Here is a 72,089-nt window from a genome sequence, read left to right on the forward strand (position 1 = left end):
AAAGATGATATATATATATATATATATATATATATACACACACACACACATATATGTATATATACACACAACTGAATATTATTCACCCATAGAAAGAAGGAAATCTTGCCATTTGCAACAACATGGATCGACCTTGAGGGCATTATGCTACGGGAAATAAGACAGAGAAATACAGATACTGTATGATCTCACTTACATATCGAATTTTTAAAAAATGAAGTCATAGGGCTTCCCTGGTGGCGCAGTGGTTGAGAGTCCGCCTGCCGATGCAGGGGACACGGGTTCGTGCCTCGGTCCGGGAAGATCTCACATTCCGCAGAGCAGCTAGGCCCGTGAGCCATGGCTGCAAGGCCTGCGCGTCCGGAGCCTGTGCCCCGCAACGGGAGAGGCCACAACAGTGAGAGGCCCGCGTACCGCAAAAAAAAAAAAATGAAGTCATAGATTCAGAGTACAGATGGGTGGTTGCCAGAGGCAAGGAGTGGGGATGTCAAAGGTACAAACTTCCAGTTATAAGTCCTGGGGATGTTATGCACAATATTTGCTAAGATAGTAGATCTTAAAAGTTCTTATCACAAACAAAATATTTATAACTGTATGTGGTGATGTTAACTACACTTGTTGTGGTGATCAACCTGCAATATATACATACACTAAATCATGTTTTTTTTTTAATAAATGTATTTATTTTTGGCTGTGTTGGGTCTTCATTGCAGTGCACAGGCTTCTCATTGCGGTGGCTTCTCTTGTTGCTGAGCACAGGTTCTAGGCGCACAGGCTTCAGTAGTTATGGCTTGCAGGCTCAGGAGTTCTGGCACACGGGCTCTAGAGAGCAGGCTCAGTAGTTGTGGCACACGGGCTTAGTTGCTCCATGGCATGTGGGATCTTCCTGGACCAGGGCTTGAACCCGTGTCCCCTGCATTGGCAGGCGGATTCTTAACCACTGTGTCACCAGGGAAGCCCTAAATCACATGTTTTACAACTGAAACTAATATAATGTTATGTGTCAATTATATTTTAATAAAAAAGAAGAAATTTAACTGAGAAAACTTATTTAAAAAAATAAGAATACCACAGTAATAACTGCTTTAGGCAAAATGAAAATTAGTCAAACTCCAGGGTGAAACAGGATATTTACATAGCCTCAAATTATCTCCCTCAAAATATTTATTAACATGGTGGTTTTAACATATGTCTATAAACTGTGATACTCTTCTCTCCAGGAGATGTATCTCTATTTCCCTCCCCTTGTGTGTATGCTAGACTTCCTTCTAACAGAGTACAGAAAAGGGAAAATAGTAACTTCAGAGTGGAGAAACCTGACAGACACAACCTTAACAAGTCATCAAGGTTAACATCACCACTAATAGTTGCTGATATCATGTACTCCTTGATATGCCACAAGATGCGCACTTTACCTCCACAGTAGTCTTACCAAATATCCTTAACTCTTGTTTAAGCATGAGAAAACATTAGGCAAATGTAAATTGAGGGCCATTCTACAGAATATCCAACTGGTACTCTTCAAAAGGATCAAAGTCATAAAAAGGAAAGACTGAGAAACTACCATTTAAACCACAGAAGATGAAAGAGACATGACTGCTAAGTGCAATGGGGTATCCTGGGTTGAATCTGGACATTAATTAAAAACCTGGTGAAATCCGAATAAAGTATATAGTACAGTTAGTAGTTTTGTACCAATGTGAATTGCTTAGTTTTGATAAATGTACTATGCTATGTAAGATGTTAACACTAGGGGAAACTGGATGGAAGAATGGAAGAGTATAGAGGAACTCTATCTTTACAAGTGTTCTGTAAATCTAAAATTATTACAAAATAAAACATTATATACATATGCTTTATCTTTAAGAGTAATTTTTAACCATTCCTTTTACTTCTTTAGCTTCTATTTCCATTCCATGTCCCTACTCAAACTGATCCTAATGTAATTATATAATTTTGTACTTAGAAGTTTTATTCACCATCTTTACCACACTTCTTGGCAACATTTGAACTTTTTAATCTCCTGTAAGCAAAAGTTTCTAAATATTAAAGGAAAAAAAACCTAGACTGAGTTATCATTACAGTTATCAACGAGCACTTGATCAAAACGTCATAATCAACACATTCTGATAACCACTAAAGAATATGCTGCTTTTATTGAAAATGCACTACTTAATGAGAGAAATGATGTTGTGTTTTCTCCCAATTAACCCATGTATTTGTGGACGGATATTACTTCTTGCTATAATGAGGTAGCACACCATCAATTCTGTTATTTTTTCTATTTTTTTAAAAGTGATTTAACCCTTGAGAAGCCTTTCCCACGTAAAGAAGTAGAGGGTCATTTAATTTTTTTTTATAACAATCTCACTCAATTCCATGAGTTACATGCCAAATCTTGTTTAGTAAAATACTAGTTAAAATATTTTCAGCGGTCTCTCAGCAACACCTCTATCAGAGCCTCCTTCAATTTTCACAAGAGCCAAGAACTGAGGACAGGCACACTGGGTTTGCCATACCTGTTTTCAGGACTGTTCCTGGCTTGGCCCCATGTGAAGCTTCTGCAAGAATCCAGGGTGGTTTTTTTCCCTGTAAACAATAAAGACACCGTGAGGCCAAACCCTGTCCACAGGGACCTTCTCAGAGTATAACTGGGGACAAAGCGAAGGCTTTCCTTGAAACTACCCACACACACACACACACACACACACACACACAGGGCTGCCTTCAAGGACCCTAGATAAGGAGACCCCATTCCAGTGCTCTGTCAGGATCGAGTGGGTAGGGGACAGGTGTGCGTAGAGGGTGTCGAGCAGGGGAGCGAAGGGGCCGAACTGCTCAACGTTACCGGCGTGCTCCATAAGTCAAGGCGGCCAAGAGGCCTGGATACCCACCCTCGGAAAGCTGGGAACACAACCCGCGGCCTTAAACGTGCGCGACGTTCTGCGGCATCCCGACGCTTGGCGACGCAAGCCGTGGAGCGCGGCGGGCACGCGTAGGCGCAGGCGCGGGGGGCGGTAGCTTGAGCCTAGGAGACGGTTGGTGACTGGTTGAGGCAGAGCGCGGGGGCGTCAGTCCCTGGCCTGCAGGGACGCCGTGAGGCAGCCATTAGAAAGACGCAGCTCTGGCCGTGTGGTTGTCAGGCCAAGCGGTTTGAAGTGAGAGGTTGAGGCAGGGAGGAAGAAGCCACGGCGTCGGCGGCAGCCGGCCGGCGAGCACCCGGCCTGCGGCTCCGTCAGAGCTGCCCGCCGGCAGGGTCTGGCCAGCAGGGCAAGAAGGACAATTTTGGTGAGTGGATGTTGGGCTGGGACTCGGGAGGCCGCCAACGGGCGGGCCGATGCGGGTCTCAAATGTATTCTTTTTGTTGTTGTTGTTTTTCCTGACACCCGAGGAAGGGCTTTTCACCACGGACCACCTCGTCCCTTCTTTCCTCTTTGTAGTAGTGCTTTGGGGGAGGGATTTAGGAGAGAGAGTTTTGTCACCCGTAAAACTGTAGGCACAGAGCAGCCGTGACATCAGAGGTTTAGCGCTTGTCATGTGTGTGTAAAGGCCGCTTATGGGAATGTGGTTGGTTTTTATTTCAGAGTATTTTTAGTTTACGTAATACTTTTTTTTTTGGTCTTCTGCCAACTTTCTTACAATTTGTAGGTGAGAAAATGTCTGGCCACGATGACTGGTTTCAGGGTTCTCGGGTCCCTAGCTTTGCCCAGATGCTGAAAAAGAACTTGGCAGTTCAGCCATCAGCCCAGACGGTAACCACACCCACAGGATGTTCCTCGGAAAGTTACAGCCTGTCGAACATGACATCCAGGGTTACTCAAGTGACGGGTACAAACTCTTTTACATTTGTACTAACGCCAACGTTCTTTAAGATTCTGAGATGGCCAGTTAGTTTTGTTGAGCCCCCGGTTTAAATGTTTCCTGGATATATATCCATTTACCTGTGGCCATGTCCCGACTGAGACTTGGATTTGACTCCCAGCACAGTAGAAGTCCTTCCCTTGGCTACTGACTTAATTGTTCTTTACCACTTGGGTGTACAACCACTTCCAGTGTGTCTTGCCTTTTTGAGGTGAGGCTGTGTCATCCCCTTCAGGAGAGAGGACTGGATTTCTACTGGTTTCTATTCCACATTTCACTCAGTAGAGTGTTAAGTGTAAAGCAGGGACAGACACACTAAAAATTTGATTGAATTCAACGTGAAAGGTAATATGAAATAGTGAATGGGAAGCAGAAACTAGGTTCTAGTCCCAAATCTGTCTTAATACATTTTAGGCCTTAATGACATCATGGATAAAACTGGCTTAGGGAGCCTCTGAAGACCTTGACACCGCTGAAATTCTAGGATTCTTTGATATCACTTAATTATATGACAATGATAGTACTTTGCAAAATAGTACTCCAAAAGATATATACAGTAACAGGTTACACTTCTTTAGTAGTAGAAACTCATTGTTAATGAAAAACACATGTGACTAAATGTGTCTGGAACACCTTCCATTTTAGGAAAGGGTTTGGTGCTTTTGCTTGTCTTATTATTCTTTTTAATTTAACCAAGTTGACAAGCGTAAACATTTATTTTTAGGTAATTTTCCAGAACCATTGCTCTCCAAAGGTCTTTCACCTATTTCAAATCCTCTCCTTCCTCCAAAAAAAATACCTAAGGAATTTATAATGAAATACAAGCATGGAGAGATAAATCCGGTATCAGCCTTGCACCAGTTTGCGCAAATGCAGCGGGTTCAGTTTGACCTTAAGGAAACAGTAACAACAGGCAAGTGTGAAGTTGTATCTGGTTGTTCCAGTACTAGAAAATATTTTCCTATTGAAAACAGTATATAAGTGGTACAAAATTTGATTATCTTATTTATTTGCCTAATGTCGGGGTTAGATAATTGCTAGTATGTCTTCACAAGGGTACTTCAGAAATTTTTATGTTCATACTTCTTTAGCCTTTTGAGCCTCTAAATTTACTCATACAAAAGTTCTAAAATACTAAATTTTAATTTTTTGTGTATGGCTAGTTTAAATCTCATCAGCCTTGTAGATTATTTTCAATTGTAAGTACTTCTTATAGCATAAATATACTTCTGTAGGGATGTTGAATATTTGGACTCTGATGATTTTATGGGTATTCTGTGATGATGATGCCTAATGAAAATTATAGTCAAATTTGGCTTCTGAAATTTATATTTCAGAACCTAATTTTTATAAAGTATAAGGGAAAATAGCAGTTACCTGATTGATTCTCTGTCTGCAGACTTGTCTTTGACTAAATTTCTCCATTCTCTCTTAAACTGTCCCCTGCCAGAAGAATCTGTTAGCACATTGGGCCTGTGGAAGGCTACAGGAGTACAGATTGGTAAAAGATGGAAAGAAGTTTCTGATTTCTTAACCTTATGACTAGTGATTAGGAAAATTAACAGGTGACAAAAATAGGGTCTTAATAATGAAGTGAAGTTTTCCTAGGTTCTATCACTGTAGGTTGGATAACTTCATATGATCAATACTATGGACTGAATTTCTGTGTAATTAGCTTTCTGCCATTCTTCTCAGACTGCCCTTGGAAAATGTAAACTATTGGTCACAGTATGAAGAAAACTTACCAGGGCAACTCTTCGTTGAACAAAGTAAAAACTCAAAAACACAATCCAGTGATTGTTAATGGTGTTCATTTTATATGCATAGTACTTGCTGAATAATCTAATTCAGTAGATTTGGTAGAAAAACCAGAGTGTCAATATTTTTTAACAAGCTCTTTAGTATGGATTTAGATGATGATCAAGTTTGAGAACCTGGGGTAGAAACAGGATGAAGCTTAAAGCCTCAGCACTCTGACACAGAGTACTTATTAACAAATTTGACACATAATATCTCACAAATAAGAATCATCTGGGTCACTTGTTAAAAATATAAAATAGGCTCAGGTTTACTAAATTTGGATTGGAACCCAGGTGATCATGAAGGAAGGAATTTGGGAAACTGAGGTCATAGATGTTAGGAGGAAAACAGTTTACCCTGATGCAGTCTGGAGTTGCTTCTAAATTCTTGATGTACATCTTAAAGAAAAACCCAGAAGTTTAATGGAATATGTAAGAAGACAAGATAATACAATAATAATGAGGCTTATGTGGAGTGACACTGTATGTAGTCATTTGTAACCAGAGTGGAGACTTAAGTTTCTTAAAGGCCTCCTATAGTCTGAATACCAAGTAAAACTTGAACCAGAAAAATCTTTGGCTTGTAAATTTAGAAGATGGTTCCATTTCATTTTTCATCAGGCAAATATGAAAACTAGGTAAATGTAACTGTGTAAAGGTAATTTTTCCGGGAATTTTGGGTGACTGGACAGTTCAGTTCTTTAGCATATCTTTTCTTATTATTATTTACGGTTTGGTTTTCCTTGTAAATCCCCCACACACACCGTAAGGCTGTGATGGGTTGGATTGCTTATTGTGACTCCCTGATAGAAACATAAGATTTCTTCAAAGGGATTCCTTCTGTTCCGGAGCTTATGAGAGTATCAGGGCACTCGGAGTGTAGGAGTTGTTCAACTTCATTGGTATTGAAGTTCGAAAGAAGAGACATGTTGCCAGAGGCTCCACATCTTCCCTCTCATTGGTCATTAGATAGATACTGGGATGCTTACCATTGCCAGGAATTATACAAGGCACTGTCACTCTGTGTGTGACGTGTACTCTAAGCTGGCCCTATTGTTCATGCTGAATCTGGAGCCAAACTGGCTGCTTGAAGGATTCCTCAGAACTAGTTCAGGGGCCCACTCCGCTTTACTTTTAACCTGTATTGGTTAGGTTATAACTGGTAGGCTGAGATAGTTTTCTACAGTTGTACTGGTAGGCTACAGTTGTACTGTAGATGTTTTTCTATGTAACAGACATCTTTTGCAAGATCATACTGTGAAGTATTACAGCATTCATTCTGAGTTATTTTTCAAGGTAATGTTATGGGACCATATTTTGCTTTTTGTGCTGTGGTGGATGGTATTCAATACAAGACTGGACTGGGACAAAATAAAAAGGAGTCTAGATCCAATGCAGCAAAATTAGCTCTTGATGAGCTTCTACAATTGGATGAAACTGAACCAAGAATTTCAGAAACATCAGGTAAATATTCTTGATTATTAAGTAGTGTTTATAAAGTGTATCATTTTCCAGAAAGTGTCACCTGAGAGATTTATGTTAATGAAGAGTTACTTGGCAACTACAAGATAGAAGTAGCAGGATTTGAATACTTTCCTTCTGTTGCTGATTGCTGACTTATTTAATAGTAGTTAAAATGCTCTTGTATATTTCAACACCAAAGATGTAAACATGTTGCTGAACTGTCTGATAACTTGTCAGATTGTAGATGGGTTTGAGTCCTGAAACTTAGCTTTCTCTGTAATTTATTGGATTCTTATTATGAACTTAACACTGTGCACTTAATATGTAGAGGTTATTAATGCAATTTTTGTGAAGTTTGCCTATGTTAAATTCAGTAATGGTAGGGTTACTTGAGAAAATAAGGGCCTAAGGTAGCATAGCAAATAGGTTGAGAGTGTAAAGTCCAGAATTAGATTGCTCAGGATTGAGTATTGACCCTGGAGAAGACAAGTTGTTTGCTTCCTAAACCTAAGTTTCATCATTTGAAAAATGGAGACAAGGATAGATACCTACTATGGCTGTCATTAGGATTCAGTAAATAATGGATGCAAAGCTTATAACCAGTGCCTGGTGAACAGTAACATAATCAAATGACAGTAGTTCTTATTAAACATTAGTCAATTTGAGGAATATATATGTTAGCATAGTAACCAGTTTTTGTCAGTATTTCATTCATGTTAGATTACATTTTGGTTTAGCTGTAAATGAGGCAACTTTAGTAAATAAAAACATTTAAATTTGATTTAAACAGTGACAATAAATTCTAGTTAAATTCAAATCACCTTGTGACTGGGCTTTTTTTGTTTGTTTATAACCTATTAATTTTAATATTTCTTTTGTAATACTTTCCTTAAGGTCATTTTGTTCTTTCTCTAAGTTCAGTTCTTATTCTATATATTTTAATTTTTCTTTTGTTTAATTAAAACCATTATTGTTTTGATGTGTAGTCTTTCTCATTGTTTTCAAAATACTGATAGTTTGGATTAAATAAGTACTTAGGAAAGTATTTTGTTAATTTTCATATTTCTGTTCACTATTTTTTAGATTTATTAATTAATTTTTTAGGGCTGGGTATGATAATTTTGGTGTCTTATCCATGCTGGCAGTTTATCAATGGAAATTCTTTATATGTGATTATTTTATAAGCTATCAACCCACCTAGGTATGTCCCCAGCAATATTTTCCCCGTTTCTTTGCAACCGTCACATGCATTCAAATCAATAAATCTATGTTTTGAGGATGTACTATGGTAAATACTAGGACTGTGATAACTTCCAGGGGCTGTGGTAAATACTAGGAGTCTAGAATCAAGTAAGACCCATTCTGTACCCTCAAGGAACTAAAATACTTTGTTGAAATCAAGTTAAAATATATCTACAGAATTTCCCACGCATCTAATTTAATTATCAGAAAATGATATTTATGATTGGCTTCTCATGAAAAATGCATTTCCCCTGAGGGTTTTCAAAATGTTTATCTAGGGCTAGCAAATCTTTTGCCCTGTGGGCCACAATTTTTAGTTTCTAAACATTTATCTTTTCCCTTTTTTGTGAAAATTAAAGTAGCATTTTCCCATCTGCACTGATGCCACTTTTATATTCACCATTGTTTTCTCAAAAAGTGCCAATAGTTCCTTAATGATGACTAAGAGTTCTTTAATAAAAGGTTTTCTCTTGGCATAGAGCCTGGAAATAATTCAATTAGGTCATCTTTTCCCTTATAATGAACTACATTTTCTTCTTTAAAATGTTTGTCCTAGACAACTGAGCTTAACTATTTATTTTTCTTGTGAAGAGATATGGAAGATAAGTATTGAGTATTTATTTCTTTTCTTTGCTGTTAATGTTATATTTGTTTTTCTAGTCTCCTATTTATAATGTAAAATTTTAGAAACTAATTTTCTCAAAATTCTGAACTCATCAGAATTATCTTTCATGTATATCTTCTTTCATATATTGTACATGGTGTTTTTAAAAGTATATTCTTAGTTTTTTGTTAACCATATAAATACTTTTTTGCTCTGACTCTTTTCAAGAGCAGTATGCTTAATGATATTATGCTAGGTTTTGAAAATCTAACACTTTTTGACACAGTGATTTAAGAATCTGGCTCTGTGTTTATTTTAGTTCAATACCCCTTAAAAAATCATTTAATAATGTAAAAGTAACGTAAACTTTTTGTAATGCGTGTATTTAAAACATAAAAATGACCAAGTTAACCATTTTAAATGTACAGTTCAGTAGTGTTAAGTACATTCACTTTTTTGTGCATCCAATATCCATAACTGTTCATCTTGCAAAACTGAAATTCTATACTCATTAAACAGTTACTCGCATTCCCCCCTCCACCAAGCCCATGGCAGTTACCATTCTACTTTCTGTCTATATTAATTTGACTTCTCTAGGTACCTCATTTAAGTAGAATCATACAGTATGTGTCTCTTTTGTGACTGGATTATTTCACTTAGCCAGTTTATCCATGTTGTGGCACGTGTCAGAATTTCCTTCCTTTTTAAGGCTGAATAATAATACTATTATATGTGTATACCACATATTGTTTATCCATTCTTCTGTTGATGGGCATTTGGGTTGCTTCTCCTTTTGACTATTGTAAATAATGCTGCTATGAACATGGGTGTACAAATATCTCTTTGACACCCTGCTTTCAATTGTTCAGGTTTTATACCCAGCAGTGGAATTGCTGGATCATATGGTAATTTTGTATTTAATTTTTTTGAAGAACTGCTGTATTGTTTACCATAATGGCTGCACCCTTTTACATTCCACCCACAGTGCACAAGGGTTCCAATTTTTCGACATCCTTGTCAACACTTGCTATTCTTCATTTTTTTGATAGTAGCCATCCTAATGGTTGTGATATCATGTCTCATTGTGATTTTGATTTGCTTTCCCTAATTATCAGTGATGTTGAGCATTTTTTTCATGTGCTTATTGCCCACTTGTATATCTTCTTTAGAGAAATGTCATACTCATGTCCTTTGCCCATTTTTGAATTGGGTTGTTTGGTTTTCTTTTGAGTTTTAGGAGTCCTCTGTATATTCCAGATAACAATCCCTTATCAGATATGTGATTTGCAAATATTTGCCCCTCTTTTGTGATTTGCATTTTTACTCTGTTAATAGTGGCCTTTGAGTCACAGAAGTTTTCAATTTTGAAAAAGTCCAGTTTGCCTATTTTTTTTGTTTCCTGTGCCTTTCATCAGATTCAAGAAATCATTGCCAAGTCCAATGTCATGAAACTTTCTGCCCATGTTTTCTTCTAAAGGTTTTATAGTTTTAGCTCTTAGGTTTGGGTCTTTGATCCATATTGTGTTAATTTTTGTATATAGGGTTATCTGAGGGTCCAACTTCATTCTTTTGCATGTGGATATCATGTTTTTCCAGCATAATCTGTAGAAAAGACTGTCCTTTCCCCTATTGAATGGTATTGACACCTTTGTTGAGAATCATTTGACCACCTTTGTAAGGATTTATTTCTGCACTTTCTATTCTATTTCATAGGTCTATAAGTGTCTGTCTTTATGCCATTGCCACACTGTTTTGATTAATGTAACTTTTGTAAATTAAGTTTTGAATTCAGGAAGTGTGAGTCTTCCAACTTTGTTCATCTTTTTCAAGATTACTCTGTATATGGTGTTTCAAAATGCAGACCAACTTGTACAGTCACATTCTCTTATTTATTGAAAACATTTGTGCTTGATAAACAGGATTTAATATCTTTAGTTTTCATTTCACTTGATCCTCACTGAGTAGATGGAAAAAATCCATCTTTCTCTGAGTTTTTAAAGTTCTGCTTATTTAAAGTCCAGAATGTATATATCTAACTATAGTCAACATTTACTTAATTAATGTGAGCCCCAAGATGACATTGTCAGTCTTTCTTTGCTAATTTCTATGTTACAACCAGTTTCTCATTTTTACTCAAAATGAGGTCCAGAGTAGCAGTTCTATTTTCTTTCTTTGTCTTTATGAATGATTTCTTGAGAGATATTGAGTACTTTAGTTGAACCTTTGCTCCTGGACCCTTCTCATTTAAGCTTTCCTGATCTTTTATTCCTTTAGTTTAGTGTCATGTTCTTTTCTTGTTCTTCCTGGATTTCCCAACTTGGGAACCAAATTGGAAAGCTATTGCAAAGAATGGGACTAAAAGCTTAGAAAACTTTGAATGAAGTATTCCCCTACAAACTACTCTGATAAAATAGTATTAAAATGGTAATTTTTTACTTACTAACTTTTTGGTAGAATATTAAGTTTAAATGTTTTACCTAGTATTATTGTAAATATAAAATTGTTCATAAGCATTTAGAACAGGGTTTCATTTTTACCGGTTTTCAGAATGTTGAATCTATTACAAAGCAAGCTATATAGTAGCATAAGAATAGGGCACCCAGAAAGGTATTTGGTGTTTGTAGAATTGATTTCAATATAGGAAAGACATTTAGCAAGGCTGAGCTAATGGATAGTAGATGGCCTAGAGTTGGCAGAAGTATACAGAAAAGATAATCATTCTTGGATTGCTGTTTTATTACAGAGTAGTATGATACCTGGTCTTTGGAACATTTGATGTTTCATTTTTCCTTATGTTTTTGTTTTATTTACAGGTCCCCCTCCTATCCCTGCAGAACCTATTGTTTCACCTGAACCAGTATATGTTTCAAAAGTACATTATGGAAGGAAAGTCCTTTATGATAATTTTTTTTTTTTTAAGAAGATATTTGAGGGTAGGAATTTATTAATTAATTTATTTTTTGCTGTGTTGGGTCTTCGTTTCTGTGCGAGGGCTTTCTCTAGTTGTGGCAAGCAGGGGCCACTCTTCATCGTGGCGCGTGGGCCTCTCACTGTTGCGGCCTCTCTTGTTGCGGAGCACAGGCTCCAGATGTGCAGGCTCAGTAGTTGTGGCTCACAGGCCTAGTTGCTCCGCGGCATGTGGGATCCTCCCAGACCAGGGCTCGAACCCGTGTCCCCTGCATTAGCAGGCAGATTCTCAACCACTGTGCCACCAGGGAAGCCCCTATGATAATTTTTAAAGAAGATTAACCCAATTAAAAATTATAACAGCATATAATTAAAATATGCATAGGTATGAAAATGTACATTAGTATTTTATTATTCAAACCTGTCACACTTCAACAAAGATGAGTATTTCCTTCCATACTCTCCTAAAAATTAGAGAGATAATAAAATTGGAGAGGAACTATTGAAGAAGTGGTTTCTTTCCTATAAAGAGACGGCTTATCAATATCATATAACTGCTTTTTTGAGAACTCTTTGCTTCGGTGGGCCGGTCATCAATGAAATCCAGTGGCTTTCTGGTGCTTGATGGTTGGGGTATTCATTTCAAGTAATCTATTCACTTTCTTTTAATGTTAGTTATTTGTCAGTCAAGCCCAAAGAAAACTATAACTGCAATTGAAATTACTAGTTATGTGACCTAGGACCAGTTACTTCTCTGTACACCTTAATTTCTCTGTCTATAAAATAGCTACAACAATAATTACCTCATAGGGTTATTGTGAGGATTAAATTAATTTATGCATTAAAAAAAACTTGATCAGTGCCTGGCACACAGTAGGTGCTCACTAAATAGTAAGTACCATTATTTTAACATTTTATTATATTCAACATTATGTAGATTATTGTATACTTTTCCCATTAGATTGTGAATCCCCTGAAAGGCAAGAAATTATCCTTAATTTCTACATTGCCTACATAATAGTAACACTTCAGACTTTAGAGTGTTTGTGCAACTAAAGTGAAGAACAGCGTTTCTTTCTTTGTCTTTTCCAGGTCTGAGGATTAGAATTTATGCCTTTTCAGGTTTGGTTTTCCATTGTCTTTCTGAGACAGAAAAAAAGCTGCATTTGTGTGCTTGTTTGGAGTAAAACGACCAGACCAGGGAAAATAGGCACATTCAAAAGGCAAAGTCTACCAATAGTTAAATATAGTCAGTCAGAGATAGTCATTTACCCTAATGGTCATAGGAGTTGATGAACAGAAGGACAGTGAGTGGTCAGTCCAACAGCAATGATTTCTTAATATGAGAAGGGACTCTAGTCTTTCTTTTCAGCCTCTGTGGACATTTTTAATGAATAGTTAAAAAGAATCCCGGGTTGGCAAATAATATAAACTACTGTTACCCTGAGAAAACACATCAATCTATGGGGAAGAAAGAGTATGTGGTTAACGGTATGTTTAAAGAAATACATGAGTAGAGTCAGGTTTGGTAGGCTCAGGTAAGGAGTTAAAAAGTTAAAACTTGATAGTTTTCTTTTAGTTGGGAAATGGAGAACAGACATCATTATCAGGCTTATAGGTAAACACGGGTGTTGAATGTTATCACTTTTGAAGAAAAAAAGATTTGAGATACATAAAAATCTCCTGAACAGGTCCTGCTGGGCTAGTTATGGAGGGTATCACCATTTCACAGCCTGTCTACTTCGCCATATTTTTACTGGAGTGTATCTTCATTTAATATAGTGATATTTTGGCTCTGAAGATAGGTTCAGGTTACTTATGATACTAAAGATCACTTGAAATTAGCAACTGGAAATCAAAGAACCGGTGTTAATTAGCATCATGTATGTCATGTTTTTGTGTCATCCTTCACTTCCAATAGTTTGTGAGAACATTTTATTTCCTCAGCAACCAGCGCACATGTATAGGAAAAATAGTATTGCACTTGCTCCTTATTCCTTCATATGCATGCTAGTAAGAGATACATTTAGTAACTAAGATTTGATTATATTCACAACATTTGTTATTTCCTTCAACACCAGTTAAGATCAAGAGCTATATAGGAACGTTGTTAACTTCCAAACATCCTTTATGATTTTCAGGTGCAACGTTTTTAATATGCAGCAAAATATTCTCATGCCACACACATAATTCTTGATCTGTCAGTACTGATTGCAGTGTATTTTTCTATTCTATATCATTGCACAAAATAATTGCTAACTGTATAGGACATGATTAAATAAATTACAGTGCATTCATTGTATGGAACCATTAAGAAGAAGGAGGGTAGCACTACCTCTGAATGATGCCCAAGACCAAGTACAGTAAGTCCCTTACATACAAACGAGTTCCATTCTGAGAGCGTGTTTGTAAGTCCAGTTTGTTCATAAGTCCAACAAAGTTAGCCTAGGTACCCAAATAACACAATCGGCTATATAGTACTGTACTGTAATAGGTTTATAATACTTTTCACACAAATAATACATAAAAAACAAACACAAAAAATAATTTTTTTTTTTTTTTTTTCTCGGTATGCAGGCCTCTCACTGTTGTGGCCTCTCCCGTTACGGAGCACAGGCTCTGGACGCTCAGGCTTAGCAGCCATGGCTCATGGGCCCAGCCGCTCCGCGGCATGTGGGATCCTCCCGGACCGGGGCACGAACCCACGTCCCCAGCATCGGCAGGCGGACTCTCAACCAGAGTGCCACCAGGGAAGCCCCAACACTTTTAATCTTACAATACAGTACCTTGAAAAGTACAGTAGTATCAGCTACATCACCGCTGCTTTTACACTTGCTTCCAGACATCCTAGGCTTGAAATAAATGTACTGTACTACTGTATACAGTACTGTACAGTAAAGTACACAAAAGCACAACCACTTGTAGAGGATGCACACACGTGACAGTGTAATGACAGACACATGAACTAACTTACATGATTGGACATATGAACGTACCTTTGCATCTTTGAAAGTTCACAACTTGAAGGTTCGTATGTAGAGAACTTACTGTAAATGCAAAGTGGATTTTAGCATGCCCCAGTTTTTATTTTTTAATTAGTGTATGTTTAGATGTATATTTTGTTTATCAAAATATCCATACTGGTAATAGTGGTTGCATTTGGAGAGGGAGACTTATGAATGTACATCTCTTATATTGCTGTTTCAGTGGGAAAAAAACGTTTAACTTTATACTATCATCAAATGAATATGCTTCTCCTGTATCATAAGCTTTTGGTAATAAGCTGAGCCAAGTTGTTGAGTACTTCTCAGTCATAGTTTCACTGCATAAACATGAAAAGCTAATTTTTACACCACATGATGGTTTTACTAATTTAAATGTAATATATGCTAGCATGCAATTATAATAATTTGCACCTTCTCATTGTATGCTTTGTGGTTAGATAAAAGAATATAGCAAGTAGTTCATTCTTCTGATTGTGTTTATGATGTTCTTTAACTCTTTTTGATGTGACTTTACATGTTTTTGCTAAGAGAGCATTAACAATATTAACAAAGAAAAATTCAAGTTTAACAAATATAAGTAAAAACTTGTAAATGGCCTTACTGAAATGAGTTGTCTTAGCTGAGACTACTAACATTAAATTTTTATCATTTATGTGCCTTTTTAATTATTAAGCAGGTAAAAAGAATTTCTGTGAAAAATATAGTTATACAGTTCATATATATGCAAGGTATGAGAGCAAAATTGTTTCATTTACTTTTTTCCTCTGAGGATATAGTGGACTGCGAACCACTTGATAGACTACTTAGCAACTATCATGCAACTAACAAGAACTATCAGTGTTTAGTAAACAACTAAACTTTGAGAAATACTATATTAAGTGATTCTGCAACCTCTCATTCTCTAGAATAATGATTCTTCCCTGGGGATATACAAGCATACATACACAAAGCAACAGATGGCCAGGGCCCTATCTCAGAACCTCAAGTCTTTCATTTTTTTAAAAAGGTCCATGGGTGACTTTTGATGTCTGTTCTTGGTTATAACTCTTCTATGGTAATCCTGATTACTTCAGACTATCTCCTTTCAAAGTTTGGGACTTTTTTTTTTAGTGCGAACGTGGAACTATATCAAGAGTCTAAGTGTTTAGTGCTTTGCAGTGGTTGTCAGTGGGACAAATACTTAGGAGTATATTTTGATTGTCACAGTGATTGGGGAAGACTGCTGGCATTCATTGAGATGTTGCTTGTCAGGCAATGTGGGACAATCCCATACAACAGAGAATTGTTTTGTGTCCTGTATGATTTTTGAATGTTTTATCAATTATAAATTAGTAATCCTCTAATATGTAATACTTATACATCTTTTTACAAGAATCCAAAAAGCTCAATAGCTTGTGTTCTTTTAGAATGGAATACTTTAAAATCAATCATGACATAAATTATAAATTTGCTTACATATCTCTATAAATTAACTCATTCAATTGAAAGGTTATAAGAGGAATAATAGAGACCTCTGGGAGAAAGCACAGTGTTCTTCAAATTCATATTGCATTTGATTTTTTTTTCTAGAAGGGAGACATATTCAGTTTGCGAAGATTTCACAGATCGTTAAAGGAACATTTTATCAACTAGTTTCTAATCATTCAGAGTATCTGAAATGTAGCAACTCATTAGCTGCTTTTATAATTGAAAGAGGTAAGTGCAGGTACTTGGGATGTGTTCATTTGTACAAAAGCTATTAAGTAACTTAATGATCTGAACTACGCTATGGTAATATTTTAACTGTCTTTGCCCCTGTTGACAGTGGTGCTGCATTGATTTGAAGTGGCCTTTTCTAGTAGGTGTGGGTCATTAAACACAAAGATTCTCAAAGGTAGAGATAAAGTATACTGAATAGGAACCAATCGAGAACTGCAGAATGGTAAAATAACCTAATATTTTAATCAGTAACTGTGTTGGAGTCACTACCATCTTGAAATCTAACCCCATTATAACAAATATTGAGAGAGACTCTATAAAAATTAACATTTTCTTCACTTTCAAATAATAAAAGATTAAAGTGAAAAATCATGAATCTGTGTTTTTTCCTGTGAATATTTTGATGTGATTCCAATTACATTTTATCTTTTATTTATCCTGTAATGTTCTAGATTGATCATTAATTAAACAGATTTGAATTTTATATTCATCTCTGAATATTATAGATGATACAAAAACAATTTGATATTTGGTTCTTATTCTTAAGGATTTTTTGTGACCTAGGTGGGGAGAAGATATATATGATTTTTCAAGGGTCAACTTTAGTTTGAAATCATGGAGCATGATACCTCCATGCTTTATCATTCTGTCTCAAGATCACTTTGGCTATTTGGGTGTTTTTGTGTTTCCATACAAGTTGTACAATTATATGTTCCAGTTCTGTGAAAAATGTTGTTGATACTTTGATAAGGATTGCATTGGGTCTGTGGATTGCCTTGGGTAGTATGGTCATTTTAAGAATATTACTTCTTCCAGTCCTTGAGCATGGTATATCTTTCCATTTATTTGTCGTCAACTTCAGTTCTTTCATTAATGTCTTACAGTTTTCTAAGTATGTCTTTTACCTCCTTGGTTAGATTTATTCCTATGTATTTTATTCTTTCTGATGCAATTTTAAATGGGATTGCTTTTTTAATTTGTGTTTTTGATAGTTCATTATTAGTGTATAGAAATGCAACAGATTTCTATACATTAATTTTGTATCATGCAACTTTACTGAATTCATTTATTAGTTGTAATAGTTTTTTGGTGGAGTCTTTAAGGATTTCTGTATATAGCATGTCATCTGCAAACAGTGACAGTTTTACTTCTTCTGATCCAATTTGTTTTCCTTTTATTTCTTTTTCTTGTCTGATTACTGTGGCTAGGGCTTCCAATACTATGTTGAATAAAAGTAGGGAGGGTGGGTATCCTTATCTTATTCCTCTGATATAAGAAGAAATGCTTTCAGCTTTTCACCATTGAGTATGATGTTGGCTGTGGGTTTGTCACTTATGGCCTTTGTTATGTTGAGGTATGTTCTGTTGCTACCCACTTTGTTGAGAGTTTTTTTTAAATCATAAATGGATGTTGAATTTTGCTGAAAGCTTTTTGTGCATCTATTGAGATGATCATATGCTTTTTAATTTTCAGTTTGTTAATGTGGTGTGTCACATTGATTGATTTGTGGATATTAAACCATCCTAGCATCCCCGGAATAAATCCCACTTGATTATGGTGTATGATCCTTCTTTTAATGTATTGTTGAATTTGGTTTGCTAATATTTTGCTGAAGATTTTTTTGCATCTGTGTTTAGGCATATTTGTCTGTAATTTTCTTTTTTTGTGGTATCTTTGTCTGGTTTTGGTGTCAGGGTAACGCTGGCCTTATAGAATGAGTTTGGAAGTGACCCCTCCTCTTCAATTTTTGGAATAGTTTGAGAAGAATAGGTATTAACTCTTCTCTAAATGTTTGGTGGAAGTCACCTGTGAAGCCATCTGGTCCTGGACTTTTGTATGTTGGGAGTTTTTTAATTACTGATTCAATTTCATTACTAGTAATTGGTCTGTTCATATTTTCTGTTTATTCCTGGTTCAGTCTTGGGAGATTGTATGTTTCTAGGAATTTATCTGTTTCTTATAGGTTGTTAATTTTATTGGCATATAATTGTTCAGAGTAATCTCTTATGATTCTTGGTATTTCTGTGGTGTCAGTTGTAACTTCCCTTTTTTCATTTCCAATTTTATTTACGTGGGCCTTCTCTCTTTTTCTTGATGTATCTGGCTAAAGGTTTATCAATTTTGTTTCTTTTCGGAGAACAAACTTAGTTTCATTGATCTTTTCTATTGTTTTTTTTTTATTCTCTATTTCATTTATTTCTGCTCTGATCTTTCTGATTTCTTTTCTTCTAACTTTAGGTTTTGGCTATATCTATTTTTCTTGTTCTTTGAGGTGTAAGATTAGATGATTGATTTGAGATTTTTCTTGTTTCCTGAAGTAGTCTTGTTTTTTTCTAATTTTTTTAGAAGTTTTATAGTTTATTTTATTTATTAATTGATTGATTGATTGCTGCATTGGGTCTTTGTTGCTGCATGCCAGCCCTCTCTAGTTGCGTCAAGTGGGGGCTACTCTTCATTGTGGTGTGTGGGCTTCTCATTGCAGTGGCTTCTCTTGTTGCGGAGCCTGGGCTTTAGGTGTGCGGGCGTCAGTAGTTGTGGCATGTGGGCTCAGTGGTTCTGGCTCATGGGCTCTAGAGTTCAGGCTCAGTAGTTGTGGCACACAGGCTTAGTTGCTGTATGGCATGAGGGATCTTCCCAGACCAGGGCTCAAACCAGTGTCTCCTGCATTGGCAGGCAGATTCTCAACCACTGCACCACCAGGGAAGCCCTGAAGTAGACTTGTTTTAATTTCCTTCTTACATCTGCTTTTGCTACATCCCATAGGTTTGGGGTCATTGTGCTTGCAGTTTCATTTGTGTCCAGGTATTTTTTTATTTCCTTTTTGATTTCTTCAGTGATCCATTGATTGTTTAGTAACATGTTGTTTAGACTCCACCTGTTTGTGCTTTTTTGTGCTTTTGTTTCTTGTGATTGATTTCCACTTTCATAGGGTTGTGGTCGGAAAAGATGCCTTATATGATTTCAGTATTCTTAAATTTATTGAGACTTATTTTATGGCATAGGATGTGACCTGTCCTGGAGAATGTTCCACGTGCCCTTGAAAAGAATGTGTATTCTGCTGTTTTGGATGAAATGTTCCATATATGTTTAATTCCATCTGGTCTGATGTGTCATCCAAAACCGGCGTTTTCTAATTGATTTTGTGTCTGGATGGTCTGGCCATTGATGTAAGTGGGGTGTAGTCCCCTACTATTACTGTATTATTGTCAGTTTCTCCTGTTACATTTATTAATATTTGCTTTATATATCTAGGTGCTCCTATGTTGAGTGCTTTACATTTACAAATGTTATATATACTTTTAGGATCGATCCCTTTATCATTGTGTAGTGTCCTCTTTTGTCTTTTTACTGTCTTTGTTTTAAAGTCTGTTTTGTCTGATAATAAGTATTGCTACTCCAGCTTTCTTTTCATTCTGTTTTCATGGAATACCTTTGTCCCCTTCACTTTCAATCTGTGTGTCTTTAGATCTGAAGTGAGTCTCTTGTAGGTAGTATATATGTGGATCTTGTTTTCTTCTATGTTTTGGTTTTTTTTTTTTTTTTGCGGTACGTGGGCGTCTCACTGTTGTGGCCTCTCCCGTTGCAGAGCACAGGCTCCGGACGTGCAGCCTTAGTGGCCATGGCTCACAGGCCCAGCCGCTCCGCGGCATGTGGGATCTTCCCGGACTGGGGCATGAACCCGTGTCCCCTAGCATCGGCAGGCGGACTCTCAACCACTGCGCCACCAGGGAAGCCCAGATCTTGTTTTCTTATTCAGACACTTTATGTCTTTTGATTGGAGCTTTTAGTTCATTTACATTTAAAGTAATTATTGATAGATATATACTTATTACCATTTTGTTAACTTGTTTTCAGATTATTTTTGTAGTTCTTATTTGTCCCTTCTTTTGCTCTCTTCCCTTGTGATTTGATGACTGTCTTTAGTGGTTGTGTTTGGATTCCTTTCCCTTTTTTGTGTGTGTATCTGTATTATCGGTTTTTTTATATATGTGTGTGTATATATATATATATATATATATATATACACACACACACATATATGGGTGAGTATTTTAAGTTGATGATCTCTGAAGTTCAGATGCATTCTAATCACCCTGTATTTTTACTCCCCCCAAAGGTTAATGTATTTTACATCTTTTTGGCATGTGTATCCCTTAACTACTTGTTGTGGCTATAGATGATTTTACTGCTTTTGTTTTTTAACCTTCCTACTAATTTTATAAGTGGCTGATCTATCAACTTTACTGTATGTTTGCCTTTACCAGTGAAATTTTTCCTTTCGTAATTTTCATATTTCTAATTGTGATCTTTTCTGTTTAGAGCAGTCCCTTTAACATTTCTTGTAAAGCTGATTTTTTGGTGCTGAACTCTTTTAGTTTTTGCTTATCTGTAAAATGTTTGTCTTTCCTTCAAATCTAAATGATAACCTGGTCAGGTAGAGTATCCTCTACTGTAGGTTTTTTCCTTTCATGTAGGTTCTTTTCCTTTTATTGCTTTGAATATATTGTGCCACTCCCTTCTGGCCTGCAAAGTTTCTGCTGAAAAGTCAGCTAAAAGTCTTATAGGAGTTCCCTTGTATGTAACTAGTTGCCTTTCTCTTTCTGCTATTCTCTTGCTTTATCTTTAATATTTTCCTTATTAATTATAATGTGTCTTGGTTTGAACCTCTTTCAGTTCACCTTTTTGAGACTGTGTGACTCCTGGACCTGGATTTCTATTTTCTTCCCCAGGTTAGAGAAGTTTTTAGCTACTATTTCTTCAAATAAGTTCTCTGCCCCTTTCTGTCTCTCTTCTCCTTCTGGGACCCCTATAATGCACATGTTAGTATGCTTGGTATTGTTTCAGAGGTGTCTTAAACTATCCTCATTTTTTAAGTTCTTTTTTTTCTCTTTAGCTTAGGTGACTTCCACCACTTAGTCTTCCAGATTGCTGATTCGTTCCTCTGTACTAGCTAATCTACTGTTGATTTTTTTAGTGTATTTTTTATTTTAGTTATTGTATTCCTCAGCTCTGTTTGGTGGTTCTTTATATTTTCTACCTCTGTGTTCATCCATTCTTCTCCTGTCTTCAGTGACCATCTTTATGATCATTATCTTGAACTCTTTAATCAGGTAGATTGCTTATCTCCACTTCATTTAGTTCTTTTAGTGAGGTTATGTCTTATTCCTTCATTTGGAACATAATTCTCTGTCTCTTTGTATTGCCCAATTCTCTGTGTGTTTATTTCTGTGTGTTAGGTAGTTCAGTTACATTTCCCCCTCTTGGAGAAGTAGCCTTTTGTAGGAGACATCCTATGGGGCCCAGCAATACATTCTTCTCTGGTCACCAGGGCTGTATACTCTAGGGGTGCCCTCTATTTAGAATGTGTGTGCCCTTCTGTTGTGGTGGGGCCTACTACTCTGGGCATGTGGGTAGGCAGGCCTGGCCCCTGACCCAGTTGGCTATAAGACCAGACCCTGTGTGGTGGCTGTGAGCCCAGTGGAGGACAGGGTAGGCTTGCCTGCCATTTCCTCTTACATCTTGGTGAATTTCTTCTTTTGGTTATTCCCTCTTTTTCCTACATTATCAAACTCTAGTATCTCCCTGAAACATTGCAGTTTGAGTTACAGAGAAAGAAGCTGAGCTCTTGGCTACACTACTGCCCATTATAACTCAGAACATAGATCACCATTCCAGAACTTACACTGACACTATACAATTCCCTTATATCACCCCATCCCCCACACCCATACTAGAACTTTTTGGCCAACCCAATACATTAGAGATAATAGAACATTTTTACTTTTCTCATCTAATCCTACTCCTCCAGCTGCCTTTATCTCAGTAAATGGCATCCATCCAGCTGCTAAAAATCTAAGTCATCCATTATTTATCCCTTCCCCTAACATCTTACAATTTATCTTCAAGTCCTGTTTATTATATCCTCAAACTCTATCTCAGGTCTGATCTTCCTTTTTTTTCATTTAACCTCCATCATTTGAGTCTTAAGTCATTATCTCTGACCTGGACTACTGTAACAGAGCCCCTAATTCAGCTTCTTGGACCTTACTGGAATCCTTTACCCCACTCCTTTTGCTGCTCACTCATAATGAAACTTAAATTTCAGTTTCATAAGGAGGGATTCTACAACTGGTCTTCATGAGGTAATCTTTCCTGCTAATATTCTTTAAATTAGCCGTGTATCTGTTTCCTTTAAAGCTTTTATTACAATTTGTGGTTTTAGTCTTTTTTCTTCTCTCCTATTAGAAGCTTCATGAGGGCCTGTCTTAATCAGCGTTTGATTCCTAGCATCTATTTCACTGCCTAGTATTTGGTAGGACAGCAAAAATTTTTGTGGAATTAATGGAAGTCCTTTCTTAGGTAGTTGCAGATGTGGAACTGAACTTTGAAAGACTAAGACTAGAGATTTTCTGAAATCATCAACACAGAGGTAAACTATAGCATGAGTACCTATCTCATGAGAAAAAAGAACAGAAAAAAGAACAATGATCTAGCAACTAGGATATAGAAAGGCCGCATAAGTAGGAGGTGAAAGGAAAAAAACTATCTTCTGAGCATAGAGTTTCAAAGAAATCTCAAATCTCAAATGGAGTACAGCAAAAAATGATTCTATTGATTGTAGTAGAAATGTAGATAAAGTATAATATAAAACATCTGCCTTTTAAATTGTGATATTATTGAAGTATTTTTTAAATTTTGCTTCCTAGAAGACTCTCAAAGTCTTATTTGAAATTGTGGAATTATTTTTCCAACTTTTTGATCAATATATTTTACTAACTTTAGAATGGTAAGGTAGACTTTTTCATTGAACTACCGGTGTAATTAATTCATTTAACCTACTCTCTTTTTATACCAGGCATTTACTAGATGCTCAAATAAGAGTTTGTTGAATAAAAATGGGGAAAAAAATGGTAAGAAAGAGGTGGAGGTTGAACATAGGGAAGAGGAAGGTAAAAATAACCTGCTACTGTTAACCTTTTCTTTCAGCTGGACAGCGCGAAGTTGTAGCTATAGGCACAGGTGAATACAATTATAGTCAGTGCATTAAGCCAAATGGAAGAGTGTTGCACGATACTCATGCTGTTGTTACGGCAAGGAGATCTCTCCTTAGGTAAGGTAACAAATATATTTAATTAAATATATTAAATATATATAAATATATCTGTTAATATTTAACATATATATTTAATGCCATCAAATATTAATGCTCTTAGCCTAAAGCAATCACATATATATGTCTTTATTTACAAATGGAATTTTACTCATCATTGAGCCAAGGGTATGGCAGTCTCTTACTTATCCAAGCCATCTGATATTTTCATGTCACTTTTGGAAACCGTATAGTAATTTCAGTGTCTAGCCTATGAATTTTAGTGGCTTCTATTATCAAGAGCTTATGAACTCAGTTTTAAGAGTCATACAACCTTTTTTTTTTAAGATAAAAATACTGTCTTTATTAATGATAAAAGTAATTGGAGAGTATAGCTTTAGATCTGGACCAAGTAGGCTTGGTAGTATTTCACCCCTGAATTAGTCATACTTATCCAAAGGCAGAAATCAATGAGTTTCCACTCATGAGGTCTGTACAAAGTTTACGATATAGCAGAGTGTCGATAAAGTACTTTTTAGGCTGGCAGATCTCAGAGAGAAAGAGAGAAAGGGGCTAAAGTGAGGATGCCTAGTTTCTTTTTCCAAACTTATCAGTCACTCTGCTCCTTGTAAGAGGCATAATTAGCAGATAGTAGAGAAATAAACCAAGAATGTTACTCTTTGGAATTCCTTTTCTGTAAAAACATGAAAAGTGGGACATGAGCATTACCTCCTGCAGTAGTTACCAGCTTTTGTTCTCTTAAGTCACTAAGTTTACTTTTTATAAAACATTTTTAATCGAATTTTTCAAACAAAAGTGAGAATCAGATAATTAATTCCATCATTCAGTTGTCAGCATTCTGATACCAGTACCCAATGATCATATCCAATTATTAGCATATCCAGTTATTAGGATTCTGTTGATCTTATTTAATTTATGCACCCTCACTTTTTGTTGGTGGTGTTTCTTTACTGGAGTATTTTAAAACAAATTTACACGTATTATTTTATCGGAAAAACTTAAGTATATATCTGTAATAATAAGGAAAGAATCCTATAATCTTAAAAGGAAAGATTTTGGGAAGTCCATGAAGGTAATGCAACTAATTGTCCTCCCATCCCCCTTGGTGCTTAGTGAATTATTTGACCCCCTTTAAAACTACCTCTTTGTGTTTATTTCTTGTCATGCTTGGCACTGTCATTTATACTGGTGCTTAATATTTTATTATATATTTCTGATGATAGGATTAAAATCATGGTTTTTTAAATAAGCAAAATAGTATTTGTCCTCTGATTTGATTAGTAGTTTCAGGAAATCTATTTCACTTCTTAATTTAACTTACAGGCTTTGTTATGTTATTCCTATGCTCTTGTGTTTTTGTCTTCAGAACCACTAAGCAGTGGGAACCACAGTTGTTGTCTGCCTGTTTTGGCATGGAAGGGAAAATAGAAGTAAAGCAGAAAATTGATACTTCACCTAGGAGGCTGGGAGCAGAGCTGTCTAAGAAAGAAGGGAGGAATCAGTAGAGAAATGGGTCTTTTGCAGAAAATGATAGTTGAGTACTTTAATGTGAAATGAGTGGAGTGGTAGTCGAGGAATGATGCTTTAAGGCAGGTCACCGGGCAGACTGGGCTCTAACTGAAGACTTATCAAGGGACTTAATTCTTCATTAAGTAAGGCTAAGATTATTTTACAAGTTCCTATCAATATCAAAACTTTTGACATATAGGGACATTGTTCATAACATGAATATAATGTTTGTTTAAGATACTTCATTTTTAAATTTTCTTACTTGATGAAGCTCTATCTCATTAATTTTAGGTACTTTTATAGACAACTTCTACTCTTCTACAGCAAAAATCCTGCTGTGTTGGAAAAATCAATATTTTGTACAGAACCAGCTTCTAATCTACTCACTCTCAAGCAGAATATCAACATTTATCTCTATATGAACCAGTTGCCTAAAGGATCAGCCCAGATTAAGTCACAATTGTAAGTATTATGGAAGCTGTTTTTGAAGGAATCTAGGATGGCCATATCATGCATTCTGAATCCATACAGCAAAAGAACAAGTAAATTCATATCTATCCATATTCTTCCTCCAGCCTTGAGGTGTTATTTGTAGGCTGCAAGAGCCTGAAGGCTGAAAGACCACAAATTCTTTCTCCTTCCCTCCACTCAGTCTGGTCCATTACTACTACTTAAGTATTCCATGTACTTCACTGCTCTCTTTTTGATGCTGTTGAAAATCTTCTATTCCTTTCTAGTTGTAATACTTAATAAACTTTAGGAAGTATGGATTTATACACTCTTCACATACTAACACAGGAGTTAAGGAATACAGTCTGTTCTTCTGGTCAGTCTGTGGCCAAAACTTCATTACCTTGATGAATGGGTAGCATCAGTTAGCATGAAGTTTGAACAACACAGGCAAGCACAAAAAAGAAAGTAAAATTCACTTCAATCCAACCATCTAGAGATAACTGCGGTTTATAGTTTGTTTAAAAGCCTTCCAGTAACACCTTTGAAAACAAGGGTGAGTGTTTCTCTTGAGAGAAACCTCAAGAAAAATAATTTTAGATTTTACCGTTTTAACATATTTTGTTGGAGGTGAATCTTGAATTTAAATTGTCAGTTTTCTTTTTTTCATTCTCTAATTTTGTAGTGTTTAAAACTTTTAATATGGAGAAAGGAAATAACTCACAAACTATGACAGGGACAAAAATTGGGTTTTCATTTGATTTTAAGGGACATAAAGAATGGCAATAATATGAAATTTATCCTTGCTGGAAGCTCTAAATATGGTTAATTTCTGTTTGGTTTTAATTTTGTGGAACGAAGTCACTCCATCTTACCTTGCTTTGGGTTTGCATCTATTTCTGTTACTGGAATTAAATGTACATTGGCAAGTTAAATATGTTTGAGAACAGTTCTTAGGTACATGCAGATTTTACTTTGTCGGCTTTGGGTTTTGGTTTTTTTTTTAACATCTTTATTGGAGTATAATTGCTTTACAATGATGTGTTAGTTTCTGCTTCATAACAAAGTGAATCAGTTATACATATACCTATGTCCCCATACCTCTTCCCTCTTGCCTCTCCCTCCCTCCCACCCTCCCTATCCCACCCCTCTAGCTGGCTGCATAGCACAGGGAGATCAGCTCAGGGCTTTGGTTTTTAAAGGAAGAAACTTTCTTTTCTTTCTGTAGGCGTCTTAATCCATGTTCTGTATCTGCATTTGAAGCCCATGAAGAGCTGAGTCTCCATGTGGCTGTTGAAGGCAAAATTCATCTGACTGTCTACTGCCCTGCAGATGTTGTTAATAGAATAAGCAGCATGGCCTCAAGTGACAAACTGATGAGATGGGGAGTGCTTGGTGTACAGGGAGCATTGCTGAGTCAGTTTATACAGCCAGTTTATATCAGCAATATACTTGTTGGTGAGTTGGATTACAGTACCTCTTGGCCTCTTTCACTAAGTCATTTTACTATATTTTATTTACCAGTGTAAAATCACAATTTGCATGCATGAAGCTTTACTTAAGGTAAAATTCAGATCCACTGTTTTGTTGAGGTTTTCATTTCATGGTAACTGGTCATCACATTTAGTATAATATGACTTTTGCCATCTTATCAGGAGGCTAATAAGAATCAATATTTTATGTTAGGCAATTACATGTATTCTGTCTTGAATGTATACTTTTGTTTGTACAGTATTCAATTTTTCTCTTTCTTTTGGAAGAAGATGCTTCTTTGAACTTATCAAATTTAAAAGCTTATATTTAGTTATTCCTGAAATAAAAAATATTAAATGCCCATTTTGGTTCTTTCTTTTATGCTTTTTTTATACATTTGGTTATGATTTGGATCCTTTTGATTTGTGAAGTGAGTGGGAAGTAACTAGAACACAAATAATGTGAACTAGTAATTTATTTCTTTCTTTGGTAGGGGCTATTATAGAATGCTGTATTTATATTTGAATGGTTTTCCAGATATTATCCCATTGACAGACATTTTGGGCACTCAATTCTATAGTTTTTATAAAGCCCTAAGAGTTTCAAAGCTTCAGTTACCCTTGGGAAACAATTTAAATACTACCATTACTTGGCTGTTCTTTGTTTACTGCTAATTTTTTGTAATGATGGCCCATATGCAAGCTTTGGATCCTCGCATGAGAAGTAGTTTTACTTTTAGAAAGTGCTGTTTCTTTTATTCTTGTGGTTTTTTGTTGTTGTTGTTCTATATATTTTATACCCATTTCTTTAGGAATTTCTCCTATAGACAGTATTTTTTCAGTTCCATGTATATACAAAATATTTTATTTTCTTCCCATTTTTGTTTGGTTTGGCTTTAATAAATGATAAAAAGGAAATAGTAATTATTTATTTTTCTAATATTAAGCTTATTTTCTTTGTTTAGGAAACCTATTACTTGGTTCACAATTCAAAAGATTCAAAAGGGTATTCAGTCAAGTCTTCCTTCTATCCTAGGGCCCTAGGAACCCATTTTACCTCTGTGGCATCCATTGTTACTAGTTTGTTTTTCTTTCCAAAGGTAGTTTATGCTTATAAAAGTATATGCATACTTTTTTGTATTTTACATCAGTGGGATCATACAATTCATACTTTTCTGCACCTTCCTCTTTTCATTTAACAAGGTGTCTTGGAAATTTTTCCATATGAGTATATGAAGAATTTTTATTATTATAATTCATAACTCTCTGTATGGTATTTCTTTGTACAAACGTATTATAATTTATTTAACCAGTTGTGGGTTAATGGAACTTTAGATTGTTTTTAATCTTTTCCAGCTACCAAATGCTATCGTGAATCATGACCTTATTACATTTGTTATTGACACATGTAAAATATATCTATATAAAATGAATTCCTAGAAGTAGAGTTGCAGGCCAAAGAGGTATGCATTTGCAATTTTGAAAACTATTACCAAGTTACCCTCCAAATCATATTCTCACTAGCAATATTTGAGAGTGCCTGTTTGCTCACACCCTAAAAAGTGGTTGTTTCTAACTCTTTCTCCAAATATCTATTCTTATAGATGATTTATTTCTTAGATTTAACTTGGATACAAAAATTATGCTTTATGATGTTTTTTTTTAGTCAGTTCAGATACTCTCTCAGACATTTCAAACTTTTCTCAATCTTCTTTAGGAAAGGCAATTTTTGTTCTTGATAAATGTCTACAAAATGTCTAATAAATGTCTGTGCATTCTCTAGAGTCACAGTTTGGCATGCAAGGCTTTCTTTGACTTTTGTGAAGAAAGATATTTTACAGTTTGCCTTTTGTATGACATAACTCCGTACTATATTTAGTTTCTTAAAAGGGTAGAATCTTAGATTCTTTTAGAATTATTTAGTATTTAGTGGTTTGGACAGGGGCTTAAAAATTAGATCTCATCATTTTGCCTGTCATCTTGCACGTAGCAGTAAGAATACCAGGTAGCAATAAAAATACTATAAAACTTGGTAAAATTGCTTCTGATCTCTTTCTTTGCATCTTTATGGAACATATCTAAAGTTAATTAATTGGTGTTCTGTCTGGCATAACCTAAACAGATTTTAATGTTTGTTAAAAATGCAGATTTCTCAGCCTCTTAAGATCTGTACTGTATGTCTGGGGGATAGCCCCAGGAATATATGTTTTAAAAGAGCACCACCAGGTGATTCTGATACAGATGATTTGAATGGCTCACATTGAGAAATACTCAGAGTGTCTGTATACTTAAAAGTGTGATATGTACAGCCAAAAGAATCTTAAGAGTTTATTGAACTAGTCGTGTAGTACAACTTCTCACTTATTATACAAACTCTTACTTTTTATTTCACATTGGAGTATAGTGGATTAACAATGTTGTGATAGTTTCCATTGTACAGCAAAGTGATTCAGTTACACATTTTCCTGTTTAGGTTGTTACATAATATTGAGCAGAGTCCCCTTTGCTATACAGTAGGTCCTTGTTGGTTATCCATTTTAAATACAGCAGTGTGTACATGTCAATCCCAAACTCCCTAACTATCCCTTTCCCCCACCCTTCCCCCCTGGTAATCATAAGTTTGTTCTCTAAGTCTGTGAGTCTGTTTCTGTTTTGTAAATAAGTTCATTTGTATCATTCCTTTTCAGATTTCGCGTATAAGTGATATAATGTGATATTTCTCTTTCTCTGTCAAACTTACTTCACTCAGTATGACAATCTCTAGGTCTGTCCATATTGCTGCAAATGGCATTATTTCATTCTTTTTAATGGCTGAGTAATATTCCATCGTATGTATGTACGACATCTTCTTTTTCCATTCCTCTGTCGATGGACATTTAGGTTGCTTCCATGTCTTGGCTATTGTAAACAGTGCTGCAGTGAACATTGGGGTGCATGTATCCTTTCAGACCATGTTCTTCTCCAGATATATGCCCAGGAGTGGGATTACGGATCATATGGTAGCTCTATTTTTAGTTTAGTTTAGTTTTGTTTTTTAAAATTATTTATTTATTTATTAGCTGTGTCGGGTCTTAGTTGCAGCATGCAGGATCTAGTTCCCTGACCAGGGATCAAACCTGGGCCCCCTGCATTGGGAGTGCAGAATCTTAGCCACTGGACCACTAGGGAAGTCCCTATTTTTAGTTTTTTAAGGAACTTCTATACTGTTCTCCATAGTGGCTGTACCAATTTACATTCCCACCAACAGTGTAGGAGGGTTCCCTTCTCTCCACACCCTCTCCAGCATTTATTGTTTGTGGATTTTTTTATGATAGCCATTTTGACTGGTGTGAGGTGATATCTCATTGTAGTTTTGATTTGCATTTCTCTAGTAATTAGCGATGTTGAACATCTTTTCATGTGCCTCTTGGCCATCTGTATGTCTTCACAAACTCTTTTTATGCCATCTCTGATAGAGGATCATCTAACCCTACCTTAAAAGGATCCAATAATGTGGAGTATAAGATTTGAAGACAATCTATTCCATTAATTGATAGCTCCAATTGTTTTTAAAAATTACTCTTTATTTTATTTTTTAACATCTTTATTGGGGTATAATTGCTTTACAATGGTGTGTTAGTTTCTGCTTTATAACAAAGTGAATCAGTTATACATATACATATGTTCCCATATCTCTTCCCTCTTGCGTCTCCCTCCCTCCCACCCTCCCTATCCCACCCCTCCAGGCTGTCACAAAGCACCAAGCCAATATCCCTGTGCCATGCGGCTGCTTCCAACTAGCTATCTACCTTACTACGTTTGTTAGTGTGTATATGTCCATGACTCTCTCTTGCCCTGTCACAGCTCACCCTTCCCCCTCCCCATAACCTCAAGTCCGTTCTCTAGGAGGTCTGCGTCTTTATTCCTGCCTTACCCCTAGGTTCTTCATGACATTTTTTTTTCTTAAATTCCATATATATGTGTTAGCATACGGTATTTGTCTTTTTCTTTCTGACTTACTTCACTCTGTATGACAGACTCTAGGTCTATCCACCTCATTACAAATAGCTCAATTTCGTTTCTTTTTATGGCTGAGTAATATTCCATTGTATATATGTGCCACATCTTCTTTATCCATTCATCCGATGATGGACACTTAGGTTGTTTCCATCTCCGGGCTATTGTAAATAGAGCTGCAATGAACATTTTGGTACATGACTCTTTTTGAATTTCGGTTTTCTCAGGGTATATGCCCAGTAGTGGGATTGCTGGGTCATATGGTAGTTCTATTTGTAGCTTTTTAAGGAACCTCCATACTGTTCTCCATAGTGGCTGAACCAATTCACATTCCCACCAGCAGTGCAAGAGTGTTCCCTTTTCTCCACACCCTCTCCAGCATTTATTGTTTCTAGATTTTTTGATGATGGCCATTCTGACTGGTGTGAGATGATATCTCATTGTAGTTTTGATTTGCATTTCTCTAATGATGAATGATGTTGAGCATTCTTTCATGTGTTTGTTGGCAGTCTGTATATCTTTGGAGAAATGTCTATTTAGGTCTTCTGCCCATTTTTGGATTGGGTTGTTTGTTTTTTTGTTATTGAGCTGCATGAGCTGCTTGTAAATTTTGGAGATTAATCCTTTGTCGGTTACTTCATTTGCAAATATTTTCTCCCATTCTGAGGGTTGTCTTTTGGTCTTGTTTATGGTTTCCTTTGCTGTGCAAAAGCTTTGAAGTTTCATTAGGTCCCATTTGTTTATTTTTGTTTTTATTTCCATTACTGTAGGAGGTGGGTCAGAAAGGATCTTGCTGTGATTTATGTCATAGAGTGTTCTGCCTATGTTTTCCTCTAAGAGTTTGATAGTTTCTGGCCTTATATTTAGGTCTTTAATCCATTTTGAGCTTATTTTTGTGTATGGTGTCATGGAGTGATCTAATCTCATACTTTTACATGTAGCTGTCCAGTTTTCCCAGCACCACTTATTGAAGAGGCTGTCCTTTCTCCACTGTACATTCCTGCCACCTTTATCAAAGATAAGGTGTCCATATGTGCATGGGTTTATCTCTGGGCTTTCTATCCTGTTCCATTGATGTATCTTTCTGTTTTTGTGCCAGTACCATACCGTCTTGATAACTGTAGCTTTGTAGTATAGTCTGAAGTCAGGGAGCCTGATTCCTCCAGTTCCTTTTTTCGTTCTCAAGATTGCTTTGGCTATTCGGGGTCTTTTGTGTTTCCATACAAATTGCAAAATTTTTTGTTCTAGTTCTGTGAAAAATGCCAGTGGTAGTTTGATAGGGATTGCATTGAATCTATAGAAAATTACTCTTTAGAATTGAAATTTGTTTCCCTTTAATTCTGAACTAAATGACAATGCAGATTAAATCTAATTATTTGATGATAATGACCTTGTCCCCTTTTCTCTTAAGTCTTATGAAATCTTTTGCAATTCTTTATTTTGATGCTTGAAAAACCTAAGATATTTTAATAGATCAATTAAAAATGGAGAGATTATTATAAGAATTCATTTAACTTTTCAAAAACTTTTCGGAGGGCTTCCCTGGTGGCGCAGTGGTTGAGAGTCAGCCTGCCAATGCAGGGGACACGGGTTCGTGCCCTGGTCTGGGAAGATCCCACATGCCGTGGAGCTGCTGGGCCCATGAGCCATGGCCGCTGAGCCTGCGCGTCCAGAGCCTGTGCTCCACAACGGGAAGTTTTTGGAAACTAATTTTATACTGTAGATGTTCTCAGATAATTCATTTTGTCATTTTATGGTGATAGTCTTTCTTTTTTTAAGAAAAATGTCTTAAGCTTGCACTATAAAAAGGCACTATTATTTGTATAGAAAATAATCCAGAGTAATCTGGAAAAAAATTCATTTTGCTTAGCTATTAAAAGAGCTGGATTTATATTCGTTTTCAAGTCTTTTAAGGTGTATTTGCAAATTTGTTATCCTGTTAATATAAAGTTTTCTGAATAAATACCTCAGGAATGTTTATCCAGAGGTTTTTCCATTCAGGAGTCCTTTTCAATACGCTAATTTGAATTGTACAATTCCATTATAGGGAATACTAAATTCTGATTCCCTCTTAGTGAAGGAATCTATTTTCAACATAGTTCATGAACTTTTAAGAAGCATGTGATAACCTTAGAGATTCTGTTGTTCATTTCTTTCTTTTTTTTGTTTTCAGGTCAGTAATAAGAGGTTTAGAATGTTAATAAAAATACGTGCCCAAAATCATTCAGTTTGCCTGCTGGCAGAGCCTGGACTCATACTCAGTTTTCATAACTTTTCATGCTTCTGCCTTTTGTATTAAATTGAGCTCTGACAGCTTTGTCTGAGCCTAGCCAGTGACTAGAATCCCACTATTGTGTCTGCTAAACTTGACACTCTTGAAAGGCAGGTGCTTTGCGACACTCATCTTGGTCTGGTTTGTACCAGGAGGTCAATAAATGTTTCATGGATAAATGCTTTGAGTCAGCATGTTTTATTTTTTAAAATGCTTTTATTTTTCTTCTTAATACCAATTCTTTTGCCTGGAACACTTGAAAAATAAATTTTAACTATTATTCTTTACTCTTGTTGCACTTCAGGTTCACCTGGATAGCTTTTAAAATAATATGGGAATGGCATTAGTATTAATATCCCCATCCTTACTGATTCTAATGTGTATCCAGAATTGATGATTACTGCTCTCTGATAATCTAATCTTTTATGTTCCTTTTTCATCAGGTGTTTATTGAGCCACCTACTATATGCTAGGTGCTGTGCACTGTTAAATAACTCTCAGGGGCACTATTCACATAAAATATAGAATGAGAATTAAGAATACAAAGATAAGATGCTTCTGCCTTCATGTCTTCTCCTATTTAGACATCATTTGTGTTTCACAGGAGCATGATTTGTTTTCTCCAGATGTTCTGTAATTTGTGGGTGGCGGTATTAAAATGTAATGCCTCAGACTAAATATGATGTTTCAGATATGATATGAGCAGTGCATAGTTCTATAATAATGCTGAATTCTTTGACTTAGACACTGTATTTTTATTAATGCAGCTTCGGTTTGTATGGGCACACCTCAAAGATATTGTGGGTTCAGTTCCAGACCACCATAATAAAGTCAATCTCACAATAAAGTGAGTCACACGAAGTTTTTGGTTTCCCAGTGCACATAAAAGTTATGTTTACACTATACTATAGTCTGTTAAGTGTGCAATAGCGTTATGTCTAAAACAAAGCAACGTACTTACCTTAATTTAAAAGTACTTTATTGCTGAAAAAGGCTAAACATCATCTGACAACACAAGGTTGCCAGAAACCTTCAATTTGTAAAAATCATAATATCTGCAAAGTGCAATATAGCAAAGTGCAATAAATTGAGGTATGCCTTCATTACCTGTTTCAGCAGCTGTTTCTGTTCACTTATATTAACTTATGGTAGACTAAGGTCCTGAGAACTTTTTTTTAAATTTAATTTTATTTATTTTTTTATACAGCAGGTTCTTATTAGTTATCCATTTTATACATATTTAGTGTATATATATCAATCCCACCTGAGACCTTTTCATGCAGAAAAGTTCTCAGGTCAGGTTTGCTATAGTCTTTGCTAAGATTTAACCTTTGCCTTTAATCTTTGAGTTTTATGTTATTATTTCAAATCATTTTAGATGAATCAAAATGAAATTATGTGATATAATTTTAGAGATATATTTTCCCGGGAACAAGATTTAGCCTCAAGATATAATTAAAATCATACCTCAGGTATAGCTAATAATTAAAGCATACATATATAAATGGAGAAAGTAAAATTTCTAATAAAATATTAATATACTTGATTTTTTTCTATTAAATTTTATACCACCACATTAAAACATCTAGGTGAAACAATTTGATGTTTAGAGAATCTTAACGTGGAGTTACTGGTAGGTTTTTATTTTTCTTTTTCCAAATGTTATCTTGCTGTTTTAGGCACAACCAATGTCATTATCTTATTACAGTATGTCTTAGTCTGTTTGGGCTGCTACCAAAAAACAAAAAAATACCATAGACTGCGTGGATTAAACAATAAACATTTATTTCTCACGGTTCTGGGGGCTGGGAAGTCCAAGATCAAAGGGCTGAGAGATTCATTATCTGTTGAGGACCTGCTTCCTGCTTCATAGATGACTGTCTTCTCAGTATGTCCTCCTATGGTGGGAGGGGTTAGGGTCTCTTTTATCATAAGGGCACCAATTCCATTCATGAGAGCTCTGACCCTCATAGCTTAATCACCTTGCAAAGGCCTCACCTCGAAATACCATCACATTGGGGATCAGGTTTCAGTATATGAATTTTGTGGGGACACATTTAGTCTGTAGTACAGTGTGTTATACGTAACATTTTTTTTTAACTCGTGTTTTCTGTTCATTATAGATACAATGACTATTCTACAGACCTTATTTCTTCTTTTTTCCTACGTCTAAGTATATCTTTAACTTAACTAGCCTGCATTAGTCAGTATCTCTTGATTTGGAACATTGAAAGGAGTGCTTAGAAAAAGAGTGTCAGAAGCAACTCATGTTCTTTTTACATCATTTTCTAGTTCCCAAATAATCATAGTGAGTGTAAGCCCAGTAGCCATCTCAACAGTTCCAGTGATGTGAAAACAAAACTTTATCTGTGAAATATGTCTAGTGGTATATAAAGATTCTCTTGTTGTGAGAACTTCAGACCCTCTAAGGAGGAAAGAGATCTGCTTTGGAATTATTAATTTTTAAATAGGAATGACTGTTCCCTAACTTCTATTTTAAGTTTGACGCAGCCCATTTTCTTATACTAATCATCTTTTTGAGCTTTCTTCTTCAACAGTAATTTTAACTGAGAACTCAAAGCTTTTGGCATTGGCCACAGTTATAATCAGAAATGGTCATTCTTTAAAATACTTCATGTTGTGAAACTAAGCCATGTGGTACTGGAACAGTTGCAAGCTGTGGCTCTCAGATGTGGAAAAATAACACACTTTAACCAACTATTTCTCAGCTACATATATCTGCTACATTATGTGCTGGTTTCATGCTGTAATCTTAGAAATCAAGACAGAATGAGCCAGTTCTCTCTGGCAGAACCCTGTAAAAGTACTGATTTGTTTCTGGTCAGGTCTGGCTTTTTGCTTTTATTCACTGGAATGTCAATTCATTATTTTCTGTAGAAGTTTCTTTTTTGAATGGAAATTCTGACTATTACCTTGTCTTGATTCTGGTAAAGAGTATAGAAGTAGCTACTAAGAGAGTAGAAGTCGGAAAGAGAAGGTTGCAAGATACAGGATAAAGAAGTGAACTATTTACAATTAAACTTTTATTTATATCCTTTTTTTTCAGTATAGTCTTTTCCTATTGAATTTCTGAGTATTTACTTTGTTTTTGCTTTCTAGGTGATGGGAATTGCAGTGATACTAGAGGCTTAGAAATTGCTATAAAGCAACGTGTTGATGATGCACTCACTTCAAAACTTCCAATGTTTTACTTGGTCAACAGACCTCATATTAGTTTAGTACCTTCTGCATATCCATGTCAAACAAACTTGGAATATAAATTCCTGAGTCTGAATTGGGCACAAGGGGACATTTCTTTGGAGATTGTGGATGGCCTAACTGGGAAGACCACCGAAAGGTTAGTGTCACTAATTTCTTCAAAAATCACATATTAAGCAAAACAGTACATTTTAATACGATTTTTAAAAACTATCTTGTTTTTTGAATACAATTTTTTGAATTGTGATTAATAATAATAATAGTTATCAAGTGTGACTATGTTGCAGGCATTGTACTAATTAAAAAACTTTTTTTTCCTGATGAGAACACAGGCCTGGAGAAGTTATATAATTTACCAAAGTTACATAGTAAATGGTAGAGCCAGCATTCAAAATCAGTCTCCAGATCCTTTGTTTCTCTAGTGATCATTAGCAAATAATGTATTTGTTTTAAAAATTCAGTTTTTCCTACTGAATCTGAATGTCTGGATTTAGGGCTCCGGAATCTGTATTTTTGACAACTTTCCCAAATATTATTTATGTACACTTGAGTGTGAGAACTATTGTACTATGTTATTACTGCTTTCTTATAAAAACCTTGTGGGTTAGGTGATATTGTTTTTTTTACAGGTAAAGAAACTGATATTCAAGCTAGTTTAAATATCTTGCGTAAAGTCACCCAACTATTAAGTGACACAAGTAGGATTCTGATCTGGGCATTTTATTTCCAAAGCCTTTGTTCTTAGCCATAATACATTATGCCTTTTAGACATTTCTTTGTAATATCCCTGTCATTGATTATCAAGTAAAACTAAAATCCTCCTTTTAGTGTGAAAATACATTTATAATGTGGTAATGAATAATGTTAAAAGTTTAAGTGCCTAAATTTGCTTTCTTTGTGAAAGACAGATTTAAATTAAGATCACATACAAATGTTTCTTGGTATGAACTCAGTCAAGCATACTATTGATTATTTCAACTAGGATGAATTATACTACTTATGCATTGAGTCAGCATTAAGAAGTGTATTTCTGTTAATAACAGACTACACACATACAAACAAAACAGGTCTTCTGTGGAAGACATTAAAAAACTGTTTACTGAGGGACTTCCTGGTGCTCCAGTGGTTAAGACTCCATGCTTCCAATGTGGGGGGCATGGGTTTGATCCCTGGTCAGGGAACTAATATACCCCATATGCCTCATGGCAAGGCCAAAAAAAAATAATAAAAAAACTGTTTACTGAAAACATAATAGTATAACAAAGATGAAATTAATGTAAAATGAGCTTAACTTATTTATTATGGCTAAGTGCTTGCCAGGTGATTGCAAAGAAAGCAGATATGATCTGATTATTCATCCCCAAAGCATTATTACATAAGGCAAAGGACACTTTAGCAATATAATCCACGAAGAAGAACAGTTCTGAGTAACTGCAGCAAATAACATAGTATCAACCTTCATAAAGCAGAAATTACAGAAAATAAAAGGATAAATAGAAATACACTATTAGTTGAGGCAATAATTCACCTCTTTCAGTTCCTAGTAGATTGAGTAAACAAAACAATAAGCAAGAATATAACCGTCTTAAATAACAATAAGGTAGATTTGATTAATTTCTTTAAAACTCTGTACCATAAAATATAAAATATACCTGCTTTTCAAGAACCTGCAGAACATTAACAAAAATTGACCATATGTTAGGCCACAAAAAAAATCTGAAATTCTAAGAAGTAAAAGTGATGTAGGCAGTATTCTCTGATTGTGATGCAATCAAACTGTAAATAACAAAATCAGAATATTTAGAAACCACTTTCATTGGGAAAAAGAAGTTCTCCAACTTTTGGCTCAAAGAGGAAATATAAAATGAAATCACAGAATATTTAGAAAACACGGATATTTAGTGCATTGCATTTCAGAACTTGTAGGATATATAGCTAAAGCAAAATGAATGGAAAAGCCAATTCTTTAGGTACTTATAGCAACAAATAATGAAAATAAACAGAATGAAGAAGTTCATAAAACTAGAAATGTAAATTAAAGATCTAGAGAACTGAAGAAGTTAGAAATGATCATTAAAAAACTGATTCTGTGAAAAAAAATCAGTAGCTAATCTCATATATACTAATGATAAAGGAGTAATTACAGAGAAAATTAAAAGAAGTCATAAGAAACTTCTTTCCCCTACCATGCAAATATATTTGAAAATCTGGGTGCAATGCATATATTTCTAGGAAAATATTTTTCTAAAATTGGTACAGAAGAGGGAAAAATATCTAACATTATTTTCTTGAGAAAGTTACCAAGAAGGCGTCCTACCTCTTTTTCAAAGAAAACACCATTCTGAGGTGGTTCGGATTAATTTTATAAACCTTTAAATAGCAGGAACTTCCAGTGCTATCTAAAAAGATAGAAAACATTCAAATACTTTTATGAAGCAAGTGTATCATTGATACTTAAACCTAATAGAAGATTACTGTCCCCCTACCACAAAAGTTACAGACCAAGCTCACTTTTATATTCAAGCATAATTGCTAAATAAAATATTAGGAAGCAGAACCTTAAAATAATATATTTTATACAATAATACCAAGTGGAATTTTTTCTTGAAATGTGAGAATAACATAGTAAAAATAATACCAAATTAGAAACTCGTATTAATATAATTTGTCATATTAATTGATCTAGGGAAAAACACCATATATTCATTTTTATAAATTCTAAGAAGACATGTAATACAGCTCTACAACTATTCTAGATAAAGATACTCAATAAAAAAGGAATAGATATTTTTGTTAAGGGTAAAATATATCTTTATTAGTCCAAAAGTGCCATCATGATTAATGATGAAATCTCAGAGTCATTTCTACTAACATCTGAAACAAGACATGATTGTTTACTGTTATTGCTGTTATTTAACATGTTATTTAATGCATTTGAACAAAAGAAAGAAATGAGAGATATAAAATATTGGAAAGGAGGAGGTAAAATTACGACTTTTTGCATATGGTATCATTTTATACCTGAAAAGCCCAAGAGAATCATCTAAAAATCCACCACCAAAAATAGGTATGATGGTGGAAAATTAATATATAGAGATTAGTACATTTCATTAATAGGCGTTTATGTTAACTATTACTGCATATAAACTATCTCAAAATTTAGTGGCTTAAAACAACAACCATTTATTGCTATTCAAGTCCTTAGGTCAACTGAGCTAGATTTGGTTGGGCTCTCCCATGTGTCTGGGGTCCACTCTAGGTCAGCTGTAGGGCATCTTGGCTGATCTTAGAGGGACAGCTGGGCTCTGGTCCATGTGTTCTCTCACCTTCTAGTAGACCAGTCTTAGGAGGCTCACATGGCAGAAGAAGGGGTCCCCAGAGAATGAAAACACAAAGCCTCTTGAGGCCCAGGCTTGGAACTGGCACAATAGTCTATTTTATTCACCAAAACAAGTCACAAGTCCAGCCCAAATTCATGGGGAGGAGCAATCAACCATAGTTAGTGATGGGAGAATCTGAAAAGTTACATTGTAAAGAACATGGAGACAGGAAGGAATAAAGGATTTTGGCAATTTTTGTAATCTATCAGGAGAACAACTAATGAGAAGATATAATGAAGGGAAAGAGTTACAATAGCAAGAAGGCTCATGATCTGTGGACCCACTTCTATTAGAAACATAGAAAAATACATATCTATATGTGCATACATACATATATATGGAGGGTGGTGAGGTGAGTGTGTATAATTTACTTTTTTAGTGAGTCAAAATTTACAAAGAGTGAAATGTACAATTTCATGAGTTTTTATATTTTTATATATATATATTTATATATTTATTTATTTATTTATATACATGCCTGTGTAACCATTACCCCAGTCAGAATACAGGACATTTTCTTCATTTCAGAAAATACTTTTTTGCCCTCTTCTAGTCAATCCTTGGTAGAACCACTGTTTTAATTTGGATCACCATAGATTAATTTTGCTTCAAACAAAAGAAATGTTCCAAATATCCATCCTCTGCTTTAATTTTTAATGCAGTACTCTGATAACTTAAACTATAATTTCATAAAAGAAATTAGCTTCAGAAAGTTAAATATTCAGAATAATTTTATGTAAAAAAATTTCACTATATGCACTGTACATAATTGAGATAAATATTTGTAGATTCTGTGTTGATTTTAATCCCTACAAATGCCAACATAAATACTGAATAATGATTAGTGAATGTTTCATTCTTTTCTACTTCAGTTCCCCATTTAAAAGTGGTGTGTCAATGGCAAGTCGGCTTTGTAAGGCTGCAATGTTAAGTCGATTTAACCTGCTTGCCAAAGAAGCTGAAAAAGAAGATTTACTTGAAGCTAGTACATATCATGCAGCTAAGGTAAGTCTTAAAAGGAATGAAGCTAATCACCGAAATAAAAATTTAAGACAATAATAATGTGGTAATTTTATAATGATGATGATACATAGCAAAAGTTGAGTAAATAGTTCCTGAAAATAAGAGATTACCATGTAGTGGTAAAATTAATTTTTAAGTGAACATGCTGGAAATTGGATATGTAAATAAGTGTTGCCCCTGAAAGTAGCTACCTCAGTATGGTGTGTACCTACTTTGACAATATTGATCAAAACCTACTGTCATACCCAGAGGAACAAAATGGTAATAAAATTTCTTATGTATATGATATTAGCTATGTTAACGATAGTATTTAAGTATTCTAAAATGATATATTAGTATATTCATATAAATTAATTTGCCTATCTTAAAATTGTGAAACACCTTTAATTTGAGTTTGTGATTTGGGCTTAAGTGATGTAGGTAGTCTTTTTCTATCTTTAAATATATATATTCTTTTTTTAGTATTACGAACATAATTTATGTTGAGTAGAGAATTTGGAATTTTCTTTTTAAGTACAGAAGGAAAATATTACTTGTAAATCCACCTACTACTCAAATATAATACTCTAATCTTGTAATGTAAGCATGTTATTTCAGTTTCTTATCATGTATTTATATTTTTGTGTATGCATATATTTTAAAATATTAAGCTTATATTATATATGCTTGTTAATCTGATTTTTTCATTCAACATACTAAGACCTGAGCCATTTCATAATATGTTATATCCATGTTATCAAATTATTAAATACAAATTGTTTTTAATAACCTAATTTCAGTTTCAGTAATATAGTATTATGTGAAAGTCTCTTAATTTCACCAATATCTTAATACTCAAACTGTATAATTCCATCCTGTAAAGCAATTAATATTAACTGTAGGTTTGTTTGTATATACAAACATTTTTAAGTATAAAAGCTTACCTAGACAATTTCGGGTTTGGGCATAAAGAGGTTGCAAGTCATCTCTGTAAAAAAATATAAAACTGGACAAAATTATCAGGGGAAAAAACCCCTTCTCACAACTCTGGAAATTAACTAAAGGCAGAAAACACACTGAAAAGTGTATACTCTTGTAAAACTCTTAGAACTTTGGGTAAGAACAGCAGGAATTTGTGGCACCTTTGCCCAAAGCTGTTCCTGTTCTCTCTCCTTCCTCTCTGCTAGTTTGAAAGGCAAGAACTGTAGTTTTATCAGATTGAGAATGCCACCAAAAGTAGTAGATTTTCTGCTAGAGGGGATGAACTTGATTTGTGGCAGAGGGTGAAAATTTGTGACTTTTTCAACTAAATGTGCCAAACCTGGTAGAGGAAAATAATGGAGAAAATCAGTAACTTCGCTGGCCCAAGGTTGCAGTCCTTGGGGCAAGTGGTATACCAGTTAGTAACTTAACAGGTAGATCTTGGAAGTGAAAGAGCCATGGAAGGGTTGAGAGAAATTCTCTATATATCCTTGGCTGACTGAGAAATTACACTCATGTGCAATGCAGACTCAAGAGAACCTAGTAAAGAGTGAAAGTGTGAAATAGAACTGCCTGCAACATTAAATACACTGTACCACCCACCCCTCCCCAAATGAATTGATCAGAAAAAGGTAGAAGCCTTTTAGGTTTAAGGTGTTTGAGCATAATGTCTGCTGAAATCTTTTCCTTATCACTAAGCTATTTGTTTATCACTAAGCTTTGCAGATACAGGGTAACCCCTAGGAAGCCAGGCTAAAACATAACAAAACTGGAAAGAGACAGTGCACACCATGGGGAAAACAGATCTCACAATTGCAGCAAACTTAAAAAAAATAAAACAGAATCCAGAGTTGCTACAATATATTATCTAAAAAGTCTGTTTCAACCAAAAATTATGGGATATGTAAAAAACAGGAAAGTAAAACCTGTACTCAGGAAGAACAACATTCAATAGAAACTGGTTCTGAGTGGATCCCAATGTTGAATATAGCAAAGGTTTCAAAGCAGCTATTATAAATATGTTCAAGTAATTAAAGGAAAATACAACAATGTTTCAGTAAGTAGGTAATCTCAGTAGAGAAATAGAAACTACAAAAAGAAAAACCCCAAATGAATATTCTAGGATTGAAACAATATATAATAACTGAAATGAATATAATTCTCTAGATGGGTCCAACAGTACATTTGAGATTGCAGGAAAAATATCAGTGGACTTTGAAGATAGATCAAAAGAAATTATTTTAAAGGACAGAATGAAACAGGTTAAAGAAAAATGAACAGAACTTCAAAGATTTGTGGAACAGTATTAAGTGTACCAACTTATGTTGGGTTGCCTCCGTTTTTTAAGTAAAAATAAAAGACACATTTTTCATTTTCACCAAGAACTTGATTGAACAACATATTCACCCTTTTGTTCCACTACCTTCTGCCATTTTTCGGGCAACTTCATAATTCCATCTTCCCAAAACTTTCTTTTCGAGTAGAGAACTGCTCTGTGTACCTTTTACAGTCTTCCAGGGAATTGAAATTTTTTCCATTAAGAGAATTTTGTGAAGAGCGAAATAAATGAAAATCCAAAGGTACAATGTCTGGTAAATATAACAGATGAATCAGAACTTCCCAGCCAAGGTGTAACAGCTTTTGCCTGGTCATCAAAGAAACATGCTATCTTGCGTTATCCTGATGGAAGATTATGCATTTTCTGTTGCCTAATTCTGGATGCTTTTCATCTAGTGCCGCTTTCAGTTGGTCTAATTGGGAGCAGTACTTGTTGGAATTAATCATTTGGTTTTCTGAAAGGAGCTCATAATGGAGGACTCCCTTCCAATCCCAGCATATACACAACATCAACTTCTTTGGATGAAGACCAGCATTTGGTGTGGTTGGTGGTGGTTCATTTCACTTGCCCCATGATCTCTTCCGTTCCACATTATTGTACAGTATCCACTTTTCATTGCCCATCACAATTTGTTTTAAAAACGGAATATTTTCATTACATTTAAATAGAGAATCGCATGTGGAAATACAGTCAAGAAGGTTTTTTTTGGCTTAACTTATGTGGAGCCCAAATATCAAAGTGATTAACATAACCAAGCTGCTGCAAATGATTTTCAGCACTTGATTTGGATATTTTGAGTATGTTGGCTATCTCCCACATGGTGTAACTTTGATTGTTCTCAGTGAATGTCTTGATTTGATTGCTGTCAACTTCAACTGGACTACCTGACCATGGAGCATCCCCCAGCGAGAAATCTCCAGCACCACACTTCAAAAACCACTTTTGACACGTTTGATCAGTCACAGGACCTTCTCCGTACACTGCACAAATCTTTTTGTGCATTTCAGCTGCGTTTTACCTTTCTTGAAATAATAAAGCATAATATGCTGAAAATGTTGCTTTTTTCTTCCATCTTCAGTATTAAAATGGCTACACAAAAATTCACCAATTTTGATAAGTCTTTTTTTAAATGCACGATGATATGACAGCTGTCACATACAATCTAACAAAATTGTTTTGAATGAAGTTGAAGACAACTAAGTGATACTAGAGCCATCTTACGGAAAAAAACCAAATGAACCTTTTGACCAACCCAATGCTAGGAGTCCTAGAAGAAAAGGAGAGAGAAAAGGGATCAGGAAAAACACTTGAAGAAATTACTAAAAATAACCCCATATTTGAGGAAGAATATTAACAGATCCAAGAAGCTCAAGAAACCCCAAGAAAGAAAAATATAAAGATTCATACCTAGATACATCATAGTCAAACTGCTTAAGACCGAGACAAAGAGAAAATCTTGAAAGCAGCAAGAGAGAAAATAGTTATCAACCATAGACCAATACATTTAAGGCTGATTTCTCATTAGCAGTAATGGAAGCAAACCAAGAAGAGCCAAAGCAATCTTGGAAAAGAACAAAGTTGGAGGATTCACACTTCTTGATTTCAAAGCATACTACAAAGCCATAATAATCAAGATAGTATAATACTGGTATTAGTATAAACATATAGATCAATGGAATATAATTGACATTCCAGAAATAAACCCTGGCAATTATTATGGTCAAGTGATTTTTAACAAGAGTGCCAAGATCATTCAGTGGGAAAAAATAGTCTTTTCAGTAAGTAGTCCTAGGATAACTGAATATCCCCATGGAAGAGAATGAACTTGGACTTCTACCTCATACCATATACAAAAATGAACTCAAAATGGATAGACCTACGTAAGAGCTAAAACTATAAAACTCAGAGAAAAACATAGGAGAAAATATTTGTATTCCTAAGTAAGAAAAAAGGCTTCTTAGATCTGATAACAAAAACACAATCCAAAAGAGAAAAAAAAATAGTATTTTAAACTTCATTAAAAGTAAAACTTTTGCATTTCAAAAATTATCATTAGGAAATTTGCAAATCATATATTTAATAAGGGACTTGTATCCAGAATACACAAAAAACTTTTGCAACTCAATAATAAAAAGACAGATGACCAAATTTTTTGAATGAGCAAAGGATTTGAACAGACATTTCTACAAAGAAAATTTTAAAATGGCCAATAAGCATATGATGTTCAACATAGTCATTAGGAAAATGCGAATGAAGACCACAGTGATATACTGCTTTACACACATTAGGACATAGCTGTAATAAAGAGTGACATTAACAAGTGTCAAGAATGTGAAAAAATTGGAACTATCATGCATTGCTGATAGGAATATAAAATGGTACATCTACTTTGGAAAACAATTTAACAGTTCCTCAAAAAGTTAAATATGTGTTATCATGTAACCCAGGAATTTCACTCTTAGGTATATGCATAAAAGAATTGAAAACACTTATCCACACCAAAACTTATACATAAATGTCTGTAACGGTATTCATAATACAGAAAAGGTAGAAACAATCCAAATGTTCATCCACGGATGAATGGATAAACAAAATGTGGCATGTCCATACTATGGACTACCATTCATCCATAAAAGGAACTCTGAAGTACTGATACATTCTACAGTGTGGGTCAACCTTGAAAATGTTAAGTGAAAAAAGCCAGCCACAAAAGGTTGCATGTATGATTCCATTTATATGAAATGTCTATAATAGGCAAATTCATAGAAACAGAAAGTAGATTACTGATTTCCAGGGGCTGTGGGGAGGAGAGAATGAGGAGTGACTGCTAATGGGTCAGGATTCCTTTAAAAACAAAAGCAAAATAAAAACATTGCCAGGTAGACAAAAATTAAGAAAATTTGTTGTTAGCAGAACTTCTCTAGAAGGAATTCCAAAGGAAGTCCTTGAGGCTTAGAAGAAATTATACCAGATGATAACAAGTCTACAGGAAGGAATAAAGAATACTATAAACAGTAATTATGTGGGTAGATATAAAAGATGTGTATATTTTTTTCTTATTTTCTTTAAAAAACCAAAGTTGTTTAAAATTATTTTAGCACTGTATTATTGAATTTTATAATGTATGTAAGTGGAGTATAAATGGCAATAATAAAGGACAGAGAAAGAAATGGATCAGTATTGGAACAAAGTTGCTATATATTAGCAGGATTAAGTCAGTATGAATCTGAAGCAGACTATGGTAAGAGAAAGAGGCATATTGTAATTCCTAAAGTAGCCATGAAGAGAACAGCTGGAAAACTACAGCTAAAACATCAACAGAGGAATTAAAATGGTGTACTAAGAATGCATTTTTAAAAGGACTAGAAGGCAATAAACAAGCAGAGAAATAAAGGACACAGGACTTGGAAAATAAAGTGAAATGGCAGACATAAATCCAATATATATCAATAATTACATTATATTTGAATATTCTAAATGCTCCAGAAGAAAGACGGAGATTTTTCAGATTGGGCTAAAAAGCAAGATCCAACTGTATACTATCTGTAAGAGATGTAAGAGACACATTAAATTCAAAGACACAAATAGATTGAAAGTAAAAGGATGAAAAAAAAGACATACCAGAGACTTCCGGGAAGATGGCGGAAGAGTAAGACGCGGAGATCACCTTCCTCCCCACAGATACACCAGAAATACATCTACACGTGGAACAACTCCTACGGAGCACCTACTGAACGCTGGCAGAAGACCTCAGACCTCCCAAAAGGCAAGGAACCCCCCACGTACCTGGTTAGGGCAAAAGAAAAAACTAAACAGAGACAAAAGGATAGGGACGGGTCCTGCACCAGCGGGAGAGAGCTGTGAAGGAGGAAAAGTGTCCACACACTAGGAAGCCCGTTCGCGGGTAGAGACTTCGGGAGGCGGAGTGGGGGAGCTTGGGAGCCGCGGAGGCGAGCACAGCAACAGGGGTGCGGAGGACAAAGCGGACAGATTCCAGCGCAGAAGATCGGGCCGACCGGCACTCACCAGCCGAGAGGCTTGTCTGCTCGCCCGCCGGGGCGGGCGGGACTGGGAGCTGAGGCTCCGGCTTTTGTCGGAGCGCCGGGAGAGGACTGAGGTTGGCTGCGTGAACACAGCCTGCAGGGCGTTAGTGCACCGCGGCTAGCCGGCTAGCCGGGAGAGAGTCCGGGGAAAAGTCTGGACCTGCCGAAGAGGCAAGAGACTTTTACGTCCCTCTTTGTTTCCTGGTGCACGAGGAGAGGGGATTAAGAACGCTGCTTGAGAGAGCTCCAGGGACGGGCGCGAGCCGCGGCTAAAAGTGCGGAGCCCAGAGACAGACATGAGACGCTAAGGCCGCTGCTGCCGCCACCAGGAGGCCTGTGTGCGAACACAGGTCACTAGCCACACGCCCTTCCGGGGAGCCTGTGCAGCCCGCCACTGCCAGGGTCCCGGGATCCAGGGACAACTCCTCCGGGAGAACGCACGGTGCGCCTCAGGCTGCAACGTCACGCCGGCCTCTGCCGCTGCAGGCCCGCCCCACACTCCGTGACCCTCCCTACCCCCCAGCCTGAGTGAGCCAGAGCCTCTGAATCAGCGGCTCCTTTAACTCCGTCCTGTCTGAGCAAAGAACAGACGCCCTCCAGCGACCTACACGCACAGGCGGGGCCAAATCCAAAGCTGAGCCCCTGGGAGCTGTGAGAACAAAGAAGAGAAAGGGAAATCTCTCCCAGCAGCCTCAGAAGCAGCGGATTAAAGCTCCACAATCAACTTGATATACCCTGCATCTGTGGAATACCTGAATAGTCAACGAATCATCCCAAATTAAGGAGCCCTGTGGATGAAAGGCTCTTGGTGCTGCAGCCAGGAGTCAGTGCTGTGCCTCTGAGGTGGGAGAGCCAACTTCAGGACACTGGTCCACAAGAGGCCTCCCAGCTGCACATAATATCAAACAGCAAAAATCTCCGAGAGATCTCCATCTCAACGCCAGCACCCAGCTTCACTCAACGACCAGCAAGCTACAGTGCTGGACATCCTATGCCAAACAACTAGCAAGACAGGAACACAACCCCACCCATTAGCAGAGAGGCTGCCCAAAATCATAATAAGTCTACAGACACCCCAAAACACACCACCAGATGTGGACCTGCCCACCAGAAAGACAAGATCCAGCCTCATCCACCAGAACACAGGCACTAGTACCCTCCACCAGGAAGCCGACACAACCCACTGAACCAACCTTAGCCACTGGGGACAGACACAAAAAACAACAGGAACTACGAACCTGCAGCCTGCAAAAAAGGAGACCACAAACACAGTAAGATAAGCAAAATGAAAAGACAGAAAAACACACAGCAGATGAAGGAGCAAGATAAAAAACCCACCAGACCTAACAAATGAAGAGGAAATAGGCAGTCTACCAGAAAAAGAATTCAGAATAATGATAGTAAGGTTGATCCGAAATCTTGGAGATAGAATGGACAATAGAATGGACAAAATGCAAGAATCAGTTAACAAGGACCTAGAAGAACTAAAGATGAAACAAGAAACGATGAACAACACAATAAATGAAATTAAAAGTACTCTAGATGGGATCAATAGCAGAATAACTGAGGCAGAAGAACGGATAAGTGACCTGGAAGATAAAATAGTGGAAATAACTACTGCAGAGCAGAATAAAGAAAAAAGAATGAAAAGAACTGAGGACAGTCTCAGAGACCTCTGGGACAACATTAAACGCACCAACATTCGAATTATAGGGGTTCCAGAAGAAGAAGAGAAAAAGAAAGGGACTGAGAAAATATTTGAAGAGATTATAGTTGAAAACTTCCCTAATATGGGAAAGGAAATAGTTAATCAAGTCCAGGAAGCACAGAGAGTCCCATACAGGATAAATCCAAGGAGAAATACGCCAAGACACATATTAATCAAACTGTCAAAAATTAAATACAAAGAAAACATATTAAAAGCAGCAAGGGAAAAACAACAAATAACACACAAGGGAATCCCCATAAGGTTAACAGCTGATCTTTCAGCAGAAACTCTGCAAGCCAGAAGGGAGTGGCAGGACATATTGAAAGTGTTGAAGGAGAAAAACCTGCAACCAAGATTACTCTACCCAGCAAGGATCTCATTCAGATTTGATGGAGAAATTAAAACCTTTACAGACAAGCAAAAGCTGAGAGAGTTCAGCACCACCAAACCAGCTCTACAACAACTGCTAAAGGAACTTCTCTAGGCAAGAAACACAAAAGAAGGAAAAGACCTACAATAACAAACCCAAAACAATTAAGAAAATGGGAATGGGAACACACATATCGATAATTACCTTAAATGTAAATGGACTAAATGCTCCCACCAAAAGACACAGATTGGCTGAATGGATACAAAAACAAGACCCATATATTTGCTGTCTACAAGAGACCCACTTCAGACCTAGAGACACATACAGACTGAAAGTAAGGGGATGGAAAAAGGTATTTCATGCAAATGGAAACCAAAAGAAAGCTGGAGTAGCAATTCTCATATAAGTTTTATATATATATATATATATATATATGTAGTTTGCTTGAGTGCAGTGTTTTTTGTTTTCTGTACTGAATTCATTAGCATGGGTCGGTATAAAATTTAGCATAGGTCAATATGTAATTTGTAAACTAATAAGGTCTTCAAAGTGAGGAATTAAGTCTTTTAAATTTAATTATTTATTGTAAAGAGCAGAATAGCATACATAAACAGGTGCCTAAGGAAAACTTGTATTCTAATATGGAACTCTCATGAACACCTTTTTTTTTTTCTTCTAACGGTATGATAGTAGGCCATTTGATTATTTTCATGGCTTTAACTTTACAACAATGAAATATTCGTAAATTTTAAAAAATATTTTTCTTTATTTGATGCGGGTGGGATACTGGAGAAATGAAAGGTCAAACACCTATTGAGGAATCCATACTTGTCTATATATTGTGTACTTTTATTTCAAGAACTGATTTAAAATTCCTAAAAGGATGCTATAATAAGTTATTATGCCATTTTACAGACTGAATTAAGTGAATTTCAGGGAGGTATGAAACTTGCCTAAGGCTATCCAGCTACCAAGCGGTAGAAGTGAGAATTAAATCCAGGTATACCTATCAAAAAAAAAAAAAAGAGTCATGTACCAAAATGTACATTGCAGCTCTATTTACAATAGCCAGGACATGGAAGCAACCTAAGTGTCCATCATCGGATGAATGGATAAAGAAGATGTGGCACATATATACAATGGAATATTACTCAGCCATAAAAAGAAACGAAATTGAGATATTTGTAGTGAGGTGGATGGACCTAGAGTCTGTCATACAGAGTGAAGTCAGAAAGAGAAAAACAAATACTGTATGCTAACACATATATATGGAATCTAAGAAAAAAAAAGTCATGAAAAACCTAGGGGTAAGACAGGAATAAAGACACAGATGTACTAAAGAATGGACTTGAGGATATGGGGAGGGGGAAGGGTAAGCTGTGACAAAGTGAGAGAGTGGCATGGACATATATACACTACCGAACATAAAAAAAAAAAAAAAAAGATTGAAGCAAGGCGTTAGATATCTCTGTTGGGGTGTTTCAGTCTTAGATGTATGGCGTAGTGGGGCAGCAGAATCATGGCAATTTTTTGCTCAACAACCTCATCCCTTCCAATTTTTACCTATTATCACAAAATGTATTGCCCCTGAAGATAGATTCTTCTGAGAGCAAAAAAAAAGGGAAAAAAAAGAGCCTCAGTAGGACAAAGTAGCCATCTTTCATTTCATTCAGTAACAAACTCCTGGCAAAGCTCCATGACTTATGTAAATACCTTGGCATTAGAATTAGGAAGGAAGAAGATAATTGGTGGGAGGCTCACTAAGTCTTACGTTTGATTTGAAAATGAAACCATATTTCTTCTGATGGAAAGTAAGTGTGATTGGGCTCATTGGTTTGACAAAAGGGCTGGTTTGATCGACTTTTTTTTTTTTTTTTTTTTTGTGGTACGCGGGCCTCTCACTGTTGTGGCCTCTCCCGTTGCGGAGCACAGGCTCCGGCCGCTCAGGCTCAGCGGCCATGGCTCACTGGCCCAGCCGCTCCGCGGCATGTGGGATCTTCCCGGACCGAGGCACGAACCCGTGTCTCCTGCATCGGCAGGCGGACTCTCAGCCACTGCGCCACCAGGGAAGCCCTGATCGACTATTTTACATGTCAGATATTTTCCAGAGATTGAATGAACTAAATGTAAATATCCAAGGATTTAAGAAAAAAATAAATTTTTTTTTTAAAAAAAAAAAAAAAAAAGACATACCAGGCAAACAATAGCAGTAAGAGAGCTGGAGTGTTTACATTAAAATCAAACAAGTACACATCAAGATGAGCAATATTACTGGAGACAAAGGATAACGTGTTATAGTGGTAAACGGTTAATACATTAGGAACATACAACAATTATATAAGTATATGGGTATAACAGCAGAACCCCAAAATACATAAGCAAAAAATGACAGCATTTAAAGGTGAAATGGAGAATTCTACGATTATAGTTGGAGGTTTTAATGTTCCTCCCTCAGTAATTGATAGTTCAACTAGACAGAAAATCAGTAAGAATATAGAAGGCTTGAATAACACTACAAACCAACCAGACTAAACACTATACACAACAGCAGAATATACATTCTTTTCAAATACACATGAGGCATTCTCCACTATAGGCCATATAGGCCATAAAGCAAGTCTCAATAAGTTTAAAGGATTAAAATCATACAAAGTATGTTCTAACTACTATGGAATTAAATTAGAAAACAACAGAATGAAATCTAGAAATAATTATACATTTGGAAATTAAACAACTTCTAATCCACAAGTCAAAGAAGAAATGCAAAGGAAATTAAGAAATATCTCAAACTGAATGAAAATGAAAATACAGCATATTAAAATTTAGAGAATATAATCAAAGAAGTGCTTAGAAATGCATAGCTTTAAATGCTTATATTAGAAAGGAAGAGAACCATAAAATCAGTTATTTAACCTTCCACCTCAAGAAGTTAGAAGAGCAAATTTAAAAAAAAAATGAGAGAATAATATAGGATGGGTTGGAAATTAACGAGATAAAAGACAGGAAAATCAATAGAAAAATCAATGAAATCAGAAGCTGGTTCATTGAAAAAAAATCAAAAAAATTCATAATACTTTAGCTAGACTAAAGAACTAAGAAATAACTGAGAAATAAGAGACAACGCAAGTGATCATAATCTTGATGAAAGAAGAGTCATCACTGAAGACTCCAAAGAGCTAAAATAATTATAAGGAAATACTATAAACAACCTTTTGTCAACAAATTAGACAAGTTAAATGAAATGGATGCATTCCTAGAAAGACAAATTACAAAACTTGACTAAACAGAACATCTGAATTGAACTAAATTAAAAAAAAATTGAATTATTAGTTAAAATTCTTAAAGAAAAGCACAAGTGCAGTTATGGGTTCGCTGGTGAATTCTACCAAACATAACGGCAAAAATTAATATAAATCCTACAAAAACTTTAATAAAATAAAGGAGGAGAGAATGCTTCCCAACTCATTTTATGAGGCCAGTATAATAACCCTGATACCAAAAGTGGTCAGAAACATCACAGGAAGTGAAAACTACAAATCAGTATCTCTTAGGAACATAAATGCAAAAATTATTCATAAGATATTTACAAACCAAATCCAGCAACATATAAAAAGGATTATACACCATGACCAAGGAGGTTTATTCCAGGATGCAAGGGTGATTTAACATCAGAAAATCATTTGATGTATTATGTGAATATATTCAAGTTCAAAACCCACATACTTATCTCAGTAGATATACATAATGCATTTGACAAAATCCAACACCTATTCACAATAAAAACACTGAACAAATAAGAAATAGAAGTGAACTTCCTCAACCAGATAAAGGGCATCACTGAAAAACTACAGTTTACCTGACAATGCTGAAAAGCTGAATACTGTTTCCCCTTCCCCCGAAGATTGCTCTCACCACTTCTAGTCAGCATGATCTGTAGGTCCTAGGTAGAGCAGCAAGGCAAGAAAAAGGAATAAAAGGCATCCAGACTGGAAAGGAAGTAGAAAAACTGTCCTTATTTCTAAATGATATTGTATGTAAAATATCCTCTGGAATCTACCAAAAACAACTATATTATATGTGAATTTAGCACACAGTGTAAGAACAATATAGAAAAATAAATTGTATATTTATATACTAGGACTGAACACCCCAGAATTACACTTGAGAAAAAAATTTCATCCACAGGAGCATAAAAATAAACTTAGGAATAAATTTAATAAAAGAAGGTAAGACCTGTACACCAAAATGATGAAACATTGCTGAGAGAAATTTAAAAAGACCTAAGTAAGTGGAGAGATGTACCAATTAATAGATTGGAAAACTCAGTGTTTTTAGAATGTCACTTCTCTCCTAAATAATCTATGGATTCAGTGCAAGTTCTATCAAAATCCCAGTAAGCTTTTGTGTAGAAATTGACAAGCTGTTTCTAAAATTGTTACGTAAAATCCAAAGGACATAGAAGAACCAAAACAATTTTTAAAAAGAACAAAATTGGTAGAGTACCCTACCTAGTTTCAACAACTTACCATAAAGCCACAGTAATCAAGACAATGTATTGATGTAATGATAGACATATAGATCAATGGAACAGAATAAGAGACCAGAAATACACCCACACACTTACGATCAATTGATTTTGTACAAAGGTACAAAGTAATTTAATGGGAGAAAGAAAAATCTTTTCAACAAATGGTGCTGGAACAGTTGGGTATCTGTGGGCAAGCCAAAAAATTAACTTAGACTTATATCAGTCATACAAAAACTTCAAAATGGATCATAGAACTAAAAGAGGTAAAAACTATAAAAACTTCCAAAGAAAATGTGAGGAAACATTTGTCTTCCTAGGTTAGGCAAATTTTTCTTAGATATGACACCAAAAGCACAATCCATAAAAGAAAAAATTGATGGACTCCAGAATTTAAAAGTTGGATTAAGAAAATGAAGATACAAGCCACAGAATGGAAGAAAATACTTGCAAATCATACACTTGACAAAGGTCTTAGATCTAGAATAGATTTAACTCTTACAACTCATTATTAAGTGGGCAAACAACCCAGTTTTTCAAAGTGGCAAATAATATATACAAATGGCTAATACACATACAAAAGATACTCAGCCTGATTACTCATTAGGGAGATGCAAAATCAAACCACAATGAGATACCACTGCACACCTACTAAAATCCAAAAGACTGACTACACTGGGTGTTTTGCGGAGAAACTAGAAACCTGTCGCACTGCTGACTGGAATGTTAAAATGGTATAAAGCACTTTGGAAGACAGTTTGGCAGTTTGTTATGGAGACAAGCATATACTTACCATGTGATCCAGCACAGGTGATTTTTATTTACTTCTGTTTTCTCTATTTTCAAGTTTTCTGTAATGAGTATGATTATTCTTCTAATTAAAAATTAAAGAAGAAAAATTGTCTTTTAGGAGTGTTGGGAAGGAAAATTTTTAGTTTCAAAAACAATACTGAGGAAAATGGGAAATGAAAAAGATTTCTCTTAATTTTTAAAATGTCAAACTAAAGAAAGAAGATTAGGGCTACTTACTTTTCATAAGCCTAATTCTGCCTATATTCTATAATTCAATATTTTTTTCTTTCTGTAGCATATGTCTGGATCCTATCAAGAAGCTAAAACTTTGTTGAAATCCTACTTACAGCAGCATGGCTATGGCTCCTGGATTGTGAAATCTCCCTGTATAGAGCAATTTAGTATGTGAATTAATCCATTGTCATGTTAAAAATCGTTTTTTTTCATGTGTTTTGACTACTAAAATTTTTTTTTAAATGTTGGTGGTTTTCAGCTTTTAAAATCAGAGTCATGCAACAGCAGTGTTCAGAGATTGCTGAAATTTTGTAAATATTTGTGTCAATTTATGTTGAAACATTAGGGTTTTAAATGTTTTTTAGTTTTTGAAAACATAATTACCTGCTTCATTATATAGCTATTTTGTATTTATTTTTATAGACATTATAAAGCCATTACCCTTTTGTAATTTAAAAGAATATTCATTTTCTTTTAAGTTTTTGCTTTAAAGTTATTTGTTCAGCAAAGATATTCAGCATTGTGTCCTGATATCTCACTCATTTTTTCTTAATTAAAAATTGGAATTCAAGAATATAAATAATAATTCTTACTCGTTGATTAAATCAACAGACATTTGAATGTCTAATATTTGCCAATAACCATAGTAAGAAACTAACTAAAACATCATTTCTCATGTCAGAGAAGCTCTTGAATGCAAACTGAACATGTAAATGCAGAAAAATGTTAACCATGTTAGGGAATAATTTGATACATTAGTTATTCTAATTAATAGAGGATTATTGTAAATGCTTTAAGATTGCCTTTTTTCAGGTATTCTGTAAGATTCATCCAAATGTTATTCTTTATAATTTAGATTAGTAGGGACTTCTAATAATAGATCAATAAAAGATTATTTAGCTTTATATTTGTCTTTGTTTATACAGTTAGATGAAAGAGAAAGTTTAGTTACTCTTGGGTTAGGATATATATCTTTATTGAAGTTGGGAGTTTGTTCCATACTTTAGCCTCTTCAGTCTCTTCCTTAGTTTAAATCACAGATGAATTAAGCATTGGCTCTCAGACTTTGTTCCTTTTAGCTTGGATCTTTATTAAATTTGTCTCACTCCAACTCCAACCCATATGAACTATTATAATCTCTGATAAGGTTAATGTAGGGTTCTTGTGGTTTTGGTTTTTGGATTTGTTTTTTGTCTATTCTAAAAGTATGGTAGAGTTTAGTTGATGAACACTGAAGTCATTCTGGAAAGACATACTTACATGTCTTTCAGTAGACTAGATTTAATACTTATCAGTAGGTTGAACCATGTGAAATTGCCATTTTTATGGGGGGGAAGTAGGTCAGAAATGGTCAAATATGGGCAGTTTCATGTGGATCAACATAAATATACTGTTATTAATAAGTTCCATTTCCATCAATTAGATGATATCTAGTGCTTATTTCTCTAAATTGGTATTTCCTTCTAAAATCATTTTAGTCTCTTATCTGGGTTGATTTCCATCTACAGCTAATTTCCAGCCTTTATGTCTATTACTTTACCTCTCTTTGATAGTAAATTGCCTCTAAAAATACAACACCTTTCATCTTCTCTTGGCTCTTCACATTTGTGGGTATTCCGCTTTTGATTGACACAAAATAAGGAAAAGCACCAAGTGGTTAATATTTGCTTCTGAAAGTTTTACCTAACTAGTGAAAGGTCATATGTTAGACAATTTATTTCCTCAAGAAATTTTTAATTTTGAGGGTAAGATAAAACAAATATACCCAGCTGTTTTATAGACAGAATCTAGTAAGTGCCACTTATTTATTCAACAAGTGGTCACTGAGTGTCTCTGTGTATGTATTATGTCTACTTAACTTACATATGGTGTTGTGATTTAGAGAAAGATTATATTCTAGAGAGGGATAAGCTATATAAAGGGTAAAGGAGATGGCATTTAGTAGAAGGCAGTCATTTAGCAGAAGGGGCAGGATATAGATGTGAAACCCAACATTGGCTGTTATGACTCTTGACAATTGTAAATTATTTAATTTCTTTTAGCTCTATTTTTTATCTTTGCAAGGATGAAATTGGTACTTGTGGTTGTTATTCTTTGTTCAGTGTTGGAAGCTTAATAGAAAGGACTTCAGGCTGCCCTTCATCAAAAGTAGAAATGCTTATTATCTCTTCTATATATAATGTATTGGGGTTGTACAAAACATTTTGCTTTAAGAAAAGCAAACTTTTTAATATAAATCATATGTAATGTTTAATTTATAAGCATGCTGAGCACAATATTTGTAAGCATGATAAATACATTATTAGTGGCAGATATTTTTCAAAGATTTTTATAAGAAAGGTAGATAATTATGAAATACTTTTATATAGAAGGTTTAGGGGTAAGCTATTTTTCAATACAGGAAAAACATTTTATTCAAAGTTCCATTTATTTTTAAAGTTCTGTTGGGAAAAGCAAACTTCTAAATTTAGACTTCTAAACCTCTACTTCTAAAGTTGTTCAAAAACCCATGAAACTAGTTTAAAGTCCCCTTTTAGCTCCAAGGTTATGTTATGTTACCTGAAGCAAGCACTGAAAGATGGGTAAAATTTAGAAGGTTGAAATGCGAGAGAGAATGCATTCCACTTGGAAATTATGAAGCAAAGATTAGAGGGGAAATGTTACAGTGTTTGAGGCCAATATAGAACACTGGATGGAAGATCTGAGAAATGAGTCTAGCAGATGTTCTCAGTTTGGTAGGCAGAAGGGAGTCCTTGCAAGATTTTGTGTAGGGAAGTAACCTACAGTAAAACAGCATTTCACAACATTTTCTTCGTTTACTTTTTATGGAAATTTTCAGACATACAGAAGTAGAGAGAGTAGTACCCATCACACATGTATTATAAATCATGGCATGATTATTAAAACAATCTTGTTTCATATATACCTCCCCAAAGTAGATTATGTTAGAGCAAATATCAGACATGTTATTTCATCTGGAAATACTTTGATATGTATCTGTAAAATATGAGGACTCTTTAGTACACACACGCGCACACACACACACACACACACACACACCTGTGTGTGTATAACCACAATTCAATTAGTATACCATAAGAATTAATAGTAATTCTCTCATCTCATAAATGTTGTATATATTGTTGGAATCAAGATCAAAATTACATCCATGTATTGAAATTCAAATTTTTGTTAAGTATCTCAATCTATAGATGCCCTCTCATTTTTTTCTTTTAATTTAGTTCTTGAAAAAACTGGGTTCTTTGTTTGCAAAGTTTCCCACAGTCTCATTTTGTTGCTGTTATTGGTTATTGCTGTTATTTCTTTTGCTCTCTCGTGATTTGATGACTATCTTTAGTGTTACATTTGAATTCCTTTTTCTTTTCTTGCATGTGTATCTATTACAGATTTTTGGTTTGTGATTATCATGCAGTTTTTATATAGCAATCTATATATATACATGATGGGTTTAAGTTGCTGGTCTCTTCTTTTTAACATCTTTATTGGAGTATAATTGCTTTACAATGGTGTGTTAGTTTCTGCTTTATAACAAAGTTAAGTTGCTGGTCTCTTAATTTCAAATGCATATTAATAACTTTGCATTTGTTCTCACCTCCCATCATGATTACTGCCTTTTATATCATATTTTACATCTAATTGTTTTGTGTATCCATTAACTGCTTATTGTGGATATAGATGATTTTACTACTACTTTTAACCTGTCTGCTAGCTTTGTGTGTGGATCATTTCTTACGTTTACTGTATGTTTGCCTTAACTGATGAGCGTTTTCATTTCTTAATGTTCCTGTTTCCAGTTGTGACCTTTTCTTAAAGAAGTTCCTTTAACAATTTTTGTGAAGCTGGTTTGGTGGTACTGAATTCTTTTACCTTTTTCTTATCTGTAAAACTTTTTTTTTTTTCTTTTTTGCGGTATGCGGGCCTCTCACTGTTGTAGCCTCTCCCTTTGCGGAGCACAGGCTCCGGACGCGCAGGCTCAGCGGCCATGGCTCACGGGCCTAGCCACTCCACGGCATGTGGGATCTTCCCGGACCAGGACACAAACCTGTGTCCCCTGCATCGGCAGGCAGACTCTCAACCACTGTGCCACCAGGGAAGCCCTGTAAAACTTTTGATCTGCCCATCATATCTGAGTGAGAGCCTTGCCAGGTAGAGTATTTTTGGTTGTAGGTTCTTTCCTTTTATCACTTTAAATATATTGTGCCACTCCCTTCTAGCTTTCAGAGTTTCCGCTAAAAAGTCAACTGATAGCCTTATCGGAGTTCCCTTATATGTTATTTGTTGGTTTCCCTTGCTGCTTTTAATATTCTCTCTTTATCTTTAATTTTTGCTATTTTAATTACAGTGTGTCTTGGTGTCTTCCTCTTTGGGTTAATCCTGTGTGGGGTTCTCTGTGCTTTATGGACTTGGATGTCTGTTTCCTTTCCCAGATTAGGGAAGTTTTTAGCTATTATGTCTTTAAGTATATTCTCAGCTTCATTCACTCTCTTCTTCTTTTGGGACCCCATATAATGCAAATATTAGTATGCTTGATGATGTCCCAGAGGTCTCTTAAGCTGTCCTTATTTTCAGCCATTTTTCTTTTTTCTATTCAGTATCAGTGATTTTTAACTACTCTGTCTTCTAGCTCACTGATCCATTCCTCTGTATCATTTAGTCTTCTGATGTATTTTTCATTTCAGTTATTGTATTTTTCTTCTCTTTTTGGTGGTTCTTTATATTTTCTAACTCTTTTTTAAAAACTTCGAACTTCTCGCTCTATGCGTCCATTCTTCTCCCAAGTTGTTTGATCATCTTTATGATCCCTACCCTCAACTCTTTTTCGGGTAGGTTACCTAACTCCACTTCACTTAGTTCTTCTTCTGGGGTTTTACCTTGTTCCTTCATCTGGGACGTGGTCCTCTGTCACCTCAGTTTGCCTAAGTTGCTATTTGTATTTTTATGTATCTGGTAGATTAGTTATGTTTTCTGACTTTGGAGAAGTTCCCTTTGTATGAGGCATCCTATGCATCCCAGCAACACACTCCCCTCTCATCATCCAAACTATATCTCTAGGGGTTCCCTTTATGAGGGCTACAGGGTCCTTCCGTTGTGAAGGGCCTGACTATGTGGGCAGTCTTTTACGCTTTGTTGGTCCCCAGTCCAGTTGGTTGCCAGGTCTTGCCTTGTGCACAGGCTGCCGGCTGCTGGTTGGTAGGGCTGGGTCACAAGGAGGTGGCTGACTGCAGAGCCACAGGGAACCTCAGGACTAGTGCTGCCTTACTGGTGGGCAGAGGCAGGGTCCAGAAGGCTCTGAGGCTGTTGCCTGCCCACTAGTGGGTGAAACCAGGTCCTCGGGTTAGAGCCAGACTACTGGCAGGCAGAGCCAGGACCTGGAGTCTGCTTGCAGGGCCTAGGGGTCCCAGTGCTGGTGTCAGATGGCTGTTGGGGGAGACTGTTTCCTGACACAGTTTGGTAAGGGGTCTGGGGTGTCCTGAAGCTTGTGCTGGCCTACTAATGGGTAAGGCTGTTGCCCAGCTGGTCCCATGACAGGATCTGGCCTGCTGATGGCAGGCTGGGTCCACAGGCTGTAGGATTGTGGTTTTCTTGCATCTGGTGTTTACCCCGTGGTAGGTGAGACTAATCCAGAGGCTAGAGCTGACTTCCTGGGGGCATGGCCAGGGCCCAGGGGATTCTGGGGCTGGTGCTTGCCCACTGGTAGATGGAGCTGGTTCCTGGGCCCTCTGCTGTGCAGGGCTGTGACCAGAGGCAACTGTTGACTCAGTGGGTCTTAAGGCAGCCTATATGGTGATGGGTAGGGTGTGTCCCTGCCCACTTAGCTGCTTGGCTTAGAGCATTCCAGCACTGGCACCTACCAGCTGTTGGGCCAGGCCAGGGCTGGGTCCTGGGGCTGATAAGCTAGAGGGATGATTCCACAGTGGCACCCACCAGCACCAGTGTCACTTGGTAGAAGGAGCTCCCAAGCATGGCTGCTGCTAGCATCTGTGTCACCAGGGTGAGCCATACTTGCCTCCTGCATCTTCAGGAGACTCTTCAAGAGCAGCAGGTAGGTCTTACCCAGGCTCCTATCAAATTACTGCTTTTGTCCTGGGTCCTGGAGTGTGTGAGATTTTGTGTGTGCTCCTTAAGTGAGATCTCTATTTCCCTCAGTCCTCTGGGACTCCTGAAATTAAGTCCCACTGCCTTTCAAAGCCAAGTACTTTGGGGACTCATCTTCCTGGTGCAGGACTCCTGGGTTGGGGTGTTTGACATGGGGCTTGGACCTCTCACACATGTGGGAGAACCTCTGCCACAGTGGTTGCCCACCCAGGCATGTGACCTGACTATATCGTGAATCTGCCCCTCCTACCCATCTTGTTGTGGTTTCTTCTTTACATCTTAAGTTGTAGAACATCTTTTCTGGTAGGTTCCAGTCTTTTTCACTGATGGTTGTTGTGTAAATAGTTGTGATTTGGGTGTACTTGTGAAAGGAGTTGAGCCCAGGCCCGGAGACAGCTGAAGCCTGGACAGTCAACTGTGTCCTTAGGCAGCTGTTATTTGCCCCCATGTCCAGTAATGCCAGTTTCTTATCTGTGCCATGTATGAAAAAGGTTAGAAAGCAGTATTCCAAACTTTTTAATAAAAAATGTGGTGGTGTTGATCATGTGTTAAGTCATTGCCTATTGAGGTAGAATAGCTATTTAATTATATCTGTTATAGGAACTTACAATTTTTTAGTTGGGAGGTATTTTTAGATAATATTTCATTTTGCACATGAGGTGGTGACATGACTGAGCATTATTTTAAGGAAGGCTTAGATGAAATTTGTGAAAAATAATTTCAGGATAATATGTACATGAAATAGGTACAGATACTTTAAAAATATTGTTGGTTGCGGAGTGGATATGAGTGTTGTCAAGCTTCATAATAACAGTTAATGAAGGATCACTGTGACTTTCAAATGCAAGTTTATTTTCTTTGAGAATGAGCTGAAATTGATGGTTCCAAGATAAAGATAACTTTTCTTTGATGTGAGAAAGGAGAAAGAATATTGTTAAGTAAACAGGAAGCATGCGAATTTCCTCTTTAGAAATCTTTTGATCCTGGTACCATACTATAAATTAAGTTGAGTTAAAATACAACTTTCTACTCTGTCACTTCTTGTGTTATAATAGATGGCAAAAGTATTTTTGTTTAGTGTAATAGTTTTAGTAGTATCAAAGGAGCATCCTGACTACCAAAACATTATTTGTTCCTGGAAATAACATACATGTTTCTGTTGTTAAAAAGTCTGCTGAGCCTGAATTCCCTTTCTTTGTGATATTTTAAATCTGGATTATTCTTTTAGAAGCTATAGTTTTTATTGTTACATGATGGTAGAGGTTAAAAAGGTATACTACTCCTGGAAGATTGGTATTACCATTTAAAATCTTTAAATGAATTATTTTGAGAGTTGTAGTTTAAATTGTTCTACATATATTAATATGTTATGTTTGTTAAGAGTTTTGATCTTGATCGTCCAAGTAGCATATTTTATTTTTAATAGCTCCCAGTAGTTGAGGGTGTGCCAAGACCAGTTAGTGTCCCAAACGGGAAGAATTCAGCATCTAGAATCTAGGTTGATTGGAAGCCAGACCCTCAGGCAGCAGCTGTTAAAGTATGCAAATATATATAGTCCTATGGGACCACAAGGATAAGCCCCACTGGTCCCCCTGAGCCAGACAATCTGGAGGTATCCCCTGGGTAGCATTCACAAAAATCAGAGCTTTAGACAAGTGTATAAGCTTCTTTCTGGGAGGTACCGTTGAACGGTGGCAAGGCAGAGGGAGAGTGTAAAGATTTTTCCTGGCCTGTGTTCCCTGAGAGCACCTTCGTATCCTCTAGATGTGTGCCAGACTTGAAGCCTGCCCCTAAGGCCAAAGGTCCACGATTAGCAAGTCCCTCTTTCACAGAAAGTCTGGGTGTGTATTTCAGTCTGCTATCTGTGTAGTGCCCTGAGGGGGAGGCTGCCAAGAACTGTCTCTCCAGTGTTACAGTCCTGTGGTACCCAAGAATGCAAGCCCCCCTGGCCACCAGAACCAGGCAGTCCAGGGCAGCAGTTACAAAACCAAAACGTCAGAGAAGGCTATAAGCTCCTTTCTATAAGATACCAGTGAGCTGAAGTGAGGTAGAGGGAGAGCACGAAGATTGCATCCACTGGCGTTCTCTGAGAGCACCTCTATAGGTCCCTATAAGTGTGTCAAACCAGAAGCCTGACCCTCAGACTAAAGCTCATGGACAAGGAAATAGACCTCTTTCTCAGAAAGACTGGGGGTGTGTTTCAGTCGGCTACATGTGCAGTGCCCTGGGAGTGATAGACTTCCAAGAACTCTCTCTGATTGTTACAGTCCTGTAAGACACAGAAATACAGGCCCCTGGTCTCTAGAGACAGGTGATCAAGGGGTATCCCCTGGGTGGCAGCCACAAAAACTGGGTCACCAGATATAAAAAAAACAGGGTGAACAAAGTGAGAAAGTGGCATGGACTAATATACAGTGTAAAATAGATAGCTAGTGTAAAATAGATAGCTAGTGGGAAGCAGCTGCATAGCACAGGGAGATCAACTCTGTGTTTTGTGACCACGTAGAGGGGTGGGATAGGGAGGGTGGGAGGGAGACGCAAGAGGGAGGAGATATGGGGATATATGTATATGTATAGCTGATTAACTGTGTTATAAAGCAGAAACTAACACACCATTGTAAAGCAATTATACTCCAATAAAGAGGTTTAAAAAAAAAAAAAAGCCAGGGCAGCAGGTGTGTGTAGAATCTCCCCTCCAGGAGATACTGGTGTTCTGAAGCAGGACAGAGGGAGAGTGTGAGTGGGAAGATGGTGCCCTCTGGCTTTAGCAAAGCAGAATGAAAGCAGGAAGATGGTGCCCACCAGCCTCTGTTCCTGGAGAGTATACCAACAGGCCCCTGCCCCTCAGACCAGTGCTTTAAAATTAGGAAATGAATCTCCTTTACATAAAGTCTGGGCACTTTTCAAAGGACTGCTTCTACATTGGGCCCTGGGGCAGGTGAGTCTGTATACAAGCCCTCAGTTTGCCACAGCTCTCCAAGTGTCATGGGTGCAAGCCTCATTGGTCTTCAAAGCCAGGTGTTTGGAGGACTGTTTCAGGTGCTGACCTTAAAAGTTGGAGTGTCCAATGTGCGGTATTATGAGCCCTCTGCTGCTTAGTGAGAAGCTCCAGGTTTTGAGTTCCCTCCTGGTTGTGGGTCACCTCACAGTAGATGGGATTTATGGTGAGATTGTGTCTTAGCCTTTCCTATCCACTTTGATGTGATATCCCTCTCATTTGCCCAATGTGAAGGGGCAAACTGGTTTTGCTGGTTTTTAGTTTTGTTTCCAGAGGAAATTATTCCATATATAGCTGTAGGTTAGGTGTGTCCATGGGAGGAGGTGAGTTCAGGAACTTCCTACATTGCCGTCTTGAATTGGAGCCTCTCTTCTCCATCTTTATCCAAATTCTTCCTACTTTAAGGACAGCTCCAATGTAACTTTTCCATTAAATTTGCTCTGAAACTTCCTAGTTTTAAATATCCTTCCTATTTCTGAACTCCCATATATCCATCCCTCTCTTAACACATTTATTTTTACTTCTTATCACTGTTACTAAATTGTAAATTTGTTCATTTTTTTCCTATAGCCTCCTGGGCAGTGACTTTAAGTAATTAGTTAATAAATATTTACTTATTGAAAACTTACTAAGTTTTTATATTTTTTTCCCAAGAATGAAAGATGCAGATATGTGTAGACATATCTAGAGACAACTAAATTTACTACTTCAGAAACTGGAGGCATCTCTGAGTCCCTTAGATGTATGTTGTTGTAGATGAATTATCTTATTTGATCATTTACTGCTAGAATTTTAATGACTGCACTTCCTGTATAACTGCACTTACTAAGATGACTTCTACTTTTAAAAGCCAAGGACTTTCTGAATTAAGAAGGTATACAGCACCAAGTTTAACGTGTTGTTCTTTTTTTTACTAAAAACACTTAAAAGGAATTATTTTCTCTCAGAATTTTAAAAAACTTTTTCGAAATAATTATATGCTCATAAGAAGTTGCAGAAACAGTACAGAGAGGGTCCTTTGTACCCATCACCCACCATCCTTCAGTGGTACATTTACATAATTATAGAACATTATGAAAACCAGGCACATAGGCACAATATAATTAACTAGACCACAGAACTTCCTCAGATTTCTCCCATTTTTATATGTACTCCTTTTTGATGTGTACAGTTTTATGAAATATTTTCACATGTATACATTAATATAACTACCACCACAAAGGAATTCCCTCAGGCTTTATAGTCAAACCTTCTCCTCCAACATCTGGCAATCTGTTCTCTCTCTGTATATAATTTTGTCATTTTGAAATGTTATATTAATGAAATCATATAGTATAATATTTGGAAAATGGCTTTTTTCACTCATTAGAGTGACCTTGAGATCAGTCCAAGTTGTTGTGGGTATCAATAGTTCTTTTTTTATTGCTGAATAATATTTCACTTTATATATTACCATAGTTTGTTTATCCCTTCACCCATTAAGGTGAATCCATTTGGGTTGTTTCCAATTTTGGCTATTACAAATTCAGAGAACATTAATGCATTTTTTATTGCAGTAAAATATATAACAAAATTTGCTGTTTTAACCAACTTTAAGTGTACAATTCAGTGGTATTAAGTACATTCACAGTGTTTTGCCGCCATCACCATTATCTATTTCCAGAACTTTTGTATCATTCTAAACAGAAACTCTATACCCATTAAACAGTAACTCCCCATTCCCTCCTTCCCCCAACTCCCAGGTAAGCACGCATCTATTTTCTGTCTGTATGATTTTGCCTATTCTAGGTACCTCATATAAGTGGAATCATAAATATTTGTACTGTTTTGTCCAGCATAGTGTTTTCAAGTTCATTCAGAGTTACCTTTTTAGGCTGAATATTATTCCATTGTATGGGTATACTGCATTTTGTTGTTGTTGTTGTTTATCCTCTCATCTGTTGATAGATATTTGGCTTATTTCTACCTTTGAGCTATTGTATTTCATGCTGCTCTGAACATGAGAGTACAAGTACGTTTGAGTCCCTGCTTTCAATTCTTCTGGACAAATACCTAGAAGTGGAATTGTTAGATCATATGGTAATTCTGTGTTTAATTTTTTGAGGAACTACCATACTTTCCAGTATGGCTGTCTCAGTCTGCATTCCCGCAAGCAGTGCACAGAGATATCAGTTTCTCCTCATGCTATCAACACTTATTTTACCTTTATCCAGACATAATGCTCAAGGGTTTTTTTTTTTTAATCTATCTAGTTAACCTGGAAGCATTTATTGGGAAGACTGTTCTTTCCCCACTGAATTAAGTTGTACATTTGATGTAACCTTATATATGTCAGACTTTTTCTTTTCCTCTGCTCTGTCCTTATGTCAACCATGCTTATTTATTATGAGCTTTTTACTAAGTCTTGATAGTTGGCAATAGGAGCCCTGCAGCTTTGTTTTTCTTCAGGAATGTCTTGGCTAGTTTACATTCTTTGTATTTCCGTATAAATTTAAGCTTCACTTTTTTGGTTTCTTACCACCCCTCCACCACAAACATATATACGTTTAAAATCTTCCGGAATTTTGAATAGATTGAGTTAACTCTGTAGATCAAATTAGGGAGAATTAACATCTTATACTGAGTCTTAAATTCACAAACATGGTAGATCCTTTCGTTTATCTAGATCTTAATTTCTCTCAGTAATGTTTCTTTTCAAGATAGAGGTATATATATTTCATGACATTTATTCCCAGTTATTTGATGTATTTTGGTGCTATTGCAAATGGTATTGTTTTAAAATATTCTGTTTGATTCTGACATATAAAAACACATTTGACATTTTTGTATATTAATCTTTTTATTAATCTTACTATGTTCACCCATTAATTCTAATAGTTTGTAGTTGCAGATCCTTTTCGACATTCTATTTGTACAATCACATCTGTGAAAAGTAATTTTACTTCTTCCTTTCTAATCTTTTACTTCTTTTCCTTGTCTTATTACATTTGTTAGGACCTCCACTATACCATTGACTAGAAATGGTAATGAACACCCTTGTCTTAGTCCCGAACTTAGGAGAAAGGTGTCCCACATTTCATCATTAACATATTGGCTGTGGTTTTGTGACAAAGATACTCAGATTAAGGAAATTCCTTTCTATTCTTAGTTTTCTGAGCACCGTTAATTTTTAAGTTTCTTAACTGATTTTTATATACCAATTGAGTTGATTCATGTAGTCTGTATCGATTTGGTTTTTTCTCTGTATATGATGAATTAATTACATTTTTTAAAAAACATCAAGCCCATTTTACATTCCTGGACTAAATCCAATTTGGTCACATATATTACCTTTCATATGTAACATTGGTTTTTATTTGCTAAAGTTTTGTTTTTTGCATTTATGTTTATCAGAGTTATTGGCCTATATTTCCTCTTATAATGTTAGTTTGGTGTCAATGTTATGCTGGCCTAGTAAGAGTGATTTTTGAAGTGTCCCTTCTTTTTCTACTCTTTCAGATTGCTTATGTAAGATTGCTAGTATTTCTTATTTTAATATTTGGAAGACTATAACAGAAAGGCAATTTAGGCCTTTCTTTAGGAGTTTCCTTTATGGGAATGTTTTAAAATTATAGATTAATGTTCCATTATTTTGGACCATTTTTATGGGGATTTTTTTTTTTAACATCCTTGTTGAAGTATAATTGCTTTACAATGGTGTGTTAGTTTCTGCTTTATAACAAAGTGAATCAGTTATACATATACATATATCCCCATATCTCCTCCTTCTTGTGTCTCACTCCCACCCTCCCTATCCCACCCCTCTATGTGGTTACAAAGCATCGAGCTGATCTCCCTGTGCTATGTGGCTGCTTCCTACTAGCTAGCTGTTTTACATAGATAGCGTATATATTAGTCCATGCCATTGATAGCGTATATTATTAGTTCATGCCACTCTCTCACTTCGTCCCAGCTTGCCCTTCCCCGCCCCTGTGTCCTCAAGTCCGTTCTCTATATCTGCATCATTCCTGTCCTGCCCCTAGGTTCCTCATAACCTTTTTTTTTTTTTTAGATTCCATATATATGTGTTAGGACATACAGTATTTGTTTTTCTCTTTCTGACTTACTTCACTCTGTATGAAACAGTCTGGGTCCATCCACCTCACTACAGATAACTCAATTTCATTTCCTTTTATGGCTGAGTAATATTCCATTGTATATATGTGCCACATATTCTTTATCCATTCATCTGTCGATGGACACTTAGGTTGTTTCCATGTCCTGGTTATTGTAAATAGAGCTGCAATGAACATTGTGATACATGATTCTTTTTGAATTACGGTTTTCTCAGGGTATATGCCCAGTAGTGGGATTGCTTGGTCATATGGTAGTTCTGTTTTTAGTTTTTTAAGGAACTTCCATGTTGTTCTCCATAGTGGCTGTATCAATTTACATTCCCACCAACAGTGAAAGAGGGTTCCCTTTTCTCCACACCCTCTCCAGCATTTATTACTTGTCGATTTTTTATGATGACCATTCTGACTGGTGTGAGGTGATTCCTCGTTGTAGTTTTGATTTGCATTTCTCTAATGATTAGTGATGTTGAGAATCCGTTCATGTGTTTGTTGGCAATCTGTATATCTTCTTTGGAGAAATGTCTGTTTAGGTCTTCTGCCCATTTTTGGATTGGGTTGTTTGTTTTTTTGATATTGAGCTGCAAGAGCTGCTTGTAAATTTTGGAGATCAGACCTTTGTCAGTTGATTCATTTGCAAATATTTTCTCCCATTCTGAGGGTTGTCTTTTGGTCTTATTTATGGTTTCCTTTGCTGTGAAAAAGCTTTTAAGTTTCATTAGGACCCATTTGTTTATTTTTGTTTTTATTTCCATTTCTGTAGGAGGTGGGTCAAAAAGGATCTTGCTGTGATTTATGTCCTAGAGTGTTCTGCCTGTGTTTTCCTCTAAGAGTTTTATGGTGTCTGGCCTTACATTTAGGTCTGTAATCCATTTTGAGTTTATTTTTGTGTGTGCTGTTAGGGAGTGTTCTTATTTCATTCTTTTACATGTAGCTGTCCAGTTTTCCCAGCACCACTTATTGAAGAGGCTATCTTTTCTCCACTGTATATTCTTGTTTCCTTTATCAAAAATAAGGTGACCATATGTGCATGGGTTTATCTTTGGGCTTTCTATCCTGTTACATTGATCTATATTTCTGTTTTTGTGCCAGTACCATACTGTCTTGATTACTGTAGCTTTGTAATATAGTCTGAAGTCTGGGAGCCTGATTCCTCCAGCTCCATTTTTCTTTCTCAAGATTGCTTTGGCTATTTGGGGTCTTTTGTGTTTCCGTACAAATTGGGAAATTTTTTTGTTCTAGTTCTGTGAAAAATTCCATTGGTAGTTTGATAGGGATTGCATTAAATCTGTAGATTGCTTTGGGTAGTATAGTTATTTTCACAATGTTGATTCTTTCAATCCAAGAACATGGTATATCTCTCCATCTGTTTGTATCATCTTTACTTTCTTTCATCAGTGTCTTATAGTTTTCTGCATACAGGTCTTTTGTCTCCTTAGGTAGCTTTATTCCTAGGTATTTTATTCTTTTTCTTGCAGTGGTAAGTGGGAATGTTTCCTTAATTTCACTTTCAGATTTTTCATCATTAATGTATAGGAATGCAAGAGATTTCTGTGCATTTATTTTGTATACTGCTACTTTACCAGACTCATTGATTAGCTCTAGTAGTTTTCTGGTAGCGTTTTTAGGATTCTCTAGGTATAGTATCATGTCATCTGCAAACAGTGACAGTTTTACTTCTTCTTTTCCGATTTGGATTCTTTTATTTCTTTTTCTTCTCTGATTGCTGTGGCTAAAACTTCCAAAACTATGTTGAATAATAGTAGTGAGAGTGGGCAACCTTGCCTTGTTCCTGATCTTAGAGGACATGGTTTCAGTGTTTCACCATTCAGAATGATTTTGGCTGTGGGTTTGTCATATACAGCCTTTATTATGTAGAGGTAAGTTCCCTCTATGCCTACTCTCTGGAGGGTTTTTATCATAAATCGATGTTTAATTTTGTTGAAAGCTTTTTCTGCATCTATTGAGATGATCATATGTTTTTTATCCTTCAGTTTGTTAATATGGTGTATCACATTGATTGATTTGCATATACTGAAGAATCCTTGTATTCCCGGGATAAACCCCACTTGATCATGGTATATGATCCTTTTAATGGGCTCTTGGATTCTGTTTGCTAGTATTTTGTTGAGGATTTTTGCATCAGTGTTCATCAGTGATAGTGGCCTGTAGTTTTCTTTCTTTGTGACATCTTTGTCTGGTTTTGGTATCAGGGTGTTGGTGGCCTTGTAGAATGAGTTTGGGAGTGTTCCTCCCTCTGCTATATTTTGGAAGAGTTTGAGAAGGATAGGTGTTAGCTCTTCTCTAAATGTTAGGTAGAATTTGCCTGTGAAGCCATCTGGTCCTGAGCTTTTGTTTGTTGGAAGATTTTTAATCACAGTCTCAATTTCAGTGCTTGTGATTGGTCTGTTTATCTATTCTGTTCCTCCTGGTTCAATCTTGGAAGGTTGTGCTTTTCTAAGAATTTGTGCATTTCTTCCAGGTTGTCCATTTTATTGGCATAGAGTTGCTTGTGGTAATCTCTCGTGATACTTTGTATTTCCGCAGTGTCAGTTGTTACTTCTCCTTTTTCATCTCTAATTCTATTGATTTGAGTCTTCTCCCTTTTTTTCTTGATGAGTCTGGCTAATGGTTTATCAATTTTGTTTATCTTCTCAAAGAACCAGCTTTTAGTTTTATTGATCTTTGCTATTGTTTCCTTCATTTCTTTTTCATTTATTTCTGATATGATCTTTATGATTTCTTTCCTTCTGCTAACTTTGGGGTTTTTTTTTGTTCTTCTTTCTCTAATTGCTTTAGGTGCAAGGTTAGGTTGTTTATTTGAGATGTTTCCTGTTTCTTGAGGTAGGATTGTATTGCTCTAAACTTCCCTCTTAGAAGTGCTTTTGCTGCATCACATAGGTTTTGGATCATCATGTTTTCATTTTCATTAGTTTCCAGGTATTTTCTGATTTCCTCTTTGATTTCTTCAGGGATTTCTTGGTTCTTAAGTAGCATATTGTTTAGCCTCCATGTGTTTGTATTTTTTACAGATCTTTTCCTGTAATTGATATCTAGTCTCATAGCGTTGTGGTCAGAAAAGATACTTGATATGATTTCAATTTTCTTAAATTTACCAAGGCTTGATTTGTGACCCAAGATATGATCTGTCTTGGAGAATGTTCCATGAGCACTTGAGAAGAAAGTGTATTCTCTTGTTTTTGGATGGAATATCCTATAAATATCAATTAAGTCCATGTTGTTTAGTGTGTCATTTAAAGCTTGTGTTTCCTTAATAATATTTTCATTTTGGATGATCTGTCCATTGGTGAAAATGGGATTTTAAAGTCCCCAACTATGATTGTGTTACTGTCGATTTCCCCTTTTATGACTGTTAGTATTTGCCTTATGTATTGAGGTGCTCCTATGTTGGGTGCATAAATATTTACAATTGTTATATCTTCTTCTTAGATTGATCTCTTGATCATTATGTAGTGTCCTTCTTTGTCTCTTGTAATAGTCTTTGTTTTAAAATCAATTTGTCTGATATGAGAATTGCTACTCCAGTTTTGTTTTCATTTCCATTTGCATGGAATATCTTTTTCCATCCCCTCACTTTCAGTCTCTATGTGTCCCTAGTTCTGAAGTGGGTCTCTTGTAGACAGCATATATATGGGTCTTGTTTTTGTATCCATTCAGCCACTCTGTGTCTTTTGGTTGGAGCATTTAATCCATTCACGTTTAAGGTAATTATCAATATGTATGTTCCTATTCCCATTTTCTTAATTTTTTTGGGTTTGTTATTGTAGGTGTTTTCCTTCTCTTGTGCTTCCTGCCTAGAGAAGTTCCTTTAGCCTTTGTTGTAAAACTGGTTTGGTGGTGCTGAGTTCTCTTAGCTTT

At 36.0% G+C, this 72,089-nt stretch overlaps 1 protein-coding gene across 2 annotated transcripts; it reads left to right on the forward strand.

Annotated features, from left to right (window-relative positions):
• The first annotated feature begins 3,520 nt into the window (after positions 1-3,520).
• On the forward strand, positions 3,521-55,158 carry ADAD1 (adenosine deaminase domain containing 1). 2 transcript variants are annotated; one of them, XM_027102831.1, is made up of 11 exons: positions 3,521-3,828; positions 4,586-4,774; positions 6,957-7,124; positions 11,784-11,851; positions 16,451-16,577; positions 23,568-23,691; positions 25,492-25,662; positions 26,879-27,108; positions 36,511-36,748; positions 40,862-40,994; positions 55,045-55,158. In XM_027102831.1, the coding sequence occupies exons 1-11, from the start codon at positions 3,657-3,659 to the stop codon at positions 55,156-55,158; spliced, it is 1,734 nt and encodes a 577-aa protein (XP_026958632.1). In that variant the 5' UTR covers positions 3,521-3,656. The 2 variants fall into 2 exon arrangements, with proteins under 2 accessions (XP_026958632.1, XP_026958633.1); XM_027102832.1 differs by having other exon boundaries at positions 25,525-25,662.
• Positions 55,159-72,089: the final 16,931 nt, after the last annotated feature.

The sequence above is a fragment of the Aethalodelphis obliquidens genome, unplaced genomic scaffold (assembly GCF_003676395.1).
Source record: "Aethalodelphis obliquidens isolate GAN/ISIS:26980383/991018 unplaced genomic scaffold, ASM367639v1 scaffold6, whole genome shotgun sequence".
Taxonomy (NCBI): Eukaryota; Metazoa; Chordata; class Mammalia; order Artiodactyla; family Delphinidae; genus Aethalodelphis; species Aethalodelphis obliquidens.

Excerpts from the sequence above, each read along its gene's own strand:
- ADAD1 (XM_027102831.1), top strand. The coding sequence starts at position 3,657 with ATGTCTGGCCACGATGACTGGTTTCAGGGTTCTCGGGTCCCTAGCTTT. Across the intron at positions 7,125-11,783 it reads AAGAATTTCAGAAACATCAG|GTCCCCCTCCTATCCCTGCA; the intron begins GTAAATATTCTT and ends TTTTATTTACAG. Across the intron at positions 36,749-40,861 it reads ACTGGGAAGACCACCGAAAG|TTCCCCATTTAAAAGTGGTG; the intron begins GTTAGTGTCACT and ends TTTCTACTTCAG.